This window comes from Salmo salar, chromosome ssa12 (genome assembly GCF_905237065.1).
Source record: "Salmo salar chromosome ssa12, Ssal_v3.1, whole genome shotgun sequence".
NCBI lineage: Eukaryota > Metazoa > Chordata > Actinopteri > Salmoniformes > Salmonidae > Salmo > Salmo salar.
The window spans coordinates 83,099,284-83,171,372 of NC_059453.1; the positions used below are offsets into that span (position 1 = coordinate 83,099,284).

At 44.5% G+C, this 72,089-nt stretch overlaps 1 protein-coding gene across 1 annotated transcript; it reads right to left on the reverse strand.

Moving 5' to 3' along the window:
• Positions 1–7,213: 7,213 nt before the first annotated feature.
• Positions 7,214–37,828, reverse strand: LOC106565710 (membrane metallo-endopeptidase-like 1). The gene is made up of 24 exons (XM_014133112.2): positions 37,670–37,828; positions 30,992–31,286; positions 30,416–30,460; positions 29,921–29,980; positions 29,596–29,757; positions 29,346–29,426; positions 29,094–29,189; positions 20,018–20,136; positions 19,831–19,896; positions 19,596–19,730; positions 19,235–19,324; positions 16,899–17,035; positions 16,373–16,466; positions 15,940–16,068; positions 15,677–15,775; positions 14,996–15,079; positions 14,751–14,854; positions 14,582–14,640; positions 11,317–11,436; positions 11,034–11,167; positions 10,819–10,884; positions 10,582–10,677; positions 8,578–8,654; positions 7,214–8,484 (listed from the first exon to the last, which is right to left on the reverse strand). Exons 2-24 carry the CDS (start codon positions 31,146–31,148, stop codon positions 8,385–8,387), a joined length of 2,310 nt encoding a protein of 769 aa, XP_013988587.1. The 5' UTR covers positions 31,149–31,286; positions 37,670–37,828; the 3' UTR covers positions 7,214–8,384.
• Positions 37,829–72,089: the final 34,261 nt, after the last annotated feature.

Below are 72,089 nucleotides of genomic sequence, written 5' to 3' on the forward strand. Positions count from 1 at the left end.
CACAAACACCCCTATACATAGGACCTTCAATCAGAGGCAATGAGGAACAGCTGCCTCCAATTGAAGGTCAATCAACAAACCCTAAACATAGAAATAGAAAGACTAGACTGAACATAGAAATACACTAACATAGAACAAAAACCCCGGAACACTCTAAACAAACACCCCTCTTACATAAGCACATAAACCAACAAACCCAGAGACACTCTAAACAAACACCCCCTGCCACATCCTGACCAAACTACAATAACAAAAATACTCCTTTACTGATCAGGACGTGACACATATTCCTATTCTTTCCTTTACACTTGTGTGTAAAAGGTAGTTGTGAAATTGTTTGATTACTTGTTAGATATTACTGCATGGTCGGAACTAGAAGCACAAGCATTTCGCTACACTTGCATTAACATCTGCCAACCATGTGTATGTGACCAATAAAATTTGATTTGATTATATTTCATTTTTCAGTGAGAAAATTACACACACTTTTATGCCAAAGACACACCAGAATGGCTTTCCATCAGGTTTTGAGTTGTCCAGCCTCAGGTTTTGAGTTGTCCAGCCTCAGGTTTTGAGTTTTCCAGCTTCAGTCTTGACTTACATTTGCTTGAAAAGCAGAGACAAGAGTTGAATATTGCTGTGTGCCAATCATTCCCAACCAAATTTACTGAGCTTAAGCAATTGAAAAAAACAAACAATGGACATACAGTATGTTCCCGTCAGAGTTGGTAGAATATTATTCAAAATGATTCACAGCTGTAAGGGCTGCCAACAATGGGCTAAGGCACTGCCTCTCAGGGCTAGAGGCGTCACTACAGACCCTGGTTCGATTCCAAGCTATATCACAACCGGCCGTGATTGGAAGTCCCATAGGGCGGCGCACAATTGTCCCAGCGTCGTTAGGGTTTGGCCGGGGAGGGCCGTCATTGTAAATAAGAATTTGTTCTTAACTGATTTGCCTAGTTAAATAAAGGTTAAATAAAAATAAAAAGTGCTTCCACCAAGTATTAACTCTGGGGTGTAAAGACATACACAATCAAAATAATTTAGGTTTTTATTTTATTCTTAATTTGGAAAATGTTTTATTTATTTATTGCACTTTGAAAATGTGTTGTGTAGCTCTGAAGGACAAAAATGTGAAGACTGTGGAAGTGGTGTGTAGACTTTCACTAGGTACTGTATGTATAAGTTGTGCCACATTTAAATTCAACTAGCAATTTAGTGGCTTATGGGATTGTAATAAAGATTTAGAATCAATGACTGCACCCTGATGTTGTTGAGTGTTTTGCAGAGCTCTGTGAACACTGTAAACACTCCTTGTAAAATAAAGCATCTAATTCAGTCATCAGATGTGTACAGAGCTGCCAGTTGTTGGTTATAGAAGACCTTACAATAACCATATCATTTTTGACATGGAGAGCTGAAACTCACATAAACAAGCTAACAACTCCTCATTTATCAATTTTTTTACCCAATCTGGAACAAATAGGACCATTAGATTGACTTAGGTTTATCTAGGCACAAGTTTATCTACTCTATGTAAAATGTGAATAGACAGTGTTAAAATATCCAACCTGCATTCCACAATAAACTCCAAACACTACATGTGATGCTTAGACAAGTTAATTTAATACATTTTACTTAATATCTTCAATAAGTATAGCATTTGTTTTTACATCAAGATATACAGTGACATAATAAATTGCATATTACTAATGCAATGCTTATGCAATATGCAATTTATCACAAAACAGCACAAATTCAGAACATTGTAAAGTACCCACCATTTAATATAATCAAAAGTTTGAAAATTACTCACTAGTTTGAGAAGTAAGTATTTAGCTCAATAGCTCTATAATAATCACACTTAAACATTGAAAATGGAGACTTGAAACATCTCAGGTAAACAATCAATTGATAGCGCTAATAAGGGATTGTGAGTCACAAAAATAGCTGTTGGTCTAGATAATTATAAAGCAGTATGAGCTTTCACCTGTGAATAACAGAGAAGCACACAGCAATGACAAGGTATCATTTTGTTGCTTCAGAAATGTATTTTCTGCGTGTTCCATTTTGGTTTAGAGTTATATCGTAAGGTAGTTACGCAAGAAGAAAGACTATCTGGTATTGGATGTTCAATCTGTATTATTTATTTATTTAATTCTCATGGTCTAAGGAATACTATAGTGGGGAAATGTCCATCTATTATCACAGGTTAAAGGAGCTATATTATATAGTACAGCTTCTTTAACCTGTGATAATAGATGGACATTTCCCCACTATATCTATATATATAGTACCAGTCCAAAATTTGGACACACCTACTCATTCAAGTGTTTTTCTTTATTTGTACTATTTACTAAATTAGAAAATACTAGTGAAGACATCAAAACTATGAAATAACACACATGGAATCATGTATCAACCAAAAAAGTGTTAAACAAATCAAAATATATTTTGTTTTTGAGGTTCTTCAAAGTAGCCACCATTTACCTTGATGACAGCTTTGCACACTCTTAGCATCCTCTCAACCAGCTTCATGAGGTAGTCACCTGGAATGCATTTCAATTAACAGGTGTGCCTTGTGAAAAGTTCATTTGTGAAATTTCTTTCCTTCTTAATGCGTTTCAGCCAATCAGTTGTGTTGTAACAAGGTAGTGGTGGTATACAGAAGATAGCCCTATTTGGTAAAAGACTAAGTTCATATTATAGCAAGAACAGCTTAAGCAAAGAGAAACGACAGTCCATCATTACTTTAAGACATGAAGGTCAGTCAATGTGGAACATTTCAAGAACTTTGAACATTTCTTTAAGTGCAGTAGCAAAAACCATCAAGCGCAATGATGAAACTCTCTCTCATGAGGACAGCCACAGGAAAGGAAGACCCAGAGTTACCTCTGCTGCAGAGGATAAGTTCATTAGAGTTACCAGCCTTGCAGTGCAAATAAATGTTTCACAGAGTTCAAGTAACAGACACATCTCAACATCAACTGTTCAGAGGAGAATGCGTGAATCAGGCCTTCATGGTCAAATTGCTGCAAAGAAACCACTACTAAAGGACACCAATAATAATAAGAGACTTGCTTGGGCCAAGAAACATGAGCAATGGACATTAGACTGGTGGAAATCTGTCCTTTGGTCTGATGAGTCCAAATTTGAGATTTTTGGTTCCAACTGTCGTTTCTTTGTTAGACGCAAAGTAGGTGAATGGATTATCTCTGCATGTGTGGTTCCCACCGTGAATCATGGAGGAGGAGGTGTGATGGTGTGGAGGTGCTTTGCTGGTTACACTGTCTGTGATTTATTTAGAATTCAAGGCACACTTAACCAGCATGGCTAGCACAGCATTCACAGCGACACGCAATCCCATCTGGTTTGCGCTTAGTGGGACTATCATTTATTTTTCAACAGCAGAATTACCCAAAACACACCGCCAGGCAGTGTTTTGGCTATTTGACCAAGGAGAGTGATGGAGTGCTGCATCAGATGACCTGACCTCCACAATCACCTGACCTCAAACCAATTGAGATGGTTTGGGATGAGTTGGACCGCAAAGTGAAGGAAAAGCAGCCAACAAGTGCTCAGCATATGTGGAAACTCGTTCAAAACTGTTAGAAAAGCATTCCTCATGAAGCTCGTTGAGAAAATGCCAAGAGTGTGCAAAACTGTCATCAAGGCAAAGGGTGACTACTTTGAAGAATCTCAAATATAAAGTACATTTTGATTTGTTTAACACATTTTTGGTTACTACATGTTTCCATGTCTTATTTCATAGTTGTGATGTCTTCACTATTATTCACTAATATTCTATGTAGAAAACAGTAAAAATAAAGAAAAACCCTTGAATGAGTAGGTGTGTCCAAACCTTTGACTGGTACTGTATGTGTGTGTGTGTGTTATGTTTTTATAGACAAAATGTGTATGAAGTACAATCCTCAAAATATTTATTGTGCAGATGGTATTGACACCACTATACTGTGCCTTATGGCTTTAGCCTTAGGCTGTTTAAATGTAAGTTACTATTTTTAAACGTTTTCCAGAGGAAAGACCAACAACAAAATCAAAAGGTACATCCCAGAGTATAGTGTGCCGTTTGAGACACAGCTTTGTATGGTCACTGTTGGTTATTTTAATTCCTTGTTATCTATGGGGAGTCATTTTGACTGTCATTATACTACAACACCACTAACATCCTAGTCCCAAAGCTATTGGAATCCCCTGCACTGCACTGTACACCAGTCTACAGTAAGCCATTACAACAAGTAAACAGGCAGAGTGAATGTAGAAAAAGTTTCAAAGGCAGATACAGTATATCATGAACATTCAATAAATCAGTCTCTGATGAGACATAACAGTCATGTTCAATTGACCAAGGCATCCTGACTGTGTTGAGCTCTCAGCAATATCGGTGTGTTTGTTATCCTCAGCAGCGCTTTAAAACCCTTTCTTTGTTCCACCACCATGCCAGCCTGTTTAATCATTTTGTCCGGTTCTCTGTTCCGCTCTCCTGCTCTGCTCTTTACTTCTGCTGCTTGTTAATCAACATAGAAACAGTCCTGGCCCTGACTGACAGCTCTCTAATGAGAAGCCATTTCCCCAGAGTGTCCATCTGTCCGTCTGTGTTATCATGAGACCCCTTACAGTGGTTAGTTAACGTGCTCCCGACAGTCCTCATACATGCTACAGCACACAGCCTTTCCATCCCCAGGCCACTGATCAATGGCAGTGATCAAGAGGTACCACTTCACCCCTCACCTACACTTGTGGAGTTTCCTGTGTCTTTATTCATACCTACATTCCACCTCGTGTGTGTGTGTGTGTGTGTGTGTGTGTGTGTGTGTGTGTGTGTGTGTGTGTGTGTGTGTGTGTGTGTGTGTGTGTGGGGGGGGGGGTTGTAATATCAAGTGGAAATCACAATAAAAATAAATGAAATGAAAATAGTTTTTGGACAAATTGTGAACATGTGCTGCCTGTCCTGGAAACCGTTGTGGAACATCTCGTAGTAATCTCTGAAATGTTGGCATTTTAGACAGCCAAGTCAGACCATGAAAGATAATAGGCCATAAAATGCACTGCTACACACAGTATCCCATTTTAGTAGAATACATGATTCTATTTCATTCCTCCATTTCTTGCACATCCAATATGGAAAGGGGGATCCAGATGCAAAAGTAACAGATGTTTTGTCTCTTTGTAGATAAAAAAAAAAATATATATATATTTAATGGAGGAAGGAGAAATGGAGGAAAGGGACATGATTCCCAAAACACCGCTGTTTAGGGCCCCATGTGTATGTAGAGGTTTCCTTCCTCTGTACAGAGAATGTCTTGTTTTACAGGTGGGATGCCATGCAGCTGAGGCATGACTACACATTACTCATTAAGTCACTAGCTAGTCCAAACCCATGAATGTATTATGGGATGTTGGGAACAGTTTTCAGTTATTTTTTCTATGCAGAAAACATAAAAGCATTGTATACACTTAAAGACTTCTCTGTGCACCTTTTTGAAATGTTCCTCTCTAAATGTTCCTTCCTGACCATATCCTCATAAGGCCCAATGCTCTGAGATAAGGAACACTGGTTGATCAAATGTTTATCTCGGAAATGTTACACAAGACATACAGTAATTAAAATCACTTAGAGTTTCGACTTACAGTTGTGACCGTGTATTGAGTATCTATCATAAATAAGATACTGATCACTCCGTGGCAGATCATCATCACTATAACTCTCAAAGAAAACAGTGCTAGCCTAGCAAGTCTTTTAAACTACTTTCCAAGCAATTATATATTTGTAGATTTCACATTTATATACACTACCGTTCAAAAGTTGGGGTCAATTGGAAATTTCCTTGTTTTTGAAAGAAAATTTAAAAAATTGTCCATTAAAATAACATAAAATTGATCATAAATACAGTGTAGACATTGTTAATGTTGTAAATGACTATTGTAGCTGGAAACGGCAGATTTTTTATGGAATATCTACATAGGCGTTCAGAGGCCCATTATCAAGCATCATTCCTGTGTTCCAATGGCACGTTGTGTTAGCTAATCCAAGTTGATCATTTTAAAAGGCTAATTGATCATTAGAAAACCCTTTTGCAATTATGTTAGCACAGCTGAAAACTGTTGTTCTGTTTAAAGAAGCAATAAAACTAGCCTTCTTTAGACTAGTTAAGTATCTGGAGTATCAGCATTTGTGGGTTGGATTACAGGCTCAAAATGGCCACAAACAAATAACTTTCCTCTAAAATGTATCAGTCTATTCTTGTTCTGAGAAATGAAGGCTATTCCATGTGAGAAATAGCCAAGAAACTGAAGATCTCGTACAACGCTGTGTACTACACAGCATTGGGGCGGCAGGTAGCCTAGTGGTTAGAGCGTTGGGCCATTAACCGAAAGGTTGCTAGATCGAATCCCCAAGGACTGGGAGGCCCCGGTGCACAACTGAGCAAGAGGACAAGTACATTAGAGTGTCAGAGAGGAGAGTTCCAAAGAAAAAGCCATATCTCAGACTGGCCAATAAAAAGAAAAGATTAAGATGGGCAAAAGAACACAGACACTGGACAGAGGAACCCTGCCTAGAAGGCCAGCATCCCGGAGTCGCCTCTTCACTGTTGACATTGAGACTGGTGTTTTCGGGTACTATTTAATGAAGCTGCCAGTTGAGGACTTGTGAGGCGTCTGTTTCTCAAACTAGACTAGAAGAAGGCTAGTGTAGGAATGTGTAGGCGTCTGTTTCTCAAAATAGACACTCTAATGTACTTGTCCTTTTGCTCAGTTGTGCACCGGGGCCTCCCACTCCTCCTTCTATTCTAGTTAGAGACAGTTTGGCATGTTCTGTGATGGGAGTAGTACACAGCGTTGTACGAGATCTTCAGTTTCTTCGCAATTTCTCGCATGGAATAGCCTTCATTTCTCAGAACAAGAATAGACTCATGCGTTTCAGAAGAAAGTTATTTGTTTTTAAATCAGCTGTTTCCAGTTACAATAGTCATTTACAACATTAACAATGTCTACACTGTATTTCTGATCAATTTGATGTTTTTTTAATGGACAGTAAATGTGATTTTCTTTCAAAAACAAGGACATTTCTAAGTGACCCCAAACTTTTGAACGGTAGTGTATGTTTTAGCAAAAAATTTAAGCCATCCACTTTAGATTTTCTAAATGTTCATATAAGATTAAAGCTGCAAATGTTTAACAGTCTGTCTTCAGGTAAATTGCTTTATTTCAAAGAGTGACGTAGCCAAGCCAGCAATAGTTCACCGCTGCTCTACATTTTCTCACAGAGCCTTTATTAATTTCGTAGTCACACTGTAATGAGAAACTTCCCACTGGGCACAGACGTCAATTCAACGTCTATTCCACGTTGGTTCCACGTTGGTTCCACGTAATTTCATCGTGGAAAAAACGTTGATTCAACCAGTGTGTTATTATTCACTTTGCCTCTCGCTTCGTGGAAAAATGTCTTGAAAAACAAATGTTTCATATCAGATAGGATCGTACAAGGCAACACGGTGCCTAAAGATACTCGGTGCACATAGATTTAAGCCACTAAATATGTGGGCTTCAAAGCGCTGTGGATTTGCCACCCGAATGACTTGACAAAAAGCACAAAGAGTTGCTTAGGAAATTCTTCAAAAAGTCAGTTAAAGCATTTAAAGCCAGCTCGGCTGAAACCTATTCTACAAAATCTTAGGAATGTCCTACATTTTCCCGACTATTCATGTATCAACTGACCCCCCACAGTGGAGATTCAGATGTATACATATACACTCTTAGAGAAAAAGGTTCTGGATAGAACCAATAAGGGTTCTATGCTTGCTTCATATATGGCACCCTTATTCTTATTCACTGAACTAAAATTGGTTCCATTTAGAACCCTAAATTGATCCCAAGGGTTCTATATGGAACCAATTTTGGTTCAGTGAAGAACAACCCCTAAAGGCTCTATATAGAACCTTTAGGGGTGCCATATATGAAGCAAGTATAGAAACATTTTTTGGTTCTACCCAGAATCTTTTTTCCTGAGAGTGTATACAACAAAACCACAAGTAAAACTGTTCACCCACAGACAACATCTTCAAGCTGAGTAGCCATATAAGCACATACCCCTTGCAAGTGTTTTTCCTGTCTAATCGTAGTTTTAATCTGCTTCAAGTGGTGATACTAGGGTGTAGTTTGGTCAGTTATCCAGTCCATATATAAACTGTATTCTGCATTTACACACTGTTAAAACACTTGTGTAGATATCTATGTTAACTTGTGACATGTAAATCTATCAGACATACTCTAAGGCAGGATGCCTCTGTGGTAGTTAAGAATGTTCAGTTGCCCCAGTCAAGAAATAATGAACAAGAGTAGAAGAAGGCAGGAGCTGGCTACCACACCCGACATTTTATCTCAGGGTTCATGGGAGTACCCGGTTTGCACTGGAATGCCTCTGAGAATGCACCAAAATTCTGTAGGGAGCCAAGCACCCTGTGAGAAAAGATAGATAAAGAGTATTAACAGATTAATGACAGAAAATAGTTTGGAATAGCCAAACGCTCCATTTTTACAGTTGGTCGTTACCTGTATTCCAGGGGACTGTGGGAGTCCGTTTTGATGGACTGGCTGGCATATTCAGGCCGATAGGCACCACACCATACCTGGAGGAAGAAGATGTATCACTAATTAAATCATTCAATTTTGACACAATCAAAGCAGATACAGTATTACTGTGCCCATAACACATTTATTTTCTCAACTACACCTGTTCGTATTTTACAAGTGAAGATATTTTGGGACTGAATGTAAACCATAAAATGATGAGGAACATGATATGCCAGAGAGAACACCTTAAGGGGTACCAAGTATTTTTTCCAAGGCGCTGTTCGACAGCCCATCTGAATAATCCCAGCAGGGATTATGCTTGACTTTAGCTTTGACCTGGTTTTGGATGAAGACTGTCAAACACTAGTCTGGCTTTGCTCTGGCCTTGTTTTCCCTGGCACAGTACCGCAGTGGTCTTTATTTTGGCAAAATATTCTGGACCCCTAGGTAGGTAGCTTGATATAATGATCTGTGGTAGTTTTAAACCCCTTGGTCCAACTGTTTATTTATTGAAACCCAAGTATTTAGGAAAATATACAGTTTTGGGGCTTTTGTTGACAGTGGTCTCTAGACCAGTGTTTATCAATGGTCCGTGAACAGCAGTGGAGGAAGGGTGGTGATATACACTATATATACACAAAAGTATGTGGACACCCCTTCAAATTAGGGGATTTGGCTATTTCAGCCACTCCCGTTGCTGACAGTTGTATAAAATCGAGCACACAGACATGCAATCTCCATAGGAAAACTTTGGCAGTAGAAGGGCCTTACTGAAGAGCTCAGTGACTTTCAATGTGGCACCGTCATAGGATGCCACCTTTCCAACAAGTCAGTTTGTCAAATCTCTGCCCTGCTAGAGCTGACCCTGTCAACTGTAAGTGCTGTTATTGTGAAGTGGAAACATCTAGGAGCAACAACGGCTTAGTCGCGAAGTGGTAGGCCACACAAGATCACAGAACAGGATCGTTGAAAATCTTCTGTCCTCGGTTGCAACACTCACTAGTTCCAAACTGCCTCTTGAAATAACGTCAACACAAGAACTGTTCGTCGGGAGCTTCATGAAATGGGTTTCCATGGCTGAGCAGCCGCACACAAGCCTAAAATCACCATGCCAATGTTGGCGTTGGCTGGAGTGGTGTAAAGCTCTCCACTATTGGACTCTGGAGCAGTGGAAATGAGATCTCTGGAGTGATGAATCACGCTTCACCATCTGGCAGTCCAACGGACTAATCTGGGTTTGGCAGATGCCAGGAGAACGCTACCTGCCCCAATGCATATTGCCAACTCTAAAGTTTGGTGGCGGAGGAATAATGGTCTGGGGCTGTTTTTCATGGTTCAGGCTAGGCCCCTTAGTTCCAGTGAAGGGAAATCTTAATGCTACAGCATACAATTACATTCTAGACGATTCTGTGCATCCAACTTTGTGGATCGCTGACTGCGAGTCAGGCCTAACATCAGTGCCCGACCTCCCTAATTGTGGCTGAATGAAAGAAAGTCCCCTCAGCAATGTTCCAACATCTAGTGGAAAGCCTTCCCAGAAGAGTGGAGGCTGTTATAGCAGCAAATGGGGGATCAACTCCATATTGATGCCCATGAGTTTTGAATGAGATGTTCGACGAGCAGTTGTCCACATACTTTTGGTCATGTAGTGTAAGTTTTAGTTGATGCAATAAAGGTTGAGAAACAGTGGTCTACTCCAGACAACTCAATTTATTAAAGGGATGCTTTGGGATTTTGTCCATGAGGCCGTTTATCTACTTCCCCAGAGCCAGATGAACTAGTGGTTACCATTTTTTTATGCTAGTAGATACCCATAGACCTTCAGTCATTGTGCTAACGCTAGTAAGCATTGGCTCGCGAAACTACCTCTAACTTCCTTCTTACCGAACACAGATACATAAAAATGGTATCCACAAGGGAAAGTAGATAAAGGGACTCATTGCCAAAATCCCAAAGTATCCCTTTAAAGTGGTGTTTACTCACTTGGGCAAAGTTAAGAAAGAAAAGTTGTTTGTGGTCCATGTCCAGACCAGGTAAACGATGCTCTTCACCTTCTCTCTCCATCCACTTCATGTAGGCCTGACCACAAACACACATAAACATTCAAATGTCAAATATAATTAGATACTTCTTAATCAGAAATCCATTTTTGTTAGACAGTGGTTCATCGTGTTTTCATTGTGTTGTGGGGGTTGAATGAGTTTTGTGAGGGTGTCACACCTTATAGGCTTGCCGAACTCCTCCGTTGTCAGCGATGTTCTCCCCCAAAGTGCTAATTCCACTGACCTGGGGTCACGCAGAGACAGTCATTAACACACTCCCAAAAACCATTCATCGTCAATAATCTTTTCTAGTGAAGCTAAAATGAAGTATTAGTCAGTACACCCAAATAAATGTTTGATTTTCCTATCCTTCTGCTACAATGGGAAACTCACATTTTGTCCACCTGCGAGTTTCCAGTTGAAGTTGCCATATTGTTGCACCATGCATTGTGATTGGTCCTTGAAGTGCTCAGCAGAATAATTACTCCACCAGTTAAGCATGTTACCATCCTTATCAAAATTACGGCCTGTTTTTAAAGATAAAACATGGAATTAATTGTGATGCAGTCTCATTTAAATTTGACCAAAATTGAATTAATACTCTATACTAATCATGATTGTGCAACACATTGGACACAAACATGGACAGTGACTATAAGTATGAGGACTGCCTCACCATTGTCATCAAATCCATGAGTGATCTCATGTCCAATGACCATCCCTATTCCTCCAAAGTTCAGGGCCTGGAGCTGCTGCTTACTGAAGAAAGGAGGCTGCAGGATACCTGCAGGGAATACTAGGATAAAGAACAGAGAGAAACCAACAGAGAACAGATCAGGCCAAATGAACAAACAGAGTCTATCATCTTGCAACCTTAGGAGCAAGCCAATTAAACTGAATTTCAGCTTCATATCTGACTAATCATCACTGCACATTACCAGTCCATGTGTTTGCGGCATTGTCTGAGTGGAATTCAATGTGGCTTGCGCCCCAACCCCATCTCTTTTAGCCACAAAGCCTGTGTGCACTGGAGCCTGAAACTAGTTCCATTCTATCAACAGCGGAAAGCATTACCGCCAGTCATTATTCTCAATGAGGTTAAAGTGGCAGTGAGACAGAACACCGGGGCACGCGGCCGAGCAGGCTCACATACAGAGAGGGCTCACACATACAGAGAGGGCTCACACATACAGAGAGGGCTCATACCTACAGAGAGGGTTCACACATACAGAGAGGGCTCATACCTACAGAGAGGGCTCACACATACAGAGAGGGCTCATACCTACAGAGAGGGCTCATACCTACAGAGAGGGCTCATACCTACAGAGAGGGCTCACACATACAGAGAGGGCTCACACATACAGAGAGGGCTCATACCTACAGAGAGGGCTCATACCTACAGAGAGGGCTCACACATACAGAGAGGGCTCATACCTACAGAGAGGGCTCATACCTACAGAGAGGGCTCATACCTACAGAGAGGGCTCACACATACAGAGAGGGCTCACACATACAGAGAGGGCTCACACATACAGAGAGGGCTCACACATACAGAGAGGGCTCATACCTACAGAGAGGGCTCATATCTACAGAGAGGGCTCATACCTACAGAGAGGGCTCACACATACAGAGAGGGCTCATACCTACAGAGAGGGCTCATACATACAGAGAGGGCTCACACATACAGAGAGGGCTCATACCTACAGAGAGGGCTCATACCTACAGAGAGGGCTCATACCTACAGAGAGGGCTCATACATACAGAGAAGGCTCACACATACAGAGAGGGCTCATACCTACAGAGAGGGCTCATACCTACAGAGAGGGCTCATACCTACAGAGAGGGCTCATACATACAGAGAGGGCTCACACATACAGAGAGGGCTCATACCTACAGAGAAGGCTCATACATACAGAGAGGGCTCACACATACAGAGAGGGCTCATACCTACAGAGAGGGCTCATACCTACAGAGAGGGCTCATACCTACAGAGAGGGCTCATACATACAGAGAGGGCTCACACATACAGAGAGGGCTCATACCTACAGAGAGGGCTCATACCTACAGAGAGGGCTCATACCTACAGAGAGGGCTCATACCTACAGAGAGGGCTCACACATACAGAGAGGGCTCATACCTACAGAGAGGGCTCATACCTACAGAGAGGGCTCATACATACAGAGAGGGCTCACACACACAGAGAGGGCTCATACCTACAGAGAGGGCTCATACCTACAGAGAGGGCTCATACCTACAGAGAGGGCTCACACACACAGAGGGCTCATACCTACAGAGAGGGCTCATACCTACAGAGAGGGCTCATACCTACAGAGAGGGCTCATACATACAGAGAGGGCTCACACATACAGAGAGGGCTCATACATACAGAGAGGGCTCATACCTACAGAGAGGGCTCATACCTACAGAGAGGGCTCATACCTACAGAGAGGGCTCATACATACAGAGAGGGCTCACACATACAGAGAGGGCTCATACCTACAGAGAGGGCTCATACCTACAGAGAGGGCTCATACATACAGAGAAGGCTCACACATACAGAGAGGGCTCATACCTACAGAGAGGGCTCATACCTACAGAGAGGGCTCATACATACAGAGAAGGCTCACACATACAGAGAGGGCTCATACCTACAGAGAGGGCTCATACCTACAGAGAGGGCTCATACCTACAGAGAGGGCTCATACCTACAGAGAGGGCTCACACATACAGAGAGGGCTCATACCTACAGAGAGGGCTCATACCTACAGAGAGGGCTCATACCTACAGAGAGGGCTCACACACACAGAGAGGGCTCATGCCTACAGAGAGGGCTCATACCTACAGAGAGGGCTCATACCTACAGAGAGGGCTCACACACACAGAGAGGGCTCATGCCTACAGAGAGGGCTCACACACACAGAGAGGGCTCATGCCTACAGAGAGGGCTCACACATACAGAGAGGGCTCACACATACAGAGAAGGCTCATACCTACAGTGAGGGCTCATACCTACAGAGAGGGCTCATACCTACAGAGAAGGCTCATACCTACAGTGAGGGCTCACACATACAGAGAAGGCTCATACCTACAGTGAGGGCTCATACCTACAGAGTGTGTCTATGCACACTCACAGGACTCTACACACTCACTCAAACTGACATTCCAACACACACATATAAACTCTACACACACGCACTCACATACAGTCACCATTTACACTGCTGCTACTCTATTTCTCATATCGTGATGCCTAGTCACCTTACTCCTGTACATATCTATGGTATTGGAACTGACTTCTTACTTTCTTGTGTTCTTCATATTTTAAATGTTTTATTTATTGTGTGGTTTTGACTACCTTATGTTATTTTTAGTGGTATATTGATATTGATTACTGCACTGTTGGGTTTGGAGCGTGCAAGAAAGGCATTTCACTGTACTTCTGCATGTGATATTAAAACTTGAAACTTCACACAGCATAGCACTCACATCAGAGCCAAACCCTAATAGTCACCAGGTGGTCTGTCTGTCTGCTTTCAATAAGACTACAAATAGACCCAAAGGAATGGCTTGAAGAGTTGTGTAATATTTCACTATGGTTCAGGGGTAGAAATTCATGTTCAATGTAATGTTTAATGTTCTGTATGTAACGCAATATTATTACAACCAAATGCAAATGAGTCCCTATTCAAAATACATTCCTTTTATTTGCTCCAGTTAGCTGCAAGCTGCATGCATTTACATCATTTCTTAAATCAGGAGTTGACTATCTTTCAATCATTCAAGAACTTGTAAGAAATAAATCCTTTGCTAGTATAGAAACAAATACTGTAGTCACAATTATTGTTAGTAAGGGATATCCTTAAGTCAGGATTGGCCGGCGATAGATAACTTCAGCTGGATGAGGAAAGATGCAGCCAGTGTGTTGACTGTTGTCATATTACCTATCTGGTTTCTGTTTGGTGAGTAGAAAGCATTGACCACAGCAGCACCAATGATCCACCTAGAAAAAAACACTAGAATATAGATCTCACCATTTAAGAGGCAATGTGTAATGTGTACATGTGTTTATGTTCACGTGTGTCTATGTGAGTCTAAATGAATGTATCTTACATGTCTGGGTTGACCGGCTCTCTCAGCTTCTTCAAACTCTTGTGTGCTTCAGCCTGCAGGTTCTCAAGGATGTTCTCAAAGTAGTTCTCCTCACTGAAGTTCAGCTGCAGACAGAGACCAGGCAAAGATAATCAGAGACAATCTAGACAACAATTTGTATATCCATTTCACTCTGAAAAGGAGGATTTATCATAATCCTTTGAGGCCCAAAGGGGCTAATGTGTGGGCAGGTCTCACAGACATACATGGGCATACTCCTGGTCAAGCTTCAGATTGCTCTCTTCCAGAATGTGGTCAGGATAGCCAATATGCTCCTTAATGGCCATGGCCTGTAACATAGAGCAGTAGAACAGTCAGCTGCTAAGTTCTTTCTTTTACATATTCAAAACACTGATGATGTACAGGTAACTGCCAAAATAATGGAAACACTTGAGTAAATGAGAGATACAAAGTATATTGAAAGCAGGTACTTCCACACAGGTGTGGTTCCAAAGTTAATTAAGCAATTAACACCATGCTTAGGGTCATGTATAAAAATGCTGTGCAGGCCATTATTTTGGCTACCATGGCCATGCCCCTATAGGATAACAATGTCCCCATCCACAAGGCACAAGTGGACACAATGGTTTGATGAGCATGAAAATGATGTAAACCTTATGCCATGGCCGTCTCAGTCACCAGATCTCAACCCAGTTGAACACTTATGGGAGATTCTGGAGCGGTGCCTGAGACAGTGTTTTCCACCACCATCAAATTATGGAATTTCTCGTGGAAGAATGGTTTCGCATCCCTCCAATAGAGTTCCAGACACTTGTAGAATCTATGCCAAGGTGCTTTGAAGCTGGTGGTGGCCCAACACCCTATTAAGACACTTAATGAATTAGTTTCTATTATTTTGCAACTAGCTGTACATTGTATGTTTGTACCTTCTCTCTTGCTTTTTCCTTAGACTGGTCATCCATCCAGCTCAACTCCTCTAGCGTCTCCACGTACGCTTCCTGGATCTTACTGATGAGGTCACTAACCTGCCCACACAAAGAGATCATATATTCATTTACAGGGAAAGCAAACACAAACACACACACACACACACACAGATTGCAGACTAAACTGCTGTAGTGACAGTGATTATAGAAGCCGGAGCAGATTTTCCTGTTTTGTCTGCATCCTGTCTACAGGAGTGACTCACCATGCGTTTACTCTCGCCAGCAAAGGTCTCTCGCACATACAGAGCCCCCACTGCGTTCTCCATGCTGCCCTGGACGTAACGCACACAGTCTCTCCACCGCGCCTCCTCTACGGTCGTCCCATACAGGGCCTGACCACACAGACAAACCGTCAAAGTTGCCACACGTTTATACATGAATTAGCTTTTCAATGTGTCTGTTTCTAAGGGCTCATTAAATCTGTATCGTTGAAGTGTTACAGATTGCGCAATATACATTTTAAGGTAATTTCCGATTGAGCCGACATATGCATGCAGCGTTTACCGTGAATGATTTCTTCGCTTTCGCGGGAACATTGCCTTTAAATTTCCATCACAATGTAATGCTGAATTTCCACGATATGGATTGAATGGAGCCCTAAGGGTGCTCCTAGACGTGCTCATATCTCTGTCTCACCTTTCTATAGTGTGCCCTGGCATCTTTGAAGCGGCGACTCAGGCTGCTGACTCTCTCCATGACAACCTGCCAGGTGAGGTAGTTCTGCATGGTTCTGGAGGAGGAGACATTTCACCCAATAATGTCACTCAATCACTCAACCAATGGATATACTGTACGTGACACACAGCGCTAGATGATGCAACCACAAATCTACACTTAGAAAAACGTTTTCCAAAAGGGTTCGTCGGCTGTCCCCATAAGATAACCATTTTTGATTCCAGGTAGAACCCTTTTGGTTTCTTTTTAAAACCCTCTGGGGAAACAGTTTTACATGGAACCCAACAGAGTTCTGCCTGAAACCAAAAAGGTTTCTTCAAAGGGTTCTCCTATGGGGACAGCCGAATAACCCTGTTGTTTTAGGTTCTAGATAGCACCTTGTTTTCTAAGAGTGTACCGTTCTGCATGACTCACATGATAAATCACAGTAGATAAAATATTGCTAGAGGCACATTTTAACTATGGTCTACACATCATCAGTTCTGACCTGACAGTGTGTTTGGAGAGCACTTTGTTCATCTTCTCCAGGTAAGGGGAGCTGTAGACCACCACCTCCTCTTCCAGCTGTACCTTCACAGCCACGCTGGACAACACACCACGCACAAATCTTGTCCAGTTAAAACCCTGGAAGAAAGAGCATTGTTTTTGTTAGTAATACTAGTCTTGAGGCTTGCTCTGCAATCTACAAGTGTATTTTGTAGCGATCTTAACCTTACAACTAGCGACCTCGTCAAGAAGCTTTGACCTCTTGGCGTAATGGCTAAGGTGTTGGGTTGACAGTCGCTGGACCCAGGTTTGAGTCCCGGTCGAGGCAACCCCCCAAAATTACTACATTGGTGTCAGAAGTGGGATGGTGCCTGTTAGGCCATCAGAGAGGCGTGTACATGTGAGGGACTTGGTATAGAGAAGCGTGGGAACACGCTCTCCCGATGGAAGGGGGTAATGTAACAACCTTAATGTATGCACTCACTACTGTAAGTCGCTCTGGATAAGAGCGTCTGCTAAATGACTCAAACGTAAACCAACACCTAGCAAGATCATCAAGGGGTTTGGACCTCTTAGCGCAACGGTTAAGGTGTTGGCTTGACAGTCACTGGGCCCGGGCTCGAGTCCCAGTCGTGGCTACCCCCCGAATTCGCTACAATATATATACTGCTCAAAAAAATAAAGGGAACACTTAAACAACACATCCTAGATCTGAATGAAAGAAATAATCTTATTAAATACTTTTTTCTTTACATAGTTGAATGTGCTGACAACAAAATCACACAAAAATAATCAATGGAAATCCAATTTATCAACCCATGGAGGTCTGGATTTGGAGTCACACTCAAAATTAAAGTGGAAAACCACACTACAGGCTGATCCAACTTTGATGTAATGTCCATAAAACAAGTCAAAATGAGGCTCAGTAGTGTGTGTGGCCTTCACGTGCCTGTATGACCTCCCTACAACGCCTGGGCATGCTCCTGATGAGGTGGCGGATGGTCTCCTGAGGGATCTCCTCCCAGACCTGGACTAAAGCATCCGCCAACTCCTGGACAGTCTGTGGTGCAACGTGGCGTTGGTGGATGGAGCGAGACATGATGTCCCAGATGTGCTCAATTGGATTCAGGTCTGGGGAACGGGCGGGCCAGTCCATAGCATCAATGCCTTCCTCTTCCAGGAACTGCTGACACACTCCAGCCACATGAGGTCTAGCATTGTCTTGCATTAGGAGGAACCCAGGGCCAACCGCACCAGCATATGGTCTCACAAGGGTTCTGAGGATCTCATCTCGGTTCCTAATGGCAGTCAGGCTACCTCTGGCGAGCACATGGAGGGCTGTGCAGCCCCCCAAAGAAATGCCACCCCACACCATGACTGACCCACCGCCAAACCATTCATGCTGGAGGATGTTGCAGGCAGCAAAACATTCTCCACGGCGTCTCCAGACTCTGTCACGTCGGTCACGTGCTCAGTGTGAACCTGCTTTCATCTGTGAAGAGCACAGGGCGCCAGTGGCGAATTTGCCAATCTTAGTGTTCTCTGGCAAATGCCAAACGTCCTGCACTGTGTTGGGCTGTAAGCACAACCCCCACCTGTGGACGTCGGGCCCTCATACCACCCTCATGGAGTCTGTTTCTGACCGTTTGAGCAGACACATGCACATTTGTGGCCTGCTGGAGGTCATTTTGCAGGGCTCTGGCAGTGCTTCTCCTGCTCCTCCTTGCACAAAGGCGGAGGTAGCGGTCCTGCTGCTGGGTTGTTGCCCTCCTACGGCCTCCTCCACGTCTCCTGATGTACTGGCCTGTCTCCTGGTAGCGCCTCCATGCTCTGGACACTACGCTTACAGACACAGCAAACCTTCTTGCCACAGCTCGCATTGATGTGCCATCTTGGATGAGCTGCACTACCTGAGTCACTTGTGTGGGTTGTAGACTCCGTCTCATGCTACCACTAGAGTGAAAGCACCGCCAGCATAAAAAAGTGACCAAAATATCAGCCAGGAAGCATAGGAACTGAGAAGTGGTCTGTGGTCCCCACCTGCAGAACCACTCCTTTATTGGGGGTGTCTTGCTAATTGCCTATAATTTCCACCTGTTGTCTATTCCATTTGCACAACAGCATGTGAAATTTATTGTCAATCAGTGTTGCTTCCTAAGTGGACAGTTTGATTTCACAGAAGTGTGATTGACTTGGAGTTACATTGTGTTGTTTAAGTGTTCCCTTTTTTTGAGCAGTGTATATAGTATAAGGCTTTGTCTACTTTATATAGACAATGCCATTAGATTTAGGTCTCAAGTCGTATCCACTTGAAATCACTAGAGTTGAAGCACTTACGTTGAGATTGAAAGACTCCTGCAGCTCAGTCAGGGTCATTTTTTTGTAGAGAATCGTGACATCCTGACGCTCCTCTGCAGGGGATGTGGCCTTTGACATGACAAGACAGAAAGCATAGGCCTACAGTCATGTCTGATGTATTTAAATGTAAATGTATTTAGCCATAATGTTGATCTATTCAAGTTTTTAACATGCAGATGACATGTAGTACAGTATAGTTGATTTCATCCATCTCTATTAGCTGTTTCTTGTTGAAGACTAATTCATTTAATAAGAGGGGGTACATCCACCTCATATGTGTTCCTGTCTCTTTTAACTTCTGTCACAGTTCCATTTCCTGTTGTGACGGGCTGGCACTCACATTTGCGATATCTGTTTCCAGCTCCAGCACTTGCAACATCTCCTCCACCACACGATCATCTTCCTGGGTCAAGTTCCTGTCTTCACGGGCAATCCTCACCATGGAAACCATGAACTGCAGGTAGGCCTCTCGAACCTAAAGAGCCACATGACACATACATGCAAAGATGACCTTGTCTTTTCCAGTGCAATGGCATTAACAGTACATTAATACACAATACTGTTTATGAAAGTACCCTTTTGTAGTTTCCATCATTGAAGTAATACTCTCTGGATGGCATTCCTAGTCCTGGCTGGTCAATCTGTAAAATAAAAACAGACTTGTTAGTTTTCTTACCACCCAATCAGAATGGGGGAAGATTTAATTAAAAAAACACAAGCACTGAACTTTTGGGACATTGCGTATTCAAACACTGTCCTTACGTAGATGATGTGGCGTCGGGAGTCACGGTCATCAGTCCACACATACATATCCAGCAGGACCTTCTTGTGGTAACGAGAGATGAGGGTGGCTAGAGTGTCCTCCAGGCTCCAGGCCTCCTCTGGGATAATACAATTAAACAATTAAACATAAATACAGTACCAGTCAAAAGTTTGGATACAGCTGCTCATTCAAGGGATTTTCTATTTCTACATTAGAGAATAACAGTGAAGACTTCGCGTCTTGTGACGGCCGGCCTCCCAACAACCTGCCCACTTGACCCTATCCCCTCCTCTCTTCTCCAGACCATTTCCGGAGACCTTCTCCCCTTCCTCACCTCGCTCATCAACTCATCCTTGACCGCTGGCTACGTCCCTTCCGTCTTCAAGAGAGCGAGAGTTGCACCCCTTCTGAAAAAACCTACACTCGATCCCTCCGATGTCAACAACTACAGACCAGTATCACTTCTTTCTTTTCTCTCCAAAACTCTTGAACGTGCCGTCCTTGGCCAGCTCTCCTGCTATCTCTCTCAGAATGACCTTCTTGATCCTAATCAGTCAGGTTTCAAGACTGGGCATTCAACTGAGACTGCTCTTCTCTGTGTCACGGAGGCTCTCCGCACTGCTAAAGCTAACTCTCTCTCCTCTGCTCTCATCCTTCTAGACCTATCTGCTGCCTTTGATACTGTGAACCATCAGATCCTCCTCTCCACCCTCTCCGAGTTGGGCATCTCCGGCGCGGCCCACGCTTGGATTGCGTCCTACCTGACAGGTCGCTCCTACCAGGTGGCGTGGCGAGAATCTGTCTCCGCACCATGCGCTCTCACCACTGGTGTCCCCCAGGGCTCTGTTCTAGGCCCTCTCCTATTCTCGCTATACACCAAGTCACTTGGCTCTGTCATATCCTCACATGGTCTCTCCTATCATTGCTATGCAGACGACACACAATTAATCTTCTCCTTTCCCCCTTCTGATAACCAGGCGGCGAATCGCATCTCTGCATGTCTGTCAGACATATCAGTGTGGATGACGGATCACCAGCTCAAGCTGAACCTCGGCAAGACGGAGCTGCTCTTCCTCCCGGGGAAGGACTGCCCGTTCCATGATCTCGCCATCACGGTTGACAACTCCCTTGTGTCCTCCTCCCAGAGTGCTAAGAACCTTGGCGTGATCCTGGACAACACCCTGTCGTTCTCCACTAACATCAAGGCGGTGACCCGATCCTGTAGGTTCATGCTCTACAACATTCGCAGAGTACGACCCTGCCTCACACAGGAAGCGGCGCAGGTCCTAATCCAGGCACTTGTCATCTCCCGTCTGGATTACTGCAACTCGCTGTTGGCTGGGCTCCCTGCCTGTGCCATTAAACCCCTACAACTCATCCAGAACGCCGCAGCCCATCTGGTGTTCAACCTTCCCAAGTTCTCTCACGTCACCCCGCTCCTCCGCTCTCTCCACTGGCTTCCAGTTGAAGCTCGCATCCGCTACAAGACCATGGTGATTGCCTACGGAGCTGTGAAGGGAACGGCACCTCCATACCTTCAGGCTCTGATCAGGCCCTACACCCAAACAAGGGCACTGCGTTCATCCACCACTGGCCTGCTGACCCCCTACCTCTGAGGAAGCACAGTTCCCGCTCAGCCCAGTCAAAACTGTTCGCTGCTCTGGCACCCCAATGGTGGAACAAGCTCCCTCACGACGCCAGGACAGCGGAGTCAATCACCACCTTCCGGAGACACCTGAAACCCCACCTCTTTAAGGAATACCTAGGATAGGATAAAGTAATCCTTCTAACCCCCCCCCGCTTAAAAGATTTAGATGCACTATTGTAAAGTGGTTGTTCCACTGGATATCATAAGGTGAATGCACCATTTTGTAAGTCGCTCTGGATAAGAGCGTCTGCTAAATGACTTAAATGTAATGTAATGTAAATGTAAGACATCAAAACTATGAAATAACACCTATGGAATCATGTAGTAACCAAAATAATGTTAAACAGATCGAAATACACTACCGGTCAAAGGTTTTAGAACACCTACTCATTCAAGGGTTTTTCTTGATTTTTACTATTTTCTACATTGTAGATGTCACGACTTCTGCCGAAGTTGATGCCCCTCCTTGCACGGGTGGTGCTCGGCGGTCGACGTCACCGGTCTTCTAGCCATCATTGATCAGTTTTTCATTTTCCATTGGTTTTGTCTTGTCTTCCTACACACCTATTTCCAATCCCATTAATCATGTTGTGTATTTAACCCTTTGTTTCCCCTCATGTCCTTGTCGGTGATTGTTTGTGATGTTATGTTACGTGGGTTTATGTATCGGTGTGCAACGGGTATATGTTACCCATGTTATTTTGTACTTTGGTTTTGGAGTTTGTTTTTTCATTAAATACTCCAGATTAACCAATTTGGTTTCTCCTGCGCCTGACTTCCCTGCCACCTACATACACGAATATGACAGAATCACCGACCTGCATATTGAAGTCAGCAGGAGAAGATACCCCGGACGGAGAGGTGGAGAAGCGCATCCAGGAGAATGCGGAGAAGCTACACCATCTATGCGTCGCCATGGATTGCGTTGTCCAGAATCTGGACCGCTGGGAGAGACATGGAATTCATCCAGCGCCTCCACCAGCCCAATCGGGGTCTATCCGAAGCGCCCCGTGCCAACCGGAACCCGGTGGCATCAGTCTAGCCTTGCCTCAGGGTTACGATGGGAGTGCTGCTAACTGCCGGGGTTTCCTGCTCCAGTTAGAACTTTATCTGGCCACGGTCCACCCTGTTCCGACTGACCGTGAGTAGAGTTTCGCCCTCGTCTCGTGCCTTACCGGGAGAGCCCTGGAATGGGCCAGCGCTGTGTGTGGAGAAGGAGATGCGGCGTTGGACCATTATGAGGAGTTCACCCGCCGTTTTCGGGCAGTCTTCGACCACCCACCCGAGGGCAGAGCGGTGGGTGAGCGCCTCTACTATGTGAGGCAGGAGACGAGGAGCGTCCAGGATTTCGCCCTGGAGTTCAGGACCCTGGCAGCCGGTACGGGATGGAATCACAGGGCCCTGATCAACCATTACCGCTGCAGTCTGCGTGAGGACGTCCGTCGGGAGCTGCCCTGCAGAGACACCACCCTCACCTTCGACCAACTGGTGGATCTGTCCATCCGGCTGGACAACCTGCTGGCTGCTCGTGGACGTCCAGATCGGGGTCTGGTCGTTCCATCCTCCAGCACCCCCTCTCCTCTTCCCATGGAACTCGGAGGGAGGGTGCACAGGGAGACTGGAAAGGGTTCCCGCTCGTGCACCATGGGTGGCCGCAGAGGTCACACTGCTGGTAGGTGCCGGGTAGGTTCCTCTGGGAATCGAGGTAACAGGCAGGGCGCTCTGGCGCCACCCCAGGTGAGTAGGCACCATTCTCATCCAGAGCCCTCTGTTGCACATATATTTGTGTCTGTTACTTTTTCCGATTTTTTTCCCCCCCGTGTTCCCAGTATAAGGCGCTAGTAGATTCAGGCGCGGCTGGGAATTTCATTGATCAAGCTCTTGCTCGTAGTTTAGGGATCCCCATTGTACCCGTGGATGTGCCTTTCCCCGTTCACACCTTAGATAGTCGACCATTAGGGTCAGGGTTGATCAAGGAGGCCACCGCTCCTTTGAGTATGGTGACGTAGGGGGGTCACAAGGAAAAATGTGTCTTTTCCTTATTGACACTCCTGCGTATCCTGTGGTGCTGGGTCTACCTTGGTAAACTAGTCATACTTTTCTTGGCCACAGAGGGCTCTCACCGGGTGGTCGCGAGAGTGCTCAGGTAGGTGTGTAGGGGTTTCCGTTGGTGCTACTACGGTTGAAAGTCGAGATCAGGTCTCCACCATGCGCATTCCCCCAGAATATGCCGATTTGGCTCTCGCCTTCTGTAAAAGGAAGGTGATTCAATTACCACCCCATCGACAGGGGGATTGTGCGATAAATCTCATGGTAGACACTGCACTTCCCAAGAATCACGTGTATCCCCTGTCGCAAGCGGAGACGGTGGCTATGGAGACATATATCTCTGAATCCCTGCGTCAGGGGTACATTAGGTCCTCCATTTCACCCGTCTCCTCGAGTTTCTTTTTTGTGAAGAAGAAGGATGGAGGTCTGCGCCCGTGCATTGATTATCGAGGTCTAAATAAAATCACGGTGGGATACAGTTACCCACTACCTCTGATCGCCATGGCGATTGAGTTAATGCATGGGGCGCGCTTCTTCACTAAACTGGATCTCAGGAGTGCGTAAAATCTGGTGCGTATCCGAGAGGGGGACGAGTGGAAGACAGCATTTAGTACCACCTCAGGGCATTATGAGTACCTCGTCATGCCGTACGGGTTGAAGAATGCTCCATCAGTCTTCCAATCTTTTGTAGACAAGGTTTTCAGGGACCTGCACGGGCAAGGTGTAGTGGTGTATATCGATGACATTCTGATATATTCCGCTACACGCGCTGAACATGTGTCCCTGGTGCGCAGAGTACTTGGTCGCCTGTTGGAGCATGACCTGTACGTCAAGGCTGAGAAATGCCTGTTCTTTCAACAGTTCGTCTCCTTCTTAGGGTATCGCATATCTACGTCAGGAGTGGAAATGGAGAGTGACCGCATTGCAGCCGTGCGTAATTGGCCGACTCCAACCACGGTGAAGGAGGTGCAGCGATTTTAGGGTTTGCCAATTACTACCGGAGGTTTATCCGGGGTTTTGGTCAGGTAGCTGCTCCCATTACCTCACTATTGAAGGGGGGTCCGGTGCGTTTGCAGTGGTCGGCTGGGGTGGACAGGGCTTTTAGGAAACTGAGGGCTCTGTTTACCTCGGTTCCGGTGTTGGCTCATCCGGATCCATCTTTGCAATTCATAGTGGAGGTGGACGCGTCTGAGGCTGGGATAGGAGCTGTGCTCTCTCAGCGCTCGGGTACGCCATCAAAGGTCCACCCCTGTGCCTCCTTTTCTAAGAAGCTCAGCCCGGCAGAGCGAAACTATGATGTGGGGGACCGGGAGCTGTTGGCTGTCGTCAAGGCTTTGAAGGTGTGGAGACATTGGCTTGAGGGGGCTAAACACCCTTTTCTCATCTGGTCTGACGACCGCAATCTGGAGTACATCCGGGAAGTGAGGAGACTAAATCCTCGCCAGGCAAGGTGGGCCATGTTTTTCACCCGTTTTGTGTTTACCCTCTCTTACAGACCAGGTTCCCAGAACGTTAAGGCAGACGCATTGTCCCGGCTGTATGACACAGAGGAGCGGTCCATGGATCCCACATAATTCCAGCTTCTTGCTTGGTGGCGCCGGTAGTGTGGGAGCTAGACGCGGACATTGAACGGGCGTCACGTGCAGAGCCCGTTCCCCCTGAGTGTCCAGCTGGGCGTCGGTATGTTCCATCTGCTGTCCGCGATCGATTGATCTACTGAGCTCACACGTCACCCTCCTCTGGTCATCCTGGGATTGATCAGACGATGCGGTGTCTTAGTGGGAGGTACTGGTGGCCCACTTTAGCTAAAGACATGAGGGTTTATGTTTCCTCCTGCTCAGTGTGCGCTCAGTGCAAGGCTCCTAGACACATACCCAGGGGTAAGTTACAACCCTTACCCGTTCCACAACGGCCGTGGTCGCACTTGTTGGTGGATTTTATAACCGATCTTCCATCTTCACAAGGTAACATCACGATCCTGGTCTTGTGGATCGTTTTTCTAAGTCCTGTCATCTCCTCCCTTTGCCCGGTCTCCCTACGGCCCTACAAACGGCGGAGGCTCTGTTTACACACGTCTTTCGGCACTACGGGGTGCCTGAGGATATAGTGTCTGATCGGGGTCCCCAGTTCACTTCTAGGGTCTGAAGGGCGTTCATGGAACGTCTGGGGGTCTCCATCAGCCTTACCTCGGGTTTTCACCCTGAGAGTAACGGGCAGGTGGAGAGAGTTAACCAGGATGTGGGTTGGTTTCTGAGGTCTTATTGCCAGGACCGGCCGGGGAAGTGGGCGGAGTTTGTGTCCTGGGCAGAGATGGCTCAGAACTCGCTCTGCCACTCCTCCACTAACCTCTCTCCCTTTCAGTGTGTGTTGGGGTATCAGCCGGTTCTGGCCCCTTGGCATCAGAGTCAGACCGAGGCTCCTGCAGTGGACCACTGGTTCCGGTGCGCGGAGGAAACCTGGGACGCTGCTCATGTCCGCCTTCAGCGCCAGAAAGTGGGCGCAGACCGTCGCCGCAGTGAGGCCCCGGTGTTCACACCGGGGGACAGGGTCTGGCTCTTGACCAGAAACCTGCCCCTCCGCCTGCCCTGCCGGAAGCTGGTTTGTGGGGCCGTTTAAAGTCCTGAGGAGAATGAACGAGGTATGTTATAGGTTAAAGCTCCCTTCTTATTACCGCCATAACCCCTCATTCCATGTGTCTCCTCAGGCCGGTGGTGGCTGGCCCGCTCCAAGAGGCTGAGGTGCGGGAGGTTCCTCTGCCCCCTCTGGACATTGAGGGGGCCCCGGAGTACTCCGTTCGATCCATCCTGGATACGAGACGTCGGGCGAGGGGTCTTCAGTACCTCATGGACTGGGAGGGGTGCGGTCCGGTGGAGAGATGCTGGGTTCTGGTGGAGGATGTGTTAGATCCGTCCCCGAGGCCGGTGTCGACGCGCGGCTTGGGGGGTACTGTCACGACTTCTGCCGAAGTCGATGCCCCTCCTTGCTTGGGTGGTGCTCGGCGGTCGACGTCACAGGTCTTCTAGCCATCATTGATCAGTTTTTCATTTTCCATTGGTTTTGTCTTGTCTTACTACACACCTGTTTCCAATCCCATAATAGGGAAGACATCAAAACTATGAAATAACACACATGGAAGCATTTAGTAACCAAAAAAGTGTTAAACAAATCAAAATATATTTGAGATTCTTCAAATAGCCACCCTTTGCCTTAATGACAGCTTTGCACACTCTCTGTATTCTCTCAACCAGCTTCACCTGGAATGCTTTTCCAACACTATTGAAGGAGTTCCCTCATATGCTGAGCACTTGTTGGCTGCTTTTCCTTCACTCTGCGGTCCAACTCATCCCAAACCATCTCAATTGGGTTGAGGTCGGGTGATTGTGGAGGTCAGGTCATCTGATGTAGCACTCCATCACTCTCCTTCTTGGTCAAATAGCCCTTACACTGCCTGGAGATGTGTGGGTCATTGTCCTGTTGAAAAACAAATGATAGTGGGACTAAGTGAAAACCAGATGGGATGGCGTGTTGCTGCAGACTGCTGTGCTAGCCATGCTGGGTAAGTTTACCTTGAATTCTAATAAAACAGACAGTGTCACCAGAAAAGCACCCCCACACCATCACACCTCCTCCTCCATGCTTCACGGTGGGAACAGCACATGCGGAGATCATCCATTCACCTACTCTGCATCTCACAAAGACAGGGCGGTTGGAACCAAAAATCTCACATTTGGACTCATCAGACCAAAGGATAGATTCCCACCGGTCTATTGTCTATTGCTTGTGTTTCTTGGCCCAAGCAAGTCTCTTCTTATTATTGGTGTCCTTTAGTAGTGGTTTATTTGCAGCAATTCGACCATGAAGGCCTGATTTATGCAGTCTCCTCTGAACAGTTGATGTTGAGATGTGTCTGTTAGTTGAACTGTGAAGCATTTATTTGGCTGCAATCTGAGGTGCAGTTAACTCTAATGAACTTATCCTCTGCAGCCAAGGTAACTCTGGGTCTTCCATTCCTATGGCGGTCCTCATGAGAGCCAGTTTCATCATAGCACTTGATGGATTTTGCAACTGCACTTGAAGAAACTTTCAAAGTTCTTGAAATGTTCCACATTGACCGATCTTCATGTCTTAAAGTAATGATGGACTGTTGTTTCTCTTTGCTTATTTGAGCTGTTCTTACCATAATGGACTTGGTCTTTTACCAAATAGGGCTATGTTCTGTATACCACCCCTACCTTATCACCACACAACTGATTGGCTGAAATGCATTAAGAAGGAAAGACATTCCCCAAATGAACTTTTAACAAGGCACACCTGTTAATTGAAAGGCATTCCAGGTGATTACCTCATGAAGCTGGTTGAGAGAATGCCAAGAGTGTGCAAAGCTGCCATCAAGGCAAATGGTGGCTACTTTGAAGAATCTCAAATATAAAATATATTTTGATTTGTTTAACACTTTTTCGGTTACTATATGATTCCATATGTGTTATTTCATAGTTCGGAAATCTTCACTATTATTCTACAATGTAGAAAATAGTAACAAATAAAGAAAAACCCTTGAATGAGTAGGTGTGTCCTAACTTTTGACTGGTTCTATACAATAAATCTAACATTCAACATCTGGTTGGCAGAGAGTAGACTGACTACCTCTCACACAGACAAGTTTAGATGGCCACTGCCGCACAATTTACAGTGCAGTCATAAATCTGTCTGTGCAGATGCACCAGATGCACTTCTGCGTTGTAAATTCTGTTTGAGAACCTACATTTAATTACACTGGCGGCAGTCAGGTTTAGTGCAGAGAAAAGCGGTCTATTTTAAGAATCAGTCACAGTCCTGATTGGGAAGCTGCCCACTCAACACATCCACCCCCCGTCACTACACCTGACTGCCCTTCAGTAGAGCCAGGGGGGCCCGCCTGGATGACCATGTCACATGTCACTCACAATCATATCACTCATCATTTCAGTTGGTGAACGTGGGACCAGAAGTCCCCACAACAATAGTAAACAAACAAATATTGGACCAACTGGGGACTTTTTGTTAGTCGCCACAAGGTCAAATGCTATTTCTAGGGCATTTAGGGTTAAGGTTAGAATTAGTGTTAGGGTTAGAATTACGTTTAGGAGCTAGTGTTAGTTTTAGGTTCAGGGTTAGGAGCTAGGGTTAGGGTTAAGGTTAGGTTTTGGGGTTACGGTTAGGGTTAAGGTGAAGGTTATGGTTAGGGTTACGATTAGGGTTAGGTTAGGTTTTGGGAGAAGTTAATGGTTAGAATTAGGGTTAGGTTTAGGGTTAGGGGTCAGAGAAAATAGGATTTTAAATGGGACTGAATTGTGTCCCCCCACATGGTAAGTTATACAAGACTGTGTGTGTGTCAGTACCAGCAGTGCTGTTCCAGTCCTCCGAGGCAGCAGGCCAGTCTCCTATGCTGTCAATGAGGAGCATGAGCGGCTGGGAGTCACGCTGCTCTATCAGAGCTATAGAAGACAACACGACACTATTAGCAACACACTGTCAGTCAATCTTACATACAGTACTGTTAATGAATGTTACAGAGTATGCAGCTGATTCCGAGAGCAAACGTCTGTGGAATAATGTTAGTTTGGAGTTTGGTTGAGAGGAGCCCTACTCACTCTCATTCATGCAGGAGCTATAGAGAGTTTTGGCCTTCTTGAAGGCGTCACGGTCCTGATCACTCTCAGTCTCAAAAACTCCTGTGAGGAGACGACCAACAGAAACAAAAATGTACCTCATTCTGTCTAGTGATGTGATCTAACACAGAAAGTAGATTTGATCCTGCAAAAAACACTATCTGAGCATAGGTCTCTTTTCCCGCACAATGGCTGACCCTGAGGTTCCTATGGAAACATGTCGCTGTCTGACCTTTGAGCACAATCTCAAGCCTGTCTCTGAGGATGTCGAAGACACTGTGCCGGGAGCTGGTCTCGGGGATGACATGACGCTCCAGCCAGCCCCCACAAGCATATTGGTAGAAGTTCTGACACGGCTCCACCGTCGCATCCATGTTCTGCAAGAGACGAGCGGCTGTGGAGGGTAAAGTCAGCGGAGGACGGATAGGGGAGAATGTGAATAACATAGAAGGAAAGGGAATATTACGATGCAGTTATCTGTTATGTTGATATAAAATTGAGTGATGAATTTTGTTTTTGGAGGACGGACAACCCCATACGCAGGTGGAACTGCTCACCTGCTGTGACGCACTCAGGAGTTGTGCAAACATTGCTGGGGCCAGAACGATACTTCTGCCCTGAAAACATCAAGAAATAAATACTATTGTCATTCCTGGCAGAGAGTAGGAATTTATTAGCAGCAGCATCAAGGGATTGTAGATTCCTCTGCAAATCATTGCTTGATACTGTCTGTCCCTCTGTCTGTCTGTCTGTCTGTCTGTCTGTCTGTCTGTCTGTCTGTCTGTCTGTCTGTCTGTCTGTCTGTCTGTCTGTCTGTCTGTCTGTCTGTCTGTCTGTCTGTCTGTCTGTCTGTCTGTCTGTCTGTCTGTCTGTCTGTCTGGTCTCTGAAATGGCTGTGTCAGCAATGACTCTGTTCTCTCGCTTTTGTCCGACACTGCTGATGAGGCAGCAGAGGGAATTAAAAGGGGATCATCCTCTGTCCAGTTTACATCGTACCGTATCCTATAACATATAAACACATACGGTATTTCAACTCAAGTGTCAAGACTCACCCTCAGTGACTGAGCTCCTTGACACACCAGGTATATTGGACCGCTCTGCATTGGAGATAAAAACACATTAAAAACACTTGTTCAGAGCAGTTACTGTACCTAGTACACACAGGAGGTTGGTGGCACCTTAATTGGGGAGGATGGGCTCGTGGTAATGGCTGGAGCAGAATAAGTGGAATATTATCAAATACATTAAATACATGTGTTTGATGCCATTCCATTTGCTCCGTTACGGCCATTATTATGAGCCTTCCTCCCCTCAGCAGCCCCCACTGCAGTACAGTAGGCTAGAATGCATTTCCTAATTTTATTCTGAAAATTGGTTGCCTATTTATGCCTCAATAGATTTCACAAAACACTCTGGAATAGTTGTCAAAAGATGCTAATAAAGTTTTCTGTTACTCTCCTATTTTAATAACCTACTGCTTGAATGTGCTTTCAAACAATACTAATCATAACATAAACACCAGAAACATCACTCGTTATGGTATTTCTTCAGCCATTTCCAGTGAGGTCAGTGTAATTAGTGGAGGTCAAACTCTATTTTTATTTTGATGGTAACTGGGTTGAGCCTACCTCTCAGAGCCGATGTGTAGAGGACTATCAGTCCAGCTAGGGCACAGCTGACCAGCAACAACAGCACAGACAGCCCAATCTCTGCAACAGTCCAATGACGCTTCCCTGGTTTGGTAGATTTTTCCATGATATCCATTTGGCTTTCGGATTTGCCCATTCTCAGCTCTCCGGGCTCTCTGGAAAAGTAGTGTGGAGAGTGACCGGAACGGGGTACAGCCAGAGAGCCTGCGGTGCGTCCCTGTGTGTGAGTGGGCTGTGTAAACTGATGCAGTGCAACGCCAGTCGCTCAAGTGACCTAGAGCGAGTGAGAAAAACATAGTTGAAACTTTGACTTATCTCTTCTCCATATGAAAGTGTCTCCTTTCTATGCTAGTAGTCTAATCAATCACACACTTCCATGGTTCCATTACTGCGCAACATTGTAATGAAATGATTTTGCGTGTCAAATACATGGTGTTCCCTTTGGTGCTGTGATGTGGTATTAAACCAGCCTTAGCTGACACTGCATGACAAATTGTGATCTCGGGTGGGGTACTTCGCTATTTTCAGAAAATTACGAGGTTGGGACATAACGTAATATTTGCTAAATTAGACTTGAGACATTTTTTGCCTTGCAAGTGGCCCTTTTAGGCCTATGTTAGATATAACGTTGGTTTCTTAAAGCATTTTTAATGGAATTATGCATTTGTGCATTTAGATTTAAAAAAAATTATAGACCTAACTGAATAGGTGTAATGTGGCCCTTTATAATTCTACAGTTGGCTGTATACTTCTCTACAACATGCTTCCAGAGCAATATTTCCTATTCATCGCAATGTTTTATTTGAACACAATATTGCAAATGAGCATTTCTGGGGAACAAACCCTGAATTACTAATACCTTTCGGCATCACTTTGCATCTATTCACTTATCGGCACCTGTTCCTCCTATACCAGCCTCTTCCAATACCAGCCTCCTCCAATACCAGCCTCCCCCAATACCAGCCTCCTCCAATACCAGCCTCCTCCAATACCAGCCTCCTCCCATACCAGCCTCCTCCCATACCAGCCTCCTCCCATACCAGCCTCCCCCAATACCAGCCTCCCCCAATACCAGCCTCCCCCAATACCAGCCTCCTCCCATACCAGCCTCCTCCAATACCAGCCTCCTCTAATACCAGCCTCCTCCCATACCAGCCTCCCCCAATACCAGCCTCCTCCCATACCAGCCTCCTCCCATACCAGCCTCTTCCAATACCAGCCTCCTCCCATACCAGCCTCCTCCCATACCAGCCTCTTCCAATACCAGCCTCCTCCCATACCAGCCTCCCACAATACCAGCCTCCACCCATACCAGCCACCTCCAATACCAGCCTCATCCCATACCAGCCTCCTCCCATACCAGCCTCATCCAATACCAGCCTCATCCAATACCAGCCTCATCCAATACCAGCCTCCTCCAATACCAGCCTCCCCCGATACCAGCCTCCCCCAATACCAGCCTCATCCAATACCAGCATCCCCCAATACCAGCCTCCTCCCATACCAGCCTCCTCCAATACCAGCCTCCTCCAATACCAGCCTCCTCCAATACCAGCCTCCTCCCATACCAGCCTCCTCCCATACCAGCCTCCTTCAATGTCGTCTCAAATAAAACTGTGAAGGACCTCAGCGTTACTCTGGACCCTGATCTCTCTTTTGAAGAACATATCAAGACTGTTTCAAGGACAGCATTTTTCCATCTACGTAACAAAAATCAGAAACTTTCTGTCCAAAAATGACGCAGAAAAATTTATCCATGCTTTTGTTACTTCTAGGCTGGACTACTGCAATGCTCTACTTTCCGGCTACCCGGATAAAGCACTAAATAAACTTCAGTTAGTGCTAAATACGGCTGCTAGAATCCTGACTAGAACCAAAAAATTTGATCATATTACTCCAGTGCTAGCCTCCCTACACTGGCTTCCTGTTAAGGCAAGGGCTGATTTCAAGGTTTTACTGCTAACCTACAAAGCATTACATGGGCTTGCTCCTACCTATCTTTCCGATTTGGTCCTGCCGTACATACCTACACGTACGCTACGGTCACAAGACGCAGGCCTCCTAATTGTCCCTAGAATTTCTAAGCAAACGGCTGGAGGTAGGGCTTTCTCCTATAGAGCTCCATTTTTATGGAATGGTCTGCCTACCCATGTGAGAGACGCAGACTCAGTCTCAACCTTTAAGTCTTTACTGAAGACTTATCTCTTCAGTAGGTCCTATGATTAAGTATAGTCTGGCCCAGGAGTGTGAAGGTGAACGGAAAGGCTGGAGCAAAAAACCGCCCTTGCTGTCTCTGCCTTGCCGGTTCCCCTCTCTCCACTGGGATTCTCTGCCTCTAACCCTATTACAGGGGCTGAGTCACTGGCGTACTGGTGTTCTTCCATGCCGTCCATGGGAGGGGTGCGTCACTTGAGTGGCCTGAGTCACTGACGTGGTCTTCCTGTCTGGGTTGGCGCCCCCCCCTTGGGTTGTGCCGTGGCGGAGATCTTTGTGGGCTATACTCGGCCTTGTCTTAGGACGGTAAGTTGGTGGTTGGAGACATCCCTCTAGTGGTGTGGGGGCTGTGCTTTGGCAAAGTGGGTGGGGTTATATCCTGCCTGTTTGGCCCTGTCCGGGGGTTTCATCGGATGGGGCCACAGTGTCTCCTGATCCCTCCTGTCTCAGCCTCCAGTATTTATGCTGCAGTAGTTTATGTGTCGGGGGGCTAGGGTCAGTCTGTTACATCTGGAGTATTTCTCTTGTCTTATCCGGTGTCCTGTGTGAATTTAAATATGCTCTCTCTAATTCTCTCTTTCTCTCTTTCTCTCGGAGGACCTGAGCCCTAGGACCATGCCTCGGGACTACCTGGCATGATGACTCCTTGCTGTCCCCAGTCCACCTGGCCGTGCTGCTGCTCCAGTTTCAACTGTTCTGCCTGTGGCTATGGAACCCTGACCTGTTCACCGGACGTGCTTGTTGCACCCTCGACAACTACTATGATTATTATTATTTGACTATGCTGGTCATTTATGAACATTTTAACATCTTGACCATGTTCTGTTATAATATCCACCCGGCACAGCCAGAAGAGGACTGGCCACCCCTCATAGCCTGGTTCCTCTCTAGGTTTCTTCCTAGGTTTTTGGCCTTTCTAGGGAGTTTTTCCTAGCCACCGTGCTTCTTTCACATGCATTGCTTGCTGTTTGGGGTTTTAGGCTGGGTTTCTGTACAGCACTTTGAGATATCAGCTGATGTACGAAGGGCTATATAAATAAATTTGATTTGATTTGATTTCAATACCAGCGTCATCCAATACCAGCCTCCCCCAATACCAGCCTCCCCAATACCAGCCTCCTCCCATACCAGCCTCCTCCAATACCAGCCTCCTCCCATACCAGCCTCCTCCAATACCAGCCTCCTCCAATACCAGCCTCCTTCAATACCAGCCTCCTCCAATACCACCCTCCTCCAATACCAGCCTCCTCCCATACCAGCCTCCTCCAATACCAGCTTCCTCCCATACCAGCCTCCTCCAATACCAGCCTCCTCCAATACCAGCCTCCTTCAATACCAGCCTCCTCCAATACCAAACTTCCTCCCATACCATTCTCCTCCCATACAAGCCTCCTCCCATACCAGCCTCCTTCAATACCAGCCTTCCTCACATACCAGCCTCCTCCAATACCAGCCTTCCTCCCATACCATTCTCCTCCCATACAAGCCTCCTCCCATACCAGCCTCCTCCAATACCAGCCTCCTCCCATACCAGCTTCCTCCCATACCAGCCTCCTCCAATACCAGCCTTCTCCCATACCAGTTTCCTCCCATACCAGTTTCCTCCAATACCAGCCTCCTCCCATACCATCCTCCTCCAATACTAGCCTTCCTCCCATACCATTCTCCTCCCATACAAGCCTCCTCCCATACCATGTCCTCCCATACCATTGTCCTCCCGTACAAGCCTCATCCCATACCAGCCTTCCTCCCATACCAGTTTCCTCCAATACCAGCCTCCTCCCATACCATTCTCCTCCAATACCAGCCTTCCTCCCATACCATTCTCCTCCCATACAAGCCTCCTCCCATACCAGCCTTCCTCCCATACCATTGTCCTCCCGTACAAGCCTCATCCAATAACAGCCTGTTGCACACTTCCTCTAGATTACTTCTATTAGGAGTGACAGGAGGCAGGGCTGTAAATAAGAGGTTCATGTCGCTGTGCCCCAGTAACTCCTCTTGATGAATACTCATGGGCACATGTCTGGCACTGCTGTGATGGATGACTGGGGGGAGAGAGGAGGGGGGAGGATGGAGGGGGAGGATGAAGAGGAGGGAGGATGGAGGGGAGGGAGGGGAGGGAAGATGGAGGGGTAGAGGAGGGGAGGATGGATGGATGGGGAGGATGGAGGGGAGGGAGGGAAGATGGAGGGGTAGAGGACGGGAGTATGGAGGGACAGGATGGAGGCGGGGGAGGATGGAGGGGGAGGGAGGATGGAGGGGTAGAGGAGTAGAGGATGGAGGGAGAGGATGGAGGGGAGGAAGGATGCAGGAGAGGGAGGGTGGAGGGGGAGGATGTAGGAGATAAAGGATGGAGGGGTAGAGGAGAGGATGGAGGGGGAGGATGGAGGGGAGGATGGGGGTGGAGGGCTAGAGGAGGGGAGGATGGAGGGGAGGATGGAGGGGTAGAGGAGGGCTAGAGGAGGGGAGGATGGAGGGCTAGAGGAGGGGAGGATGGAGGGGTAGAGGAGAGGAGGATGGAGGGGGAGGATGGAGGGGAGGATGGATGGGAGGATGGAGGGGTAGAGGAGGGCAAGATGAGGGGAGGATGGAGGGGGAGGATGGAGGGGAGGATGGAGGGGAGGAAGGATGCAGGGGAGGGAGGGTGGAGGGTGAGGATGTAGGAGATGAAGGATGGAGGGGTAGAGGAGAGGATGGAGGGGGAGGATGGGGGGGTAGAGGAGGGCTAGATGAGGGGAGGATGGAGGGGGAGGATGGAGGGCTAGATGAGGGGAGGATGGAGGGGAGGATGTAGGAGATGGAGGATGGAGGGGTAGAGGAGAGGATGGAGGGGGAGGATGGGGGGTAGAGGAGGGCTAGATGAGGGGAGGATGGAGGGGGAGGATGGAGGGCAAGATGAGGGGAGGATGGAGGGGGAGGATGGAGGGGTAGAGGAAGGCTAGATGAGGGGAGGATGGAGGGGGAGGATGGAGGGGTAGAGGAAGGCTAGATGAGAGGAGGATGGAGGGGGAGGATGGAGGGGGTAGAGGATGGAGGGGTAGAGGAAGGCTCGATGAGAGGAGGATGGAGGGGTAGAGGAAGGCTAGATGAGAGGAGGATGGAGGGGGAGGTTGGAGGGGGAGGATGGAGGGGTAGAGGAAGGCTCGATGAGAGGAGGATGGAGGGGTAGAGGAAGGCTAGATGAGAGGAGGATGGAGGGGGAGGTTGGAGGGGGAGGATGGAGGGGTAGAGGAAGGCTAGATGAGAGGAGGATGGAGGGGTAGAGGAAGGCTCGATGAGAGGAGGATGGAGGGGTAGAGGAAGGCTAGATGAGAGGAGGATGGAGGGGGAGGATGGCATAGTGTTGTATGTTGGAGGAGCTGCAGGTCTTCACTGCCCAACTCTAATAGACTGGCAGGAGCTGTCTGTCTCTATTTCAGAGCTGCGTGTCTCTGTTGCATTGGTCTGAAGCCGAAAAAGAAAGGAAATTCACAGGCGCACCACAATGCCTACTCCACCCACGCTCTACCAAGGTTTCGGTAATAATAATAATAATAAGTAATTGATATTTTTGAAATATATTTAGATATTGCATATTTGATATCTAATAGTGATTTGATTGTATTGTCATCATCAAGGACCTTTTTCTAAATCAGTTTTCTCACTAATGGTGGTGCTCATTTATGCATTCAATTCCGTTGATATACGTCTTGGAGAATAGATTAGATTTAGTCATCTAGAAAAGAGTCCTTCTATTTAGGCCATGAGCCATGAGACATGCGCAGCGTTTCACTTAGTGAATGAGAGCAATGATGCAGTGTTATGGTGTGGATCTGTATGTGTCAAAAGGAAACCTTCGGGTGGAAAATGTAATGGATTAAAATGTTCCTTTCTCTAAAGATATTTTGTCATTAGTTTGGATGACATGTTCGGTGATTGGTACCATAGCTACTTCTCTAAACTCTCACCTCTGTGCCAGTGATTAGTGCCTGTGTGTCAGGTCAACAGTGTGAACAGTGTACGGACAGTCTAACATACTCACGTCTACACATATTGCTTTGTTTAGAACTGTATAATTACATAGAAAATATAACATTGGAATATTTCAACTATTTTGAATTGTTGTCTAGTAGTTTGCTAAAATTACATTTCAGGTGGCTTTGGAGGTATTTGTTGGATGCACAAACATAGCATTCATGGTGGAAATAATCCTTATGGTAGTCAAGACGCATGATACAGTTTTCATTCAAAATAGAACAGAAAAGTGTTATCTGACTGGGAGAAAAATGAGACATATATTTTGTAATCTAAATTAAATGACTAGCAAAGATCTTACAAATGAGACTCCAGTTTAAATCCTATGAAAAGCTGAAGCTATGAAGGTATACCTGTGTATGAACCTGTCCTGGTACAAGGTGTTCAGAGGTGTGTAGCGAGGAAGTGCCTGTGAGTGCTCCTTACCTGTATCTGGTCAGTAGAACTCCCTGAGACGTCCCTTACAGCAAGCTGTAGTTCCCAGACACCCCTACTGAGCTGTCACCCAGAGCTGGTGTGTGGAGAAATGAGGCTGTGGAACTGGATACTGGAGAGAGACTATCTGGTCCAGTTCGCAGCTCAGGGAGTGTGTGTGAGAGAGAGAGAGAGAGAGAGAGAGAGAGAGAGAGAGAGAGAGAGAGAGAGAGAGAGAGAGAGAGAGAGAGAGAGAGGGGGGGTGAAAGAGTGAGAGATGGAGGGAGGGGAGGGGTATAGGGAGAGATGGTAGCAGGCTGCCAGTGAGATAGTGACAGTGATAATAAGAAATCATGAGGAGAAGAAGACTGTTGGGAGGGGGACAGAGAGAGAGAGAGAGAGAGAGAGAGAGAGAGAGAGAGAGAGAGAGAGAGAGAGAGAGAGAGAGAGAGAGAGAGAGAGAGAGAGAGAGAGTGACAGTAAGGGAGAGCGAGAAGCAGAAGAGAGGATGGGAAGATCGCAGTAGGCATCAGTTTCCTCCTCAGTGTTTCATTTTCTCAGAGAGGTTTCTATTGAAGGTCCCCAGCTGCTGAGTGAATCAGTGAAAAGGACAAAGGGATGCTGAGAGACGGGAAGCTGCCTGGGAGAGCAACTGGAGAAAAGCATTGGCTTACAGGAATCTGCGGAGGGAGTGTAGGGAATGTAATATTGTCTCTTTCGTGTCCCAGGCCGAATGAGCAGGTTAAAACCATGTTGCCCCTCTCATGGATCTACCCTCCAGCCCCAGCCCCAGCCCCAGGGAGGGCACTACTGCTTGGGGGAAGTTAGTTAGCTGCTGCCTGGTGCCGCTGCTGGCTGAGACATGAACCCTGCCCTGGTGTCAGATTGAAATGGCGTGGCGCCCAGGCTCATTATCAGGCTGATTAACCACAGTAATGAACTGATATTAGAGAGAGAGAGAGACACTGTGACCAACTAACATCCTTCTTCATTCACAAGGTGGCACTGAAAGAAATAGGCTACATAGTGCATATGGCTGGGGGAGTGTGAAACAGACAGACAGCTATAGGAACTAAATGTATGAGATATCACAGCAATATTTGTATTCCATTCCATTAGAAATGGGTCCTTGTGTCAAATATTCTATTGTTAGGCCCTGAGCCTGGGAAATCTAATTTTGCAAATTAGCTCATAATTCTGGAATCATTTAGTTGGAGGGAATGTTGTTCCTATAACTTAGAAATCATTCAACCCCCAAGTGACAGAACCATTGATAGCTACATGAATAAATACACTGAAACTCTCAGAAGGATGATGTGCTCTATGCATTCAAGACTTTATTGAAATGTGATGGTCTCTTTTCGCTAAGATTTCCTGAACAGTCTTGATTTCAGGTTCAGCGGGAAAGAAGGGGCCAGGACTTGCTTTTAAATATTGAAGTTCCCCTGCTTTCATGCCCTGGGTAAGTGTCCCCATTTCCTAACTTCATAATTACATATGGTAACTCAGTTAAACAATACAGTGTACATGTGTGTAACTGCTAACTTAATAGAGAGGACCGCAAACAGCTGGTGAAGAACAGTACAGGTACAATGTCTGGCTGCGTCCACACAACATTTTAATAGTTCAAATGAAGTGTTCAGGGAGTCGTGACCTTTGTTTTTCAGTAGCCAACTAGCAGCTTATTGATATGTACTCTATTGTATGTTGATAGTCGTCTTAGGGATAGCAAGCTGTTTACCAGACATGGCTTGTCATTCTTGTTAATCCTTATATGGCTGATTGTCTGATTGTCTGGATGCTCTCTGTACTCCACCTGTGTATGAAGTGGAGACTGCTCCCAGTGCTCGGCAAAGGCGTGTGCTAATTTTATTCAAGTGCAGGAGCTCAAATTCAATCATTAGAGATGAATTCAAAGTGTTTAAGGCAGTGTATGTTTGTGCTTGCTCAGGCAGTAAATTAATGCTTTACTGTCTAAATGATTAGGAACTTTGAAAAACAAGCTTTGAAAGCTTTTTAATTAGGCTATTAGGAATGAAGTCAAGTCATGTTTTTGATGGAGCAGCTAGCATGAGTTTGCTAAAAGCCTGCTGCACTAGCACTCTCATTTGATCTGAATTGTGTTGGGAATTGCAGATACTGTAGGTCTCTGGGGGAAATTGAAAGATTGGGACACCTGGATTGTAGTATAAATGACACTTGTTGTTTTTATCAAGAACATACTGGACATTTATGTCTCTTTAATATAACAAATCTAAATTATATCATTTTCATTTCCATATAAAATGTCCTCTGTTTTGCACATTTGTGATGACTGTTTTTTTCCCCATCATTTATCTTCCTATACTAGGAATGTATTTATTTATTTATTTATTTATGTCACCATGTTCCATTTCTTTTTCTGGAATTTGTTTATTTCTTGCTGGAACATACAGTATATTACATAAGCCTATGATAATGGTTGTAATAATCAGTTGCAGATTTCACATTTTATGCTATTTATTAATTATATCCCTGCAGAATTCTAAAGGATTATTGCTCTGAATGTCCACAGCCAACACACCATATATGAGCTTATCATTGCATAACTTTAGAATTAGCATTGTTTTAGATGTGAATCCCATTAAGTCATGCTGTCACTAAATTGATACGATCCCACATTAAAAAAAATACATTGAGTCCCATGTCTGTCAAACATGATTTGTCTCTGTAGACAGGTCCAAACAAACGAGTGTTCTGGGGTTACGTAAGAACGATTACCTCCATGGTTAAGAGCTGGGTAAAATAAACCCATTAATTATGGTTTGACAGGAGTGGATGTTGAGCCTGCCTGCCTGCCTGCCTGCCTGCCTGCCGGCCTGCCTGCCTGCCTGCCTGCCTGCCTGCCTGCCTGCCTGCCTGCCTGCCTGCCTGCCTGCCTGCCTGCCTGCCTGCCTGCCTGCCTGCCTGCCTGCCTGTCTGCCTGTCTGTCTGTCTGTCTGTCTGTCAGTCTGGTGTGACAGCATTAGTCCCTACAGACTGTAGATTCATGGGCTGATGGTCACCCCTGATGTTCTTGCTCTGCTGTGATTAACCACTAGGTTGTTCCTCTACAGATTTACTGCTGTCTAATAGTACATAGAGACACATGGCTCTGCAGGTTTGTCAACTCACATAAAGCCCTCATAACAAGTCCTGGTCAGCATACAGTTGAAGTCGGAAGTTTACATACACTACGGTAGGAGTCATTAAAACTTGTTTTTCAACCACTCCACAAATGTATTGTTAACAAACTATAGTTTTGGAAAGTCGGTTAGGACATCTACTTTGTACATGACACAAGTAATTTTTTCAACAATTGTTTACAGACAGATTATTTCACTTATAATTCACTGTGTCACAATTCCAGTGGGTCAGAAGTTTACATACACTAAGTTGACTGTGCCTTTAAACAGCTTGGAAAATTCCAGAAAATTATGTCATGGCTTTAGGAGCTTCTGATAGGCTAATTGACATCATTTGAGTCAATTGGAGGTGTACTTGTGGAGGTATTTCAAGGCCTACCTTCAAACTCAGTACCTCTTTGCTTGACATCATGGGAAAATCAAAAGAAATCAGGCAAGACCTCATAAAAAACATTGTAGACCTCCACAAGTCTGGTTCATCCTTGGGAGCAATTTCCAAACGCCTGAAGGTCCCACGTTCATCTGTACAAACAATAGTACGCAAGTGCAAACACCATGGGACCACGTAGCCGTCATACCGCTCAGGAAATAGACGCATTCTGTCTCCTAGAGATGAATGTACTTTGGTGCGAAAAGTGCAAATCAATCCCAGAACAACAGCAAAAGACCTTGTGAAGATGCTAGAGGAAACAGGTGCAAAAGTATCTATATCCACAGTAAAACGAGTCCTATATCGACATAACCTTAAAGGCCGCTCAGCAAGGAAGAAGCCACTGCTCCAAAACCGCCATAAAAAAGCCAGACTACGATTTGCAACTGCACATGGGGACAAAGATCGTACTTTTTGGAGAAATGTCCTCTGGTCTGATGAAACAAAAATAAAACTGTTTGGCCGTAATGACCAGCATTATGTTTGGAGGAAAAATGGGGATGCTTGCAAGCCGAAGAACACCATCCCAACTGTGAAGCACATGGGTGGCAGCATCATGTTGTGGGGGTGCTTTGCTGCAGGAGGGTCTGGTGCACTTCACAAAATAGATGGCATCATGAGGAAAGAAAATTATGTGGATATATTGAAGCAACATCTCAAGACATCAGTCAGGAAGTTAAAGCTTGGTCGCAAATGTGTCTTCCAAATGAACAATGACCCCAAGCAAACTTCCAAAGTTGTGGCAAAATGGCTTAACCTGTCTGGGCTAGGGGGCAGTATTTTCAAAGCCGGATGGAAAACGTACCCAATTTAAACAGGTTACTACTCAGGCCCAGAAGCTAGGATATGCATATTATTAGTATATTTGGATAGAACACACTCTGAAGTTTCTAAAACTGTTTGAATGGTGCGTGTGAGTATAACAGAACTCATATGGCAGGCAAAAACCTGAGAAAATTCCAAGCAGGAAGTGGAATGTCTGAGAATTGTACTTCTTTTGATTCTCTATCGAAGCTACAGTGTCTGTGGGGGACGTTGCACTTCCTAAGGCTTCCATTGGCTGTCTAAAGCCTTCAGAAAGTGGTTTGAGCATTTTCCTGTCACTGGGAAGATAATAGGAGCTCAGTTACTGAGTGGTCTACCTGGCAACAAAGGGATTGTATATGCACGGTCATGCGAGCACACCGTTCCTTCTTTAGCTTTTTGAATTAATATGCTATTGTCCGGTTGGAATATTATCGCAATTTTACGTTAAAAATACCATAAAGATTGATTTTAAACAGCGTTTGACATGCTTCTAAGTACGGTAATGGAACATTTTGACTTTTCGTCTCTCGTTCCACGCTCGCGCGTTATGTCTTTGGATAAGTGATCTGTACGCACGAACAAAACGGAGGTATTTGTACATAAATATGGATTATTTCGAACAAAAATAACATTTCTTGTGGAAGTAGCAGTCCTGGGAGTGCATTCTGACGAAGATCAGCAAAGGTAAGATCAGCAAAGGTAACCCTAACCCTAACCCTAACACTAATTCTGAGTTTAGGTTGCACCGAACTTGGCGGGTGTCTGAATAGCTCACCGTGATGGCTGAGCTATGTACTCAGAATATTGAAAAATGTGCTTTCTCCGTAAAGCTATTCTAAAATCTGACACAGCGGTTGCATCCCGGGGTAGTCTATCTATAATTCTTAAAATAATTGTTATGTATTTTGTCAATGTTTATGATGAGTATTTTTGTAAATTGATGTGCACATTCACCGGACGTTTTGGTGGGAATACATTTTCTGAACATCACGCGCCAATGTAAAATGCTGTTTTTGGATATAAATATGAACTTTATCGAACAAAACATACATGTATTGTGTAACATAATGTCCTAGGAGTGTCATCTGATGAAGATCGTCAAAGGTTAGTGCTTCATTTAGCTGTGTTTTGGGTTTTATTGACACATGTCCTTGCTTGGAAAATGGCTGTGTGATTATTTTTGTCTATGTACTCTCCTAACATAATCTAATGTTTTGCTTTCGCTGTAAAGCCTTTTTGAAATAGGACAATGTGGTTAGATTAATGAGAAGTTTATCTTTAAAATGATGTAAAATAGTGGTATGTTTGAGAAAGTTGAATGTTTGATAAAGTTTTTCAATTTGCCGCGCTGATATTTCACTGGCTGTGTCCCGCAGGTGGGACGCTAGAAGTTAAGGACAACAAAGTCAAGGTAATGGAGTGGCCATCACAAAGCCCTGACCTCAATCCTATAGAAAATTTGTGGGCAGAACTGAAAAACCGTGTGCGAGCAAGGAGGCCTACAAACCTGACTCAGTTACACCAGCTCTGTCAGGAGGAATGGGCCAAAATTCACCCAACTTATTGTTGGAAGCTTGTGGAAGGCTACCCGAAACATTTGACCCAAGTTAAACAATTTAAAGGCAATGCTACCAAATACTAATTAAGTGTATGTAAACTTCTGACCCACTGGGAATGTGATGAAAATAAATAAAAGCTGAAATAAATTATTCTCTCTACTATTATTCTGACATTTCACATTCTTAAAATAAAGTGGTGACCCTAACTGACCTACGACAGGGAATTTTTACTAGGATTAAATGTCAGGAATTGTGAAAAACTGAGTTTAAATGTATTTGGCTAAGGTGTATGTAAACTTCCGATTTCAACTGTATCTCTCCAGGCCCACAACTACCTGATATGATTTCTCCTTCTCATCATGGTCTCTCCAGGCTTTCTTAACATCTCTCTCCTGGTTATGATTATTGAGTGTCTGTATGGGTGGTTGTACATTAGTATGCATTGCCTGTTAGGTTGTCTTTCCTTTTACAAACGCTGTCTGCGCAGTCTTTAATCCCTCTCTCACTGAGGCGAAACCCTAGAGCATAATTACTTTGATGATAACCAGCCATTTGTGAAGACAGAGAGTTCTCCTCGTGAGGGTCATTGAGTAGCAAGGATAATGTTTGTCTAAGTGCGACTGTTCTTGTACGTGCATTTGTGTGTGTATGTGTTTGTGTGTGTGCGTGTGTGCGTGCGTGCAAACATGTGCATGTGTATATATTTTGTATTTGCCTGTGCTCTGCAGGTATTTGTTTCTGTGTGTCTGTTGTATTCCAGTGGCAATAATTCAATACTTTGTAGAGCCACCTTTTTCAGCAATTACAGCTGCAAGTCTCTTGGGGTATGTCATTTTGGCACATCTAGCCACTAGGATTGTTTCCCAATCTTCAAGGCAAAACTGCTCCAGCTCCTTCAAGTTGGATGGGTTCAGCTCGTTTACAGCAATCTTTAAGTCATACCACAGATTCTCAATTGGATTGAGGTCTGGGCTTTGACTAGACCATTCCATGACATTGAAATGTTTCCCCTTAAACCACTCGAGTGTTATTTTAGCAGTATGCAAGACATTTAAATGTTTCCCCTTAAACTACTCGAGTGTTACTTTAGCAGTATGCTTAGGGTCATTGTCCTGCTGGAAGGTGAACCTCTGTCCCAGTTTCAAATCTCTGGAAGATTGAAACAGGTTTCCCTCAAGAATTTCCCTATATTTAGTGCCATCCATCATTCCTTCAATTCTGACCAGTTTCCCAGTCCCTGCCGATGAAAACGTCCCCACAGCATGATGCTGCCACCACCATGCTTCACTGTGGGGATGGTATTCTCGGGGTGATGAGAGGTGTTGGGTTGCGCCAGACATAGCGTTTTCCTTGATGGCCAAAAAGCTAAATTTTAGTCTCATCTGACCAGAGTACATTCTTCCATATGTTTGGGGAGTCTCCCACATGCCTTTTGGCGAACACCAAACGTGTTTGCTTATTTTTTTTCTTTAAGCATTGTCTTTTTCTGGCCACTCTTCCATAAAACCCAGCTCTGTGGAATGTACGGCTTAAAGTAGTCCTATGGACAGACATTCCAATGTCCGCTGTGGAGCTTTGCAGCTCCTTCAGGGTTATCTTTGGTCTCTTTGTTGCCTCTCTGGTTAATGTCCTCCTTGCCTGGTCCATGAGTTTTGGTGGGCGGCCCTCTCTTGGCAGGTTTGTTGTGGTGCCATATTCTTTCAATTTTTTTAATAATGGATTTAATGGTGCTCCGTGGGATGTTCAAAGTTTTGGATATTTATTTATAACCCAACCATGGTCTGTTCTTCTCCACAACTTTGTCCCTGACCTGTTTGGAGAGCTCCTTCGTCTTCATGGTGCCGCTTGCTTGGTGGTGCCCCTTGCTTAGTGGTGTTGCAGACTCTGGGGCCTTTCAGAATGGGTGTAAATATACTGAGATCATGTGACAGATCATGTGACACTTAGAGTGCACACAGGTGGACTTTATTAAACTAATTGTGTGACTTCTGAAGGTAATTAGCTGCATCAGAGCAAAGGGGGTGAATACATATGCAATCACCCCTTTGCTTTGTTTTTTATTTTTTGAATTTTTTTGAAACAAGTAATTTTTTTCATTTCACTTCACCAATTTTTACTATTTTGTGCATTACATGAAATCCAAATAAAAATCAATTTAAATGACAGGTTTTAATGCAACAAAATAGGAAAAACGCCAAGGGCGATGAATACTTTGGGAGGCACGGTATATGGGCTAGATTAAAATGTTTCTTACAGAAGAAATATGAAAAGCATAAACATGGTAGCAATTGAAAAGGAACTGTTTGGAGTTTATGGGAAAATGACTAGACCAAAGATGAGGACACAACAGTTAATCTGAAAGAAGACTGAATCCAAACATTACACTGTTGATTGTATGTGCATTTTTCTACGGCTGGCCATGCTTTCCACCTGGCTACATTTACATTTAAGTCATTTAGCAGACGCTCTTATCCAGAGCGACTTACAAATTGGTGCATTCACCTTAAATATCCAGTGGAACAACCACTTTACAATAGTGCATCTAAATCTTTTAAGGGGGGGGTTAGAAGGATTACTTTATCCTATCCCAGGTATTCCTTGAAGAGGTGGGGTTTCAGGTGTCTCCGGAAGGTGGTGATTGACTCCGCTGTCCTGGCGTCGTGAGGGAGCTTGTTCCACCATTGGGGTGCCAGAGCAGCGAACAGTTTTGACTGGGCTGAGCGGGAACTGTGCTTCCTCAGAGGTAGGGAGGCGAGCAGGCCAGAGGTGGATGAACGGAGTGCCCTTGTTTGGGTGTAGGGCCTGATCAGAGCCTGAAGGTACGGAGGTGCCGTTCCCCTCACAGCTCCGTAGGCAAGCACCATGGTCTTGTAGCGGATGCGAGCTTCGACTGGAAGCCAGTGGAGAGAGCGGAGGAGCGGGGTGACGTGAGAGAACTTGGGAAGGTTGAACACCAGACGGGCTGCGGCGTTCTGGATGAGTTGTAGGGGTTTAATGGCACAGGCAGGGAGCCCAGCCAACAGCGAGTTGCAATAATCCAGACGGGAGATGACAAGTGCCTGGATTAGGACCTGCGCCGCTTCCTGTGTGAGGCAGGGTCGTACTCTGTGAATGTTGTAGAGCATGAACCTACAGGATCGGGTCACCGCCTTGATGTTGGTGGAGAACGACAGGGTGTTGTCCAGGGTCACGCCAAGGCTCTTAGCACTCTGGGAGGAGGACACAAGGGAGTTGTCAACCGTGATGGCGAGATCATGGAACGGGCAGTGCTTCCCCGGGAGGAAGAGCAGCTCCGTCTTGCCGAGGTTCAGCTTGAGGTGGTGATCCGTCATCCACACTGATATGTCTGCCAGACATGCAGAGATGCGATTCGCCACCTGGTTGTCAGAAGGGGGAAAGGAGAAGATTAATTGTGTGTCATCTGCATAGCAATGATATGAGAGACCATGTGAGGATATGACAGAGCCAAGTGACTTGGTGTATAGCGAGAATAGGAGTGGGCCAAGAACAGAGCCCTGGGGGACACCAGTGGTGAGAGCACGTGGTGCGGAGACAGATTCTCGCCACGCCACCTGGTAGGGAGCGACCTGTCAGGTAGGACGCAATCCAAGCGTGGGCGGCGCCGGAGATGCCCAGCTCGGAGAGGGTGGAGAGGAGGATCTGATGGTTCACGGTATCAAAGGCAGCAGATAGGTCTAGAAGGATGAGAGCAGAGGAGAGAGAGTTAGCTTTAGCAGTGCGGAGAGCCTCCGTGACACAGAGAAGAGCAGTCTCAGTTGAATGCCCAGTCTTGAAACCTGACTGATTAGGATCAAGAAGGTCATTCTGAGAGAGATAGCAAGAGAGCTGGCCAAGGACGGCACGTTCAAGAGTTTTGGAGAGAAAGGAAAGAAGGGATACTGGTCTGTAGTTGTTGACATCGGAGGGATCGAGTGTAGGTTTTTTTCAGAAGGGGTGCAACTCTCGCTCTCTTGAAGACGGAAGGGACGTAGCCAGCGGTCAAGGATGAGTTGATGAGCGAGGTGAGGTAGGGGAGAAGGTCTCCGGAAATGGTCTGGAGAAGAGAGGAGGGGATAGGGTCAAGTGGGCAGGTTGTTGGGCGGCCGGCCGTCACAAGACGCGAGATTTCATCTGGAGAGAGAGGGGAGAAAGAGGTCAAAGCGCAGGGTAGGGCAGTGTGAGCAGGACCAGCAGTGTCGTTTGACTTAGCAAACGAGGATCGGATGTCGTCAACCTTCTTTTCAAAATGGTTGACGAAGTCATCCGCAGAGAGGGAGGAGGGGGGGGGGAGGGGGAGGAGGATTCAGGAGGGAGGTGAAGGTAGCAAAGAGCTTCCTAGGGTTAGAGGCAGATGCTTGGAGTTTAGAGTGGTAGAAAGTGGCTTTAGCAGCAGAGACAGAAGAGGAAAATGTAGAGAGGAGGGAGTGAAAGGATGCCAGGTCCGCAGGGAGGCGAGTTTTCCTCCATTTCCGCTCGGCTGCCCGGAGCCCTGTTCTGTGAGCTCGCAGTGAGTCGTCGAGCCACGGAGCAGGAGGGGAGGACCGAGCCGGCCTGGAGGATAGGGGACAGAGGAAATCAAAGGATGCAGAGAGGGAGGAGAGGAGGGTTGAGGACAGAATCAGGAGATAGGTTGGAGAAGGTTTGAGCAGAGGGAAGAGATGATAGGATGGAAGAGGAGAGAGTAGCGGGAGAGAGAGAGCGAAGGTTGGGACGGCGCAATACCATCCGAGTAGGGGCAGAGTGAGAAGTGTTCGATGAGAGCAAGAGGGAAAAGGATACAAGGTAGTGGTCGGAGACTTGGAGGGGAGTTGCAATGAGATTAGTGGAAGAACAGCATCTAGTAAAGATGAGGTCAAGCGTATTGCCTGCCTTGTGAGTAGGGGGGGAAGGTGAGAGGGTGAGGTCGAAAGAGGAGAGGAGTGGAAAGAAGGAGGCAGAGAGGAATGAGTCGAAGGTAGACGTGGGGAGGTTAACCTCTCTAGGCTAGGCGGGACGAATTCGTCCCACCTACGTAACAGCCACTGCTATCTGGTGGCGCGATTTTCAAAACCTTAAAAATCCTATTACTTCAATTTCTCAAACATATGACTATTTTACAGCCATTTAAAGATAAGACTCTCGTTAATCTAACCACACTGTCCGATTTCAAAAAGGCTTTACAACGAAAGCAAAACATTAGATTATGTCAGCAGAGTACCAAGCCAGAAATAATCAGACACCCATTTTTCAAGCCAGCATATAATGTCACCAAAACCCAGAAGACAGCTAAATGCAGCACTCACCTTTGATGATCTTCATCAGATGACAACCCTAGGACATTATGTTATACAATACATGCATGTTTTGTTCAATCAAGTTCATATTTATATCAAAAACCAGCTTTTTACATTAGCATGTGACGTTCAGAACTAGCATACCCCCCGCAAACTTCCGGGGAATTCGCTAACATTTTACTAAATTACTCACGATAAACGTTCACAAAAAGAAGAATTATAGATACAGACCTCCTCTATGCACTCGATATGTCCGATTTTAAAATAGCTTTTTGGTGAAAGCACATTTTGCAATATTCTAAGTACATAGCCCAGGCATCACGGGCTCGCTATTTAGACACCCGGCAAGTTTAGCACTCACCATAATCATATTTACTATTATAAAAATTTCATTACCTTTTGTTGTCTTCGTCAGAATACACACCCAGGACAGCTACTTCAATAACAAATGTTGGTTTGGTCCAAAATAATCCATCGTTATATCCGAATAGCGGCGTTTTGTTCGATGCGTTCCAGACACTATCCGAAATAGTAAAGAAGTGTCACGCGCTTGGCGCAATTCGTGACAATAAAATTCTAAGTATTCCATTACCGTACTTCGAAGCATGTCAACCGCTGTTTAAAATCAATTTTTACGACATTTTTCTCGTAGAAAAGCGATAATATTCCGACAGGGAATCTCCTTTTCGGCAAACAGAGGAAAAAATCCCAAAGGCGGGGGCGGTCGGGGTCACGCGCATAAGCTAGTGTCTCTTGATCGGCCACTTGAGAAAGGCGATAATGTGTTTCAGCCTGGGGCTGGAATGACGACATTCTGTTTTTTCCCGGGCTCTGAGCGCCTATGGACGACGTGGGAAGTGTCACGTTAGAGCAGAGATCCTTAGTAAAGGATAGAGATGGAAAAGAAGTTCAACAAATGGTCAGACAGGCCACTTCCTGTAAAGGAATCTCTCAGGTTTTGACCTGCCATTTGAGTTCTGTTATACTCACAGACACCATTCAAACAGTTTTAGAAAATGTAGGGTGTTTTCTATCCATATGTAATAAGTATATGCATATTCTAGTTACTGAGTAGGAGTGGTAACCAGATTAAATCGGGTATGTTTTTTATCCAGCCGTGTCAATGCTGCCCCCTAGCCCTAACAGGTTAAAGTCACCCAGAACTGTGAGAGGTGAGCCATCCTCAGGAAATGAACTTATCAAGGCGTCAAGCTCATTGATGAACTCTCCAAGGGAACCTGGAGGGCAATAAATGATAAGGATGTTAAGCTTGAAAGGGCTGGTAACTGTGACAGCATGGAATTCAAATGAGGAGATAGACAGATGGGTCAGGGGAGAAAGAGAGAATGTCCACTTGGAAGAGATGAGGATTCCAGTGCCACCACCCCGCTGGCTCGATGCTCTAGGGGTATGCGAGAACACGTAGTCAGACGAGGAGAGAGCAGTAGGAGTAGCAGTGTTATCTGTGGTAATCCATGTTTCCGTCAGCGGCAGGAAGTCTAGGGACTGGAGGGTAGCATAGGCTGAGATGAACTCAGCCTTGTTGGCCGCAGACCGGCAGTTCCAGAGGCTGCCGGAGACCTGGAACTCCACGTGGGTCGTGCGCGCTGGGACCACCAGGTCAGAGTGGCAGCGGCCACGCGGTGTGGAGCGTTTGTATGGCCTGTGCAGAGGAGAGAGAACAGGGATAGACAGACACATAGTAGACAAGCTACAGAAGAGGCTACGCTAATGCAAAGGAGATTGGAATGACAGGTGGACTACACGTCTCGAATGTTCAGGAAGTTAAGCTTACGTTGCAAAAATCTTATTGACTAAAATGATACAGTACTGCTGGCTGGTGGAGTAGGCTAGCTAGCAGTGGCTGCGTTGTTGACTTTGAACGTGTAGCTGGCTAGGTAACCTCGATAGTTTCAGTACTACACCTTGTCATGATACAAAGCAACTTTGGAGCTAGCTAGCTAACATAACACTAATCAAGACGTTCCTTGTAATGTATTTAGTTTCTACAATGCTGCTCGTCGGTAATAGTTGGCTGGGTTAGGAAGAATGGCGTCGCGGGGGACGGAAATAGCTGGCTAGCTAACCTCGATGGCTGGCTAGCTAACAATTATCAAGCTATGACAGATACAACTAAGTAGCTAGCTAGGTAACACTGCACTAGTCAAATCGTTCCGTTGTAAAGTATTAGTATCTGCAGCGCTGCTAGTCGGTAACGGTTGGCTAGCTGGCAGTGGGTTAATGATGACTAGGTGTGTTGACTGAGTCAGGCGCCGCGTCGCGGCTGGCTAGCTCACCTCGATAATACTCAAACTCAAACTACACAATTATCTTAGATACAGAGACAGCAAAGACAACTATGTAGCTGGCTAACTAACACTAACACCACACTAATCAAGTCGTTACGTTGTAATGTAATAGTTTCTGCAGTGCTGCTAGTCGGTAGAAGTTGGCTAGCTAGCAGTGATGACTAGCTAGCTAGCAGCTAGCAGTGTTGACTACGTTAGGAGGACGAAGATAGCTAGCCTCGGTAATTACTCAATTACTCTAAACTACACAATTATCTTTGATACAAAGACGGCTATGTAGCTAGCTAAGAAGAATTGCTCAGATCAAACAAATCAAGCCGTTGTAATGTAGTGAAGTGTAATATTACCTGTGGAGCGAAGCGTGGTGCGACTGCTCGCTCCAAACCGGAAGTATCCACAAAGTATCCCCTACCCCGGTCAACAGCACTGCACCCCCTACAGCAACTCGTCTAAACCTTCCCCATTAATTGACCATCCTACCGATCCTCGACTTCGGCGATGTCATTTACAAAATAGCCTCCAATACCCTACTCAATAAATTGGATGCAGTCTATCACAGTGCCATCTGTTTTGTCACCAAAGCCCCATATACTACCCACCACTGCGACCTGTACACTCTCGTTGGCTGGCCCTCGCTTCATACTCGTTGCCAAACCCACAAGACCCTGCTAGGTAAAGTCCCCCCTTATCTCAGCTCGCTGGTCACCGTAGCAGCACCCACCCGTAGCACGCGCTCCAGCACGTATATCTCACTGGTCACCCCCAAAGCCAATTCCTCCTTTGGCCGCCTCTCCTTCCAGTTCTCTGCTGCCAATGACTGGAACGAACTACAAAAATCTCTGAAACTGGAAACACTTATCTTCCTCTCTAGCTTTAAGCACCATCTGTCAGAGCAGCTCACATATTACTGCACCTGTACATAGCCCATCTTTAATTAGCCCAAACAACTACCTCTTCTCCTACTGTATTTATTTATTTCTTTTGCTCTTTTGCACCCCAGTATTTCTACCATCCACTGCAAATCTACCATTCCAGTGTTTTACTTGCTATATTGTATTTACTTCGCCACCATGGCCTATTTATTGCCTTTACCTCCCTTATCTCACCTCATTTTCTCACATTGTATATAGACTTATTTTTCTACTGTATTATTGACTATGTTTGTTTTACTCCATGTGTAACTCTGTGTTGTTATATGTGTCGAACTGCTTTGCTTGGCCAGGTCGCAATTGTAAACAAGAACTTGTTCTCAACTTTCCTACTTGGTTAAATGAAGGTGAAATAAATACTATTAAATACATTTTACATGTACTGTACTTTTCACTGCATTTGTTGATAACGAAATCTGAAAATCCTCTTGATACATTCAGTAACATGATAAGAATATTCCTGGAAAAGGTGGGTAGATGCAACATAAGACAAATGACAAGGGTTTGAATGAGAGGACTAACTGGTGTCTCCACATGGCCAGACACCTTTTCAAAGTGTGCACAGTTCCTAAGTCATTTCAATGCACTTTTATGACTCAAAGAATAGTCTTCAACTGTAAGGTGCTGTCCTGTGCTGTTAAGAAACTAGAGCAAGCACACTTGTAGTTGTTTTGTTTGGAACACAACCCTACATCTCCACCATACAGTGCCATTCAAAAGTTTGGAAACACCTACTCATTCAAGGGTTTTTCTTCATTTTGTTTTACTATTTTCTACATTGTAGAATAATAGTGAAGACATCAAAACTATATGGAACCATGTAGTAACCAAAAAAGTGCTAAACAAATCAAACTATATTTTATATATATTTTATATATGTGATTCTTCAAAGTAGCCACCCTTTACCTTGATGACAGCTTTGCACACTCTCTGTATTCTCTCAACCAGCTTCACCTGGAACGCTTTTCCAACAGTTTTGAACGAGTACTGAGCACTTGTTGGCTGCTTTTCCTTCACTCTGCGGTTCAACTCATCCCAAACCATCTCAATTGGGTTGAGGTCAGGTGATTGTGGAGGCCAGGTCATCTGATGCAGCACTCCATCACTCTCCTTCTTGGTCAAATAGCCCTTACACTGCCTGGAGGTGTGTTTGGTCATTGTCCTGTTGAAAAAGAAATGATAGTCCCGCTAAGCACAAACCAGATGGGATGGCGTGCCGCTGCAGACTGCTGTGGTAGCCATGCTGGTTAAGTGTGCCTTGAATTCTAAATAAATCACATACAGTGTCACCAGAAAAGCACCCCCACACCATCACACCTCTTCCTCCATGCTTCACAGTGGGAACCACACATACCGAGATAATCCATTCACCTTCTCTGCGTCTCACAAAGACACATGGCGGATGGAACCAAAAATCTCAAATTTGGACTCATCAGACCAAAGGACAGATTTCCACCAGTCTAATATCCATTGCTCGTGTTTCTTAGCCCAAGCAAGTCTCTTCTTCTTATTGGTGTCCTTTTAGTATTGGTTTCTTTGCAGCAATTCGACCATGAAGACCTGATTCAGGCTTTCTCCTCTGAACAGTTGATGTCTGTTACTTGAACTCTGTGAAGCATTTATTTGGGCTGCAATTTTTGAGGCTGGTAACTCTAATGAACTTATCCTCTGCAGCAGAGGTAGCTCTGGGTCTTCCATTCCTGTGGCGGTCCTCGTGAGAGCCAGTTTCATCATAGCGCTTGATAGTTTTTGTGACTGCACTTGAAGAAACTATTAAAGTTCTTGAAATTTTCAGCATTGACTGACCTTCATGTCTTAAAGTAATGATGGACTGTCATTTCTCTTTGCTTATTTGAGCTGTTCTTGCCATAATATGGACTTGGTCTTTTACCACCCCTACCTTGCCAAAACACAACTGATTGGCTTAAATGCATTAAGAAGGAAAGAAATTCCACAAATTGACATTTAACAAAGCACATCTGTTAACCTGTTATGGATAGGGGGCAGTATTTTCACGGCCGGATGAAAAACGTACCCGATTTAATCTGTTTATTACTCCTGCCCAGAAACTAGAATATGCATATAATTGTTTGATTTGGATAGAAAACACCCTAAAGTTTCTAAAACTGTTTGAATGATGTCTGTGAGTATAACAGAACTCATATGGCAGGCCAAAACCTGAGAAGATTCCAAACAGGAAGTGCCCTCTCTGACCATTTCTTGGCCTTCTTTAGCCTCTTTATTGAAAACAGAGGATCTCTGCTGTAACGTGACACTTTCTAAGGCTCCCATAGGCTCTCAGAAGGCGCCAGAATGTTGAATGATGACTCTGCAGTCCATGGCTGAAAAACAGTAGCACATTTGGATAGTGGTCGATCTGAGAACAATGAGACAGGTTCGCGCGTGCACGTGAAGAGTCCATTTTACATTTTCAGCCTTTGAACGAAAACGACGTCTCCCGGTCGGAATATTGTCGCTATTTTACGAGAAAAATCGCATAAAAATTGATTTTAAAGAGCTTTTGACATGCTTCGAAGTACGGTAACGGAATATTATGAATTTTTTTGTCACGAAACGCGCCGGCGCGTCACCCTTCGTTACCCTTCAGATAGTGTCTTGAACGCGCGAACAAAACGCCGCTATTTGGATATAACTATGGATTATTTGGAACCAAACCAACATTTGTTGTTGAAGTAGAAGTCCTGGGAGTGCATTCTGATGAAGAACAGCAAAGGTAATCCAATTTTTCTTATAGTAAATCTGAGTTTGGTGAGTGTCAAAATAGCTAGCCTGTGATGGCCGGGCTATCTACTCAGAATATTGCAAAATGTGCTTTCACCGAAAAGCTATTTTAAAATCGGACACCGCGATTGCATAAAGGAGTTCTGTATCTATAATTCTTAAAATAATTGTTATGTTTTTTGTGAACGTTTATCGTGAGTAATTTAGTAAATTCACCGGAAGTGTTCGGTGGGAATGCTAGTTCTGAACGTCACATGCTAATGTAAAAAGCTGGTTTTTGATATAAATATGAACTTGATTGAACAAAACATGCATGTATTGTATAACATAATGTCCTAGGAGTGTCATCTGATGAAGATCATCAAAGGTTAGTGCTGCATTTAGCTGTGGTTTTGGTTTTTGTGACATTATATGCTAGCTTGAAAAATGGGTGTCTGATTATTTCTGGCTGGATACTCTCCTGACATAATCTAATGTTTTGCTTTCGTTGTAAAGCCTTTTTGAAATCGGACAGTGTGGTTAGAGAAAGGAGAGTCTTGTCTTTAAAATGGTGTAAAATAGTCATATGTTTGAAAAATTGAAGTTTTCGGATTTTCGAGGAATTTGTAATTCGCGCCACGCCCTATCATTAGATATTGGAGCGGTGTTCCGCTAGCGGAACATCTAGATGTAAGAGGTTAATTGAAATGCATTCCAGGTGACTAGCTCATGAAGCTGGTTGAGAGAATGCCAAGAGTGTGCAAAGCTGTCATCAAGGCAAAGGGTTGTTGTGGAAAACTTCTTATACAGGGACACTCGAGGTCAATCTTAAATGAATCATTGTTTACATGTCAGCGCGCTGGAGAGGTTCCAACCAACTCAATGAACCATAGTACACATGTCAATCAGGAGCTCTGCCTGGGCAGACGCAGCAGTTGTCTTATATATGGCTATACACAAACAAGTTATATTTGCATGATTTAGCATAATTAATTAATCATTACCGTTTTGTTTCATTCATGTGACTGACCAACACCTCACGAGGCTTCTCCTCTCTTAGCTGAGACCTTGAAACTGAGATATCGTTCGTTCTCAAAACAACATCTGGCCGTACTGCCAAATTGCAGCTATTGATAGGTGTGATTTGTACAGTCAGCCACTTGCATGAACACAGAAATTGGTTTATAGAACAGCACATAAATAGAACACAGAAATGAGTTATAAGAAAAGCACAAACATTAAAATTCCCATTACAGGGTGGCTACTTTGAAGAATTTATTTAGCACTTTTTGGTTGCTACATGGTTTCATATGTGTTATTTCATAGTTTTGATGTCTTCACTACTATTCTATAATGTAGAAAATAGTAAAAATAAATAAAAACCCTTGAATGAGTAGGTGTGTCCAGACTTTTGACTGATACTGTACGTAAAATGTATGCAGCATGACTGTAAGTCTCTTTGGATAATAGCATCTGCTAAATGGCATATAATATATATTATTACACAATTACTGTTATTGTTTACGCAATATGCAAAAACGGGCCATTATTAATCCCAATCTGGGTCAGGTAGGGATCATTTGTACGTAAGCTTTCTTAGTGTCCAACAAGCTTTCTCTGCCCTTAACCTTGTTCTGAACACCTCCAAAACAAAGGCAATGTGGTTTGGTAAGAAGAATGCCCCTCTCCCCACCGGTGTGATTACTACCTCCAAGGGTTTGGAGCTTAAGGACCTCACCTCATACAAGTACTTGGGTATATGGCTAGACGGTACACTGCCCTTCTCTCAGCACATATCAAAGCTGCAGGTTAAAGTTAAACCTAGACTTGGTTTCCTCTACTGTAATAGCTCCTCTTTCACCCCAGCTGCCAAACTAACCCAGATTCAGATGACCATCCTACCCATGCTAGATTACGGAGATATAATTTATAGATCGGCAGGTAAGGGTGCAATCGAGCGGCTAGATGTGCTTTACCATTCTGCCATCAGATTTGCCATCAATGCTCCTTATAGGAGACATCACTGCACTCTATACTCCTCTATAAACTGATCATCTCTGTATACCCGTCTCAAGACCCACTGGTTGATGCTTATTTATAAAACCCTCTTAGTCCTCACTCCCCCCTATCTGACATATCTACTGCAGCCCTCATCCTCCACATACAACACCCATTCTGCCAGTCACATTCTGTTAAAGGTCCCCAAAGCACACACATCCCTCGGTCGCTCGTCTTTTCAGTTCGCTGCAGTTCGCGACTGGAACGAGCTGCAACAAACACTCAAACTGGACAGTTTTATCTCAATCTCTTCATTCAAAGACTCAATCATGGACACTCTTACTGACAGTTGTGGCTGCTTTGCATGACGTATTGTTGTCTCTACCTTCTTGCCCTTTGTGCTGTTGTCTGTTCCCAATAATGTTTGTACCATGTTTTGTGCTGCTACTACATTGTGCTGCTGCCATGTTGTGTTGCTACCATGTTGTTGTCATGTTGTGTTGCTATCATGTTGTGTTGTCATGTGTTGCTGCCTTGCTATGTTGTTGTCTTAGGTCTCTCTTTATGTAGTGTTGTCGTGATGTGTGTTTTGTCCTATATTTTTTTAACATTTTTAATCCCAACCCCTGTCCCTGCAGGAGGCCTTTTGCCTTTTGGTAGGCTGTCATTGTAAATAAGAATTTGTTCTTAACTGACTTACCTAGTTAAATAAAGGTTAAATAATAAAAATAAATAATTGAAAACTTGTTCTATTGCCAACATGACTACCTAAGTTATAAAATACGATCTTACAGTGTTAGGCTTTCACAAGGCAATTTAGAGAAACAGATCGCAATTTTGGCGCGCATCGAAAAGAGTCATGAGTGCATTCAGGTGTGTGTTCTGTGACAAATTTTCTTCAAAATAGACAAACAGGCTCATTCTGTTCAGAACAACACAAGGTTTGATGTCATGTCATCTTGCAGTTGTACATCAAACATAGTGATCATAAACGTTGAAACTGTATATGACATGAGTTTTATGATACGGAAATTTGAAGTGCACATTTGGACTCAAGGGTATTTGACTTGCCTGTATGACATCAAAGCTGTATTTATAATCATCGTCTTATCTTTCAAAATACATAGAGTCCTCTTAATTTACATAATTTCAAAATATGCAAGAGTTGCACGATTAGCGGAGGGATGAAGGCAACTTCTTGTCATTCATGGTGCCCAAATTCAGAACGGCTGTCAGTCAAAACCCATACATTGTAAAGCGCAGAGCTTGAGGTCTGACGTCATTAATAGCATGTTACTATACATCCGCAGCATTCCAGTTTAGCTACATATCAGTGCCCAAATCTGACATTTTCAACGCGTTTATGGGTACGAGTGACATTTTGACATTTCCCTTTAAGTTTTGGGATAGGCTTAAAACTAAAATATCAAAAACAACTTTCTATCACTAGATTTGAAAATGTAATCTTTGGAACTAGAGGCAGATGCTTACACCATCCGCCATCCCTGTCCACAATACTTTGGCTAAACCTAAACCTACTTCAAGGTATCAGTGCCCACTGTTGCCTCTAGTGGCCGGTTTCCACATCATCTCCTGACGTCCTCAGATATGGATGGATGTCGAATACTGACTTGTATCACGGGGGATCTGCCTGGATAGCATATGGGGAGATCCTTTCCTGGAATACTAAGGGTCTAGAATGATTATACACAGATAAGCACTCACTCCATTCCAGGAAAACCATCATCGGTGCCCTGCACACCTAAATACTAGCTAAAGAGTGCTCCGTTGCCATGGTTCTGTTTTTCTCATTGTGCTCTTAACATAATCCCTCTCTGACACTCAGCGCTCTATAGAATGATAGATAATGCCAGTACCTGGATTTTTATGGAGGAAGACAAAACAATATTCCTCCCATCCTGGAATGGCTGCACATTTCGATCCCCTCAGTTGATTAGAAGCATTTTTATTGTGTGAAGGAAAAAGGGAACTCAAAGAACACGTGTTTCTACAACCTAGGAAGGATTCTGTTTTGCCCTGACACTGTTCAGTGTGGATTGTATACAGCCTTTAGTGTCTTTGATCACTTAATGCATTTGTGGTTCCTGTGTTGATGCTGAAAGGTAGAGTATCTGCAAACCTATTTTGGAGACTGTGTCTCTGCATACCTCCTCTTGGACTCTGTCTCTCACCCAGTATGATCTCTCCTGCTGTCCTGTCCATCAGAGCATGGCAGCCAGGACAGCCAGTACAGCCCTCTCCCTGTGCCAGGCCTAATCCTCTTTATCTTAATGGCATCCACCTGCTATCGGCAGGATGGTGGGAACAATCGACCCTCTGTGTCTCTTTATCAGCACGGCGACCTCCCACCTTCAATATCTCACTGCCACCTGCTGTGACAGGCATCCCCTCTCAGCCTGATCCTATCACCCACCCTGACCCTTCACTGTCCATCACAATCTCCTCCATGGAGTATGTTTCCCAGTCCTGCTTACTGCTTATCAAACATGATTTCAAATGAAGAATATTAGAGGTGTCCCTGTCAGGCAGTACGCCTAGCCCACAGACAAAAGTTTAAATCAGAGTCAGTATTTTAGAATCATATAGTGGATATTAAATCATATCTTAAATTGAGAGGTAGAGGGGGATTCCATCTCTTTTTGTGGCATTTACCTTGCCCTGGGCACCTTAAAAGAAAGAAGGTGGAAAGATTTAATGTCATGAAATTATGAATGATGATGGTGATTGCAATAAAACCAACTGTACAAATGATGGTATGTTCTGTATTAAATGGGAACCAAACTAGTCAGAGAACACCTTACGTGACTTATACAAACATTTGATGTATATTTACATTGGCTTTGGTTTATTTTTCTTTCCATGTACTGTAGCCTACTTGGACTGGTCTCCGTAGACCCAGTGTGACGCCTGCAGCTCCACAGCAGGGGAGCCCACAGTGAATTTTAGTTCAGAGGAAATTAGAAAGAGCAATATCATATGGTAAAAACAAGGTTCCCATCTAGCAGTGAAGGACCCACAGTATTTCTACACCCTGTAAAACTATGATGAGATCAATACATTCAGCTACTCCAGATGGGATTTGAAATTAGTTTTAACACGGTTGGAGCACTTAGCTCAGCCGCAGCATGAACACAGTGTCCTGGTTAACTTCTTGTGTAAGACATTTCCATTTGTTATTGACTTTTACAGTTCATTCTTATCTAAAATAGTTATTTTAAAGTCACACGACATCGCCCTCTACAGGGTATGAAATGGATCATATTAGAGACATGATATAGTTTACCACAGTATGAGTCTTAATACCCATAAAACCTAGCGGTCAAACATGGTCATTTTTCCTATAGGGGATTTTAGAAACATTTCAAATAAGGGCTGTGTTTCGTGTAGACTACCCCTGGTGTGATGTTTTGATAACCGTGTAAATCTCTCTTGGACAAAGTGGCTTTTATCAATATATTCACCTGTATTTGCTAATGCTAATTAGCTGCTAATGTGTCTATCATACAGAACACCAAATGCCTGTCTCAAGCTTCAAGTCACTCACCAGGGCCATGATGATCTGGATGAGCCTGCCGAATCAAGGCAAAGCTAAAAATCTCTAGCTCATAGTTATCTAGTTAGCAACATTAGCCTTGCTAGATGGCTACATAAGCCATCTATTTGTCTAGCCATTGAAATGCATGAGAAATTCATAAAAACGAGTTTAGATTTCTTTGGCTTTTATAAGCCAACAGTCTAGCTTGATAGTTAACTAGCCAGCTAACTTTGATGGTGAAGCTAGGCGTTCTTGATAATGTTTGTTTGTTTGTGTCTATGGGTGAGGGCTGGGGGGGTGGGTAGTCTGTATTTTTCATCCTATAGCTTGTTTTCCATCTTCTTTTTAAATAGTGAGTCAACATGCTTTCAGCACTTTTATTTCCATGACTGATCAAAACTCATTTTCTCATGCTCTCTCTTGTCTCTTTGCGGCAGACATACACTGAGTGTACAAAACATTAAGAACACCTTCCTAATATTGAGTTGCGCTTTGGAACTATCCATCTTATCTCTATAAACCCACCCTACCTTCACCCATTTACCCTATGCTACTTCCTTCACTTGTTATTCTCCTGACTTGATAACATCTAGACTCAGTAACACGTTTAAAGGTACTTACACACGGGCCGTGGTAAACGGCAATTGAACCATGAGAAAATCTGTCTACCGTGTGTAGAGAACAGCGTTCCAGGTTGTCAGTTCAAATGTTGTCATTTAATCGCCGCTTACCGCAGCCCATCTGTAAGTGCATTAAAAGTGTTGTGGTGTACTGTTGTTGCTACCTTTTTTCGCCTATGTAATGCTGTACTCCTCTTATTCCGGGGTTCAAACTGAATGCAGTGGTAAATGTGCTGCTCACAATTGACATCAGCAATATGGACCTGTTAAATTGACAAGAAGTGTATTGATATAGCTGCATTTAGGCATGGCTTCCTTGTTTTGAGTCTTAAGTGTGTTTCTCATTCTGCTGGAATAGTATTTTATATTAAACCTACTTTAAGCATCCAGTTATTTCTCCATTTGTAACTGACCCACCAAAAATTACAATATGCTGTTTTACGTGTTGTGTTATTTGTGCTGGTCTAATTCCTAACATGGAAAAGCGCTCTCGGTTATTAATAATGATTAATATGGTGCCCTTCAATGTCCCCGGTTTGAGGCATTAGTGAATAAAATGATTGAATCTTTACTTCAAGTCACATGTTTGTATGTTATGTATAAAATGAATATTTTATGCATTGTTTACTATTTACATTTATTTTAAATAATGTAATTGTTGGAGTTTGGGTGTTTGACGTGATTGATGGGTGACTAGGTGCATTCTTGTCAAATAAATATGCTTATTCATTCATGATTCTGCAATCAATCTGGCTTTGAATCTGCAACAGAACATGTCAACAAGTTAGTTCTGAATTTCGTTAATATAGCATTGCATTCTGACACCATGAATTGAAATAGATTTCACCTCGTTCATATAGCTGGCAGACATTATAAGGGAATTAAATATAGACCTCCACCGGCTGAAAGTGAAGGGGATCTGGTAAAATAAGGGCATGTTGCTAATTTCATCTAGGTAGCTAGCTAGCTTTTTTTGCAAAACAATTGCCTACTATTAATGGAATAATGTAAATATCTGACTGCTACTAGGATAGTATTCTGTAGAAGACACAAGACCAAACCATAAATAAGCCAACAAATATTAGTTAAATATGGAAAAGTAAATTAACATTTTCAATGTATCTTTTGTTTTGGATCAAGGTAGCTAGAAGCTAGCTAGCTGACAGCAAAGGTGCCGGAGCTTGCAGAGATTTATAGTCTTGCAAAATGTCTACTTTGATGCTAATTAACATTTTCAAATCTGAGAGGAAATAGAGCCGAATACATAAAAGTCACCTGGTTCGAGAGAGATTTACACGGTTATCAAAACGTCACACCAGGGAAGGTCTACATGAAACACAGACCTTGTTAGAAGTGGTTCTAAAATCCCTTATGGGAAAAATGAATGGTGAAAAAATGATTAGAACCATTTCCAGGTTTGACCTCTACGTTTTATGGGTATTACGACACGTCCACTGTGGGGCTATTTCTTTAGTTTACCCTTTTAGTCCCCAAACAAGCTCTCAGAGCTCTGGTCCCATACGCACATGAATCATTTGCAGAATTGCTTCACATTTAACCACTATTACCAATATCAAATGAACCAGGGCTTTTACAGTACTGAAGGTTCCCATTTATTAAAAATTCTAATAATGATATGTTTGTAAATCTTGTGTAAGTCCCTCTTATTTTGTTTTGTTGTTGTGATGTCCGTTATCAGTGGTTAATGGACGATGAGGCATTCTGGCAGCAGGCAGTAATTGCCTGGAGCACAACAGTGGGAGAGTAATTACAGGGACACAGAGGAGTATATGACTTCATGACTGGCACCATTTAATGATAATGGGGTGCAACTCACAGTAATGTGGTCAGCCAATCACACTGGACTGGCTGGGACACATCTCAATGCAAACGAGCCATGACTGGAATACAGAGTAGCAGCTCGCCCACACAGCTCAGCACCGTTCAACACGGGAGTATGCATATCATTATGACTGTGACCCCCCCTCCTCCACCCCCCGCCACCTGCAGTGCCATGATTATGTCACCACGGATGGACAGGTTTAATTCTAGATAAACTAATCTCCTCCTGCTAGTAAGCAGTGGATGAATACTCAGAAATATCTAAGCTTTTACAAGCACAGATTGTCCTTTATGATGGCACAATGAAAAACTTTGCATTGACCTTGTCTAAATTTCACAAGTACCAGTATTCATAAACTAACAAGGAATAAACCCAGCAGCATACCACCCTGCATCCCACTGCTGGCTTGCTTCGGAAGCTAAGCAGGCTTGGTCCTGGTCAGCCCCTGGATGAGAGACCAGATGCTGCTGGAAGTGGTGTTGGAGGGCCAGTAGGAGGCACTCTTTCCTCTGGTCTAAAAAAATATCCCAATTCCCCCAGGGCAGTGATTGGGATGCTGCCCTGTGTAGGGTGCTGTCTTTTGGATGGGATGTTAAACGGGTGTCCTGACTCTCTGAGGTCATTAAAGATCCCATGGCACTTATCGTAAGAGTAGGGGTGTTAACCCTGGTGTCCTGGCTGAATTCCCAATCTGGCCCTCATACCATCATGGCCACCTAATCATCCCCAGCTTACAATTGGCTCATTCATCCCCCTCCTCTGAAACTATTCCCCAGGTTGTTGCTGTAAATGAGAATGTGTTCTCAGTCACCTGGTAAAATAAAAAAAATACCCATTATATTAGATAGTCATTGCACATCATACAGACAATCAGTAAAGGGGATAATATATTGACCTGGGGCATGTGTTATGTCACTCCTTGTCATTTGAATTAAAAATAGAATACTGACTTCCTGACAAATCACAGTTTTGAAACCTAAATGTACACTGAGTGTACAAACTTCTTCCTAATATTGAGTTGCACCCCTTTTGCCCTCAGAACAGCCTCATTTTTTCATGGCATGGACTCTACAAGGTGTCGAATTTGTTCCACATGGATGCTGGCCCATGTTGACTCCAATACTTCCCAAGGTTGTGTCAAGTTGGCTGAATGCCCTTTGGGTGGTGGACCATTCTGGATACACACAGAAACTGCTGAGTGTGAAAAACCCAGCAGCGTTGTAGTTCTTGAAACACTCAAACTGCTGGGCCTGGCTCCTACTACCATACCCCGTTCAAAGGCACTTAAATATTTTGTCTTGCCCATTCACACTCTGAATGGCAAACATACACAATCCATGTCTCAATTGTCTCAAGGCGACAAACTGGCACGTTTTCATTTTGGTCAAAAACAACTTTATATCGAAGAAATGCCTTTGATTTTGACGCGAGAAGACCATTAGACCCAATGACTAGGTTCTGCGCATGAGCTTAGCTAGCCAAGATCGCCATGTGATCGGGGATTTCTATTGGAGAAGCAGTTTTAGCCTATCTTCATACTGTAATGTCTTTGGTTGAGGTTAGGGTTATGTTAAAATCTGATTTTAAAAGAAGATAAATTGAAGAAATAGGCAGGTTTATGACTTTGTGGCTATGGTAACTAGTGATGACCTGCATTATGGGTAACTAACATCACAACAGTATCTAATCAAATGTGTTGTACCGTGATGCGTTGTTACAGCAAACCTACTGTACAGTTCAAGGAGAGGGACAACACTGAGACACAGGCTACAGCCCCACAGAGGACTGGATGTAGATAGCAAGCTCGCTAGCTATGTCAGTTGAATGCAAAATAACTGATGCCAGAGTATTTTTACATGCAAACTAATAATTCAATATTAAACTGATTATGTCAGAAGGCAGAGTATGGCATTAGTCATGTAAACAGCTTACTCTGCTTGCAGTGGCGGTTGGTGACGTTTAAGATTAGGGAGGACTCCATTTTTTTATAAGCATGGCCTTATTTCTATTACAGCATATTGGATGACTCATTCATATTCCATTCACCCAGTTCAATGTAACATCGATAGGTTTAGGTTATTACATTGTACTTGAGTTTTCCCCTATACCCATCATGAGGTTGCTACAACCTAGCATATGAATGAAAGTTTACAACGTAGATGCACAGGTTGAGACACAATTTTTACTAATCAAGGTGACAGACAGTGACACATTCAATTCCACCTTGCACACTATTTAGCCTGCATCTAGATGATCTAGGGTGTAATCATTAGTCCAAGTGTCGCGAACTAGAGTTTCTATTGGACAAATACAGGGTTTCTCCCCGTTTCGTTCCGTTTTCTTCCGTTTAAGAAATATTTTTCAACATAATCGTCGGAATGAATACACTCCTGATCAAATGGCCCCCGGTCTATTTACATTGACACTCAACCCCCTCCATTTGTTTTGTAAACTGTTACTACTCGCTGCTACTCGCTGTTTATTATCTATGCATAGTCACGTCGCCCCCACCTACATGTACAAATTACCTCGACTAACCTGTACCCCTGCACATTGACTCGGTACCGGCACCCCCTGTATAGAGCCTCGTTATTGTTATTTTATTGTGTTACTTTTTATTATTTTTTACTTTAGTTTATTTGGTAAATATTTTCTTAACTCTTCTTGAACTGCACTGTTGGTTAAGGGCTTGTAAGAATTAACGAGCAAAGTGACCATGCTGTCTGTAGCTGCTATGAAAATGAACTGTGTTTCAAATCAAACTTTATTTGTCATATGCTTCTCGCATCTACATACTCTCCTCTTCTCACCTTTTCCCTTCACTTTTGGACTTCAGTGCACAACACATCAGCTGTCTGTGACCAGTCAAAAAAACCTTTCCAAGCCAAACCCTCATATCATAACCACTAACTGCTGCACACAGCCTACATCATTGTCACTATATTAGCTAACATCATAGTCAATATTGCTACCAGAGCTAACGCGTTAGTAAACCCGCTACAATATTGCAGTACAGTGTATAGTCAGCAAGCAGTGAAGTGAGTTTGGAAAAACTTTAAGTATGCATCTTATAAATAGTTTTCACATACAAACGTTATATGTCCCATGTTGCTCAGTTGGTAGAGCATGGTGTTTGCAGTGCCAGGGTTGTGGGTTCGATTCCCACGGGGGACCAGTACGGAAAAAAAGAATAATAATGAAATGTATGCATTCACTACTGTAAGTCGCTCTGGATAAGAGCGTCTGCTAAATGACTAAAATGTAACGTCCGAACTCAGAATAAAAAAGTATTCGCAAAAATAACATGGTCATTGCCAATTTTCTGCATTCATCAAAAGCCCCATCAGAAGCCTGACTTCAGATGTGCCCATGTAAACAAGATTATTAGGGAAATCGTTCTTCTTGCAAAGCATGTAAATGTTTTAAACAAACTATTATATTAACATTATGCCTTGTGCATGTAACTGTGCTCTAGACTAATATTGGCATATCAGTCACATCATAAGATTAAAATAAAAAATAATGCTGAACCCGTTTTCCTCAGGTGAGGCAGTGGAATCTGTGAAAGTCACCCTCTGTCAGACCTCCACACCATCCCTTATCACAGGACACAAGCTCAAACCAGGCCAAGCTGCAGAACACACTACTGTTTATACAGGACACAAGCTCAAACCAGGCCAAGCTGCAGAACACACTACTGTTTATACAGGACACAAGCTCAAACCAGGCCAAGCTGCAGAACACACTACTGTTTATACAGGACACAAGCTCAAACCAGGCCAAGCTGCAGAACACACTACTGTTTATACAGGACACAAGCTCAAACCAGGCCAAGCTGCAGAACACACTACTGTTTATACAGGACACAAGCTCAAACCAGGCCAAGCTGCAGAACACACTACTGTTTATACAGGACACAAGCTCAAACCAGGCCAAGCTGCAGAACACACTGCTGTTTATACAGGACACAAGCTCAAACCAGGCCAAGCTGCAGAACACACTGCTGTTTATACAGGACACAAGCTCAAACCAGGCCAAGCTGCAGAACACACTGCTGTTTATACAGGACACAAGCTCAAACCAGGCCAAGCTGCAGAACACACTACTGTTTATACAGGACACAAGCTCAAACCAGGCCAAGCTGCAGAACACACTACTGTTTATACAGGACACAAGCTCAAACCAGGCCAAGCTGCAGAACACACTACTGTTTATACAGGACACAAGCTCAAACCAGGCCAAGCTGCAGAACACACTACTGTTTATACAGGACACAAGCTCAAACCAGGCCAAGCTGCAGAACACACTACTGTTTATACAGGACACAAGCTCAAACCAGGCCAAGCTGCAGAACACACTACTGTTTATACAGGACACAAGCTCAAACCAGGCCAAGCTGCAGAACACACTACTGTTTATACAGGACACAAGCTCAAACCAGGCCAAGCTGCAGAACACACTACTGTTTATACAGGACACAAGCTCAAACCAGGCCAAGCTGCAGAACACACTACTGTTTATACAGGACACAAGCTCAAACCAGGCCAAGCTGCAGAACACACTACTGTTTATACAGGACACAAGCTCAAACCAGGCCAAGCTGCAGAACACACTACTGTTTATACAGGACACAAGCTCAAACCAGGCCAAGCTGCAGAACACACTACTGTTTATACAGGACACAAGCTCAAACCAGGCCAAGCTGCAGAACACACTACTGTTTATACAGGACACAAGCTCAAACCAGGCCAAGCTGCAGAACACACTACTGTTTATACAGGACACAAGCTCAAACCAGGCCAAGCTGCAGAACACACTACTGTTTATACAGGACACAAGCTCAAACCAGGCCAAGCTGCAGAACACACTACTGTTTATACAGGACACAAGCTCAAACCAGGCCAAGCTGCAGAACACACTACTGTTTATACAGGACACAAGCTCAAACCAGGCCAAGCTGCAGAACACACTACTGTTTATACAGGACACAAGCTCAAACCAGGCCAAGCTGCAGAACACACTACTGTTTATACAGGACACAAGTTCAAACCAGGCCAAGCTGCAGAACACACTACTGTTTATACAGGACACAAGCTCAAACCAGGCCAAGCTGCAGAACACACTACTGTTTATACAGGACACAAGCTCAAACCAGGCCAAGCTGCAGAACACACTACTGTTTATACAGGACACAAGCTCAAACCAGGCCAAGCTGCAGAACACACTACTGTTTATACAGGACACAAGCTCAAACCAGGCCAAGCTGCAGAACACACTACTGTTTATACAGGACACAAGCTCAAACCAGGCCAAGCTGCAGAACACACTACTGTTTATACAGGACACAAGCTCAAACCAGGCCAAGCTGCAGAACACACTACTGTTTATACAGGACACAAGCTCAAACCAGGCCAAGCTGCAGAACACACTACTGTTTATACAGGACACAAGCTCAAACCAGGCCAAGCTGCAGAACACACTACTGTTTATACAGGACACAAGCTCAAACCAGGCCAAGCTGCAGAACACACTACTGTTTATACAGGACACAAGCTCAAACCAGGCCAAGCTGCAGAACACACTACTGTTTATACAGGACACAAGCTCAAACCAGGCCAAGCTGCAGAACACACTACTGTTTATACAGGACACAAGCTCAAACCAGGCCAAGCTGCAGAACACACTACTGTTTATACAGGACACAAGCTCAAACCAGGCCAAGCTGCAGAACACACTACTGTTTATACAGGACACAAGCTCAAACCAGGCCAAGCTGCAGAACACACTACTGTTTATACAGGACACAAGCTCAAACCAGGCCAAGCTGCAGAACACACTACTGTTTATACAGGACACAAGCTCAAACCAGGCCAAGCTGCAGAACACACTACTGTTTACACAGGACACAAGCTCAAACCAGGCCAAGCTGCAGAACACACTACTGTTTACACAGGACACAAGCTCAAACCAGGCCAAGCTGCAGAACACACTACTGTTTACACAGGACACAAGCTCAAACCAGGCCAAGCTGCAGAACACACTACTGTTTATACAGGACACAAGCTCAAACCAGGCCAAGCTGCAGAACACACTACTGTTTATACAGGACACAAGCTCAAACCAGGCCAAGCTGCAGAACACACTACTGTTTATACAGGACACAAGCTCAAACCAGGCCAAGCTGCAGAACACACTACTGTTTATACAGGACACAAGCTCAAACCAGGCCAAGCTGCAGAACACACTACTGTTTATACAGGACACAAGCTCAAACCAGGCCAAGCTGCAGAACACACTACTGTTTATACAGGACACAAGCTCAAACCAGGCCAAGCTGCAGAACACACTACTGTTTATACAGGACACAAGCTCAAACCAGGCCAAGCTGCAGAACACACTACTGTTTATACAGGACACAAGCTCAAACCAGGCCAAGCTGCAGAACACACTACTGTTTATACAGGACACAAGCTCAAACCAGGCCAAGCTGCAGAACACACTACTGTTTATACAGGACACAAGCTCAAACCAGGCCAAGCTGCAGAACACACTACTGTTTATACAGGACACAAACTCAAACCAGGCCAAGCTGCAGAACACACTACTGTTTACACAGGACTTTTTCAAGACCGAGCCAACGGCTGTCTTGCAAGTCTTGTCAGATCACTGGATATTAGGAGGGCCTTCCATTCTCTATAATCAGGAGAGTGAACGGGTGATTTTGTTATTACAGAAGTGGTGTATGGACAGTTCTGTTCAACTCCACTACTATGCAATTAAAAAGCAATGACTAGGCTAATTTCCAATGAAGGTCTAACTTGTTAGTCCTAATACAAAGTTGTTACTGTTGCAATTACTCTGTTACTACTACCATAGACCATTTAAAGAAAGGCTACATCTTCTCCCACTAGATGGCACTGTATCATCAAAGTGGAGCAATACAACTGCTTGATCCCACTGAACTCACTGCTGTGTTTTTATTGAGCAGCACATTTCACCTTTCATAGTCTCATTAAAAATGTTTCCCTCTGCTTGTGTCCATAGAGGGAGGTGGGTAACGACACATTCCAATCCCCTGGACTGGAGCAGACGTCAGCCTCAGAGAGACAGCAGCCTTTACTGGGCTATGACTAGTTAGCAGAAATGAATTCTACACAGAAATAAAGCTAACCCAACCATTTTAGTTGGGTAGCAGCTGATGTTTATCTGTTTGAAATTGATACAGTGTTTGCCCTCCTCCCTTAGGGATTGTGGATGCATAGAGCTCCATGACAGAGCGCTCTGAGCAGTTCTTCAGTGATCTGCACACTTCGACAGGTCAACAAGCAGGCTAAGTGCATTTACTTAATCTAATATATTTTTCTTGAGCTGTGAATATGATTTGGGGTTCAAGTATTTTTAACCAAAAGAATATGAGGGCTATGACTGAAATAGCTAAGTATTATTATTTGATGAATGACTGTTGATATACCCTCCTTACAGATGATCTGAAGAGGACCTCTCACCCCCATCACTGTCAATAAAGAAGGAAAACCCCCAGCACACCATGGGCATTCACCAAGTGTATGAGTAACTTTAGCACGTTTTTGGATTAGAACGACATAATGTCACCATTGCTTACTGAAGAAGAGACCCTGAATAACTGTCCTTTCTGAATCTGATTCTCCTTGTTGTTTAAATACGTTCTGTTCCAGGATCAGCAGCCGACTGTTCCCAACCATGTTGGATTTGTATTTATTAAGGATCCCCATTAGCTGCTGCCAAGGCAACAGCTACTCTTCCTGGGGTCCAAAATATTAACGCATTTACATCACATATAAAACAAAAGATAAAACAGTACATCATGTAACATTATTACACCACTACATATCTACAATACAAAATGTTTAATACCACCATACAACAATATCGAAATGTATGTGTATGCATTTGTCTGTATCTTTGTGTGTGTCTCTTCACAGTCCCCGTTGTTCCATAAGGTTACCTGCTTTTTAAATCTGATTCTACTGCTTGCATCAGTTACCTGATGTGGAATAGAGTTCCATGTAGTCATGGCTCTGTGTAGTACTGTGTGACTTAGGGACTGTGAAGAGACCTCTGGTGGCATGTCTTGTGGGGTATGCATGGGTGTCTGTGTGCAAGTATTTTAAACAGACAGCTCGGTACATTCAGCTTGTCAACACCTCTTACAAAATCAAGTAGTGATGAAGTCAATCTCTCCTCCACTTCGAGCCATGAGAGATTGACATGCATGTCATTAATGTTAGCTCTCCGTGTACTTTTAAGGGCCAGCCGTGCTGCCCTGTTCTGAGCCAACTGCAATTTTCCTAAGTCCCTCTTTGTGGCACCTGACCACACTACTGAACAGTAGTCTAGGTGTGACAAAAATAGGGCCTTAGGACCTGACTTGTTGATAGTGCTTTTAAGAAGGCAGAGCAGCGCTTTATTATGGACAGACTTCTCCCCATTTTAGCTACTGTTGTATCAATATGTTTTGACCAGTTTACAATCCAGGGTTACTCCAAGCAGTTTAGTCACCTCAATTTGCTCCATTTCCACATTATTCATTATGAGATCTAGTTGAGGTTTAGGGTTTAGTGCATGATTCAACCCAAATACAATGCTTTTAGTTTTGGAAATAATAAGGACTAACTTATTCCTTGCTACCCATTCTGGAACTAACTGCAGCTCTTTGTTAAGTGTTGCAGTGATTTCAGTTGCTGTAGTAGCTGACGTGTATAGTGTTGAGGCATACATAGACACAACGCAACGCAGAATGCCTGGATACAGCCCTTAGCCGTGGTATATTGGCCATATATCACAAACCCCAGAGGTGCCTTATTACTATTATAAACTGGTTACCAGCGTAATTAGAACAGTAAAAAGTGTTGTTGTTGTTGTCATACCCGTGATATACCACGGCTTTCAGCCAATCAGGATTCAGGGCTCGAACCACCCGGTTTATAATCTCTGTTAATTGTCAATTGCTCATTCTCATTACTTACCTGGCCAATAGTTCAACCCCAGGTTTTAGTTCTAGTTTTAGTTCCCATCACAAGCCTTTGATGTTCCTTACAGTATTGTCTGTCAGGCTGGTCCAACACAGTCCCCAGCACTGGGCCCCAGCTCAGCAGCCTGGATCTGAGGAGCTCTGTGGATACGACGGCAGCATCCCTGGATTCCCCTTTACACAGCCACAGTCTAAGGAGCAGCTGGTGAGCCA

What these genes read in the sequence shown, in the direction of transcription:
- LOC106565710 (XM_014133112.2), bottom strand. Translation starts at nt 31,148, where the DNA reads ATGGGCAAATCCGAAAGCCAAATGGATATCATGGAAAAATCTACCAAA. An exon ending in AGGAGTCTTTCAATCTCAAC is followed by an intron (nt 17,036 to 19,234) that starts GTAAGTGCTTCA and finishes TCTTTCTTCCAG; the next exon opens with GGTTTTAACTGGACAAGATT. An exon ending in TTGACCAGGAGTATGCCCAT is followed by an intron (nt 14,855 to 14,995) that starts GTATGTCTGTGA and finishes CTCTGTCTGCAG; the next exon opens with CTGAACTTCAGTGAGGAGAA.